The sequence below is a fragment of the Peromyscus leucopus genome, chromosome 3, assembly GCF_004664715.2.
Source record: "Peromyscus leucopus breed LL Stock chromosome 3, UCI_PerLeu_2.1, whole genome shotgun sequence".
NCBI classification, from domain to species: Eukaryota; Metazoa; Chordata; class Mammalia; order Rodentia; family Cricetidae; genus Peromyscus; species Peromyscus leucopus.
The window spans coordinates 103,411,670-103,482,908 of record NC_051065.1 but is presented as its reverse complement, the minus strand read 5'-3'; the positions used below and the strand labels follow the sequence as shown (position 1 = coordinate 103,482,908).

The 71,239-nt window shown below is 46.0% G+C and overlaps 2 protein-coding genes and 1 pseudogene across 4 annotated transcripts; all 3 read left to right on the top strand.

The window, feature by feature from the left end:
- The first annotated feature begins 34,014 nt into the window (after positions 1-34,014).
- LOC114681976 lies at positions 34,015-36,164 on the top strand (annotated as a pseudogene).
- Positions 36,165-53,297: 17,133 nt separating this feature from the next.
- Positions 53,298-59,300, top strand: Fam136a (family with sequence similarity 136 member A). 2 transcript variants are annotated; one of them, XM_028854020.2, is made up of 3 exons: positions 53,298-53,443; positions 54,209-54,349; positions 57,970-59,300. In XM_028854020.2, the coding sequence occupies exons 1-3, from the start codon at positions 53,357-53,359 to the stop codon at positions 58,156-58,158; spliced, it is 417 nt and encodes a 138-aa protein (XP_028709853.1). In that variant the 5' UTR covers positions 53,298-53,356; the 3' UTR covers positions 58,159-59,300. The 2 variants fall into 2 exon arrangements, with proteins under 2 accessions (XP_028709853.1, XP_037059788.1); XM_037203893.1 differs by lacking the exon at positions 53,298-53,443 and adding an exon at positions 53,554-54,084.
- A 1,187-nt stretch (positions 59,301-60,487) lies between these two features.
- On the top strand, positions 60,488-69,007 carry Snrpg (small nuclear ribonucleoprotein polypeptide G). Of its 2 annotated transcripts, none has more exons than XM_028854008.2 (4): positions 60,488-60,617; positions 65,594-65,616; positions 66,411-66,535; positions 68,832-69,007. In XM_028854008.2, the coding sequence occupies exons 1-4, from the start codon at positions 60,586-60,588 to the stop codon at positions 68,880-68,882; spliced, it is 231 nt and encodes a 76-aa protein (XP_028709841.1). In that variant the 5' UTR covers positions 60,488-60,585; the 3' UTR covers positions 68,883-69,007. The 2 variants fall into 2 exon arrangements, with proteins under 2 accessions (XP_028709841.1, XP_037059789.1); XM_037203894.1 differs by lacking the exon at positions 60,488-60,617 and adding an exon at positions 60,956-61,015.
- Positions 69,008-71,239: the final 2,232 nt, after the last annotated feature.

The following is a 71,239-nucleotide window of genomic DNA, read 5'->3' as shown; positions in this document are numbered from 1 at the left end:
TGAAAGCCCAGAACAGGAGTCTGTTTATTCATGGTTGTTTAAGGGTGGTATTGGGGTGACAGGATTTCTTTCTGGTGTAACGATATTCTAAAATTGACTATGACTGGGGCTGGAGAGACAGCTCAATGGTTCATGTCTATTCAGTTCCCAGCACCCACCTCTGGTAGCTCACAACCACCTGTGACTCCAGCGTTGGGGGACTTGACACCCTCTTCTGGCTTCCTCGGGCATCTTACTCAGGTGTACAACCCCATTCATTCACAGACGCATGGAAACACATAATTGTTTTTTAATAATGAGCTGGAGAGATGGCGAACCATTAAGAATACTTGCTGCTCTTACAGAGGACCCAGTTTCAGCTCCCTACCTAGATGGCAACATAGAACCATCTGTTAATCCATTTTCAGGGAATCTAGTGCCCTCTTCTGGCCTCTGAGGGCATCAGGCACATACACACAGTGTGAGCACATCCGCACAGGTAAAACATTCATACACATAAAATAAATAAGTCTTTTTATTTTAAATAAAGTCTTCAACTTACTTGGATTTTTAGTTGGCTGTGATGATGGGTTATGGCTCTGTCATATCCTAAAGACCAGTGAACTGAAGACTTTCAGTGGATAAATTTTACTGTGTGTAAACTCCACCCCAATCACACTGCTCTTTTCAAAAGTCTCCAGGCTGCCTCATACACACCACACAGAACCATGCTGTCTTCAAGTCTATGCCTAAAACTCACCCATTCTCTGGCTTTGGGGGAACTGACCCTGACTTGAGATTTCTGTTTCCTTTTGACAGTTGGAGGTAATTGGCCATTTATATGCATGGGCAAAATCCTGCTTTGATCATTGCTAAAGCCACCACACTGAATCACGGGAGTTTGGAGGTTAGAAAAACATCCACCACCCAACAGCCAGGTTTCCAAGAAAGGGGGCTCAGTTTTGGTCATCTCCGGCTACTCCTAGCACACCCCACACTTGGCCTCAACTTTCCCCTTTTTGGCACACCGCTCCCTTGCCATTCCCCCAACTCAGCAGCCTCTTGCCTCAGAAAACAAATGGTTGTAGCCTTTTCCAGCTCTCCTGATTGAGCCCTGCCTCCCTATGAAGGTGAGTTCTGTGTTACACTCTGGCAAGCTGGGGGCAGGCCGCGGCTGCTCCTTCCTCCTGCTCAAGTTATCTGCTTTGCAAGAAGGAACCCTTGCCTCTACCTGAGGTCAAAATGGCCATGCTTTTTTTTTTCCTAGAGATTTCTCTAGTGTGTTGCCATACAGATCTTACTTAGTTCTTTGTATCCAAGCTCTTCATGCTGAGGTGGAGCAGGGGCTGAAAAGCTTTCCTATTGAATGAATACATACTTTATGCCTTTGTTGATTTTTCTTTAAAGGACCCAGCGTGGAGCCAAGAAAGTGGATCAGCAGCTGGAAGTATTTGCCCCACAAGCCTGACAACTAGAGTTTAATCCCCAGAACCCATATAAAAAAAAAAAATGGAGCTGGTCATAGAGAGCGGCACATATCACCAATATGCCTTGGCTACATATTGAGCTTCAGGCCGTCCAAGGCAACATAGACCTTTTCTCAAAACAACAACAAATAAAAGTCAGATGCAGGTACATATCAGTAATCTGAACAATCCTGAGACAGGAAGCCAAGACAGGAGAATTGGGCCAGAAGTTCACAGGCCATCTAGTCTTCAGTTGGACTGAAACAAAGAGAGCCTACCTCTACAAGGTAGAAGGGGAGAATTGACTCCTAAAAGTTGTCTTGTGACCTCTACACAAGTACCATGGCATACAGAAGCACGCACGCACGCGCACACACACACACACACACACACACACACACACACACACAATAAGTCTTTTTTTAAAACTTAAAAATAAGCTAATTTTAAAAAGAATCTGACAGGCAGTAGTGGCATGTGCCTTTAATCCCAGCACTCAAGAGGCAGAGGCAGGAGGATCTCTGAGTTCTAGGCCAGTCTGGTCTACAGAGTGAATTCCAGGGGAGCCAAGTCTACACAGAAACACCCTATCTCAAAAAAAATATATAGATAGATAGATAGATAGATAGATAGATAGATAGATAGATAGATATAGATATAGATATATGATAGATAGATAGATAGATAGATAGATAGATAGATAGATAGATAGATAGATAGGCAGGCAGATAAGAAGAATGCAACATGTAGCAATGTGGTCTTGGTCTTCCTGTCAACCCCATCTCACAGATACAGAATGGGTGCAGCAAGGAATCTGGCAGCTTTCATGACTTCTAAATGAGCTCTTGGGCTACGATTGTACCACCGGGCCCGCTGTCCACCTACAGCTTGTACCACCGGGCCTCCTGTCCACCTTCCTGGGCATGTTGCTCCTGACTCCCACAGGGAGCTTGCTATTCTGGCCCAACTGCTACTTCTCTTCTGACCTGCTTTCTCCAAGGGATGGCCACCAAGGCACAACACAGTGGTCATGACTTTTTCAGAACACACAGAACCAAGTCACTAATTATAGTATGTCATGTTGTCTACCTATTTTCATGAGGGTAGAATGCTCTACCAGAGTGACATCCAGCCAGAGAGTAAATTTGTAGATTTTTTTTTCTTTTCTATAAAGAATGACCAGCTTCCTCAAGACATTAGCTCTGAGATGAGATAAAATAACCTTGATTAATATGGCCATTACAGAAAATAATACAGAAGTTCTCAAAAAAAAATTAGGGAGCTGGAGAGATGCTTCAATGGTTAAGAACATTTGCTGTTCTTCCAAAGGATTAGAGTTCGGTTCCCAGCACCCACATTGGGTGGCTCACAATCACCGTTAACTCTAGTTCCAGGGATTCTGATACCCTCCTCTAGCCTCTGCAGGCTCCACTCCATGTACACATCTGTATACAAAGACACACAGACATATACATAACTAAATAATAAGCCTGTATATCTACTGTATAGACAGCTATTTATTGGACATCGTATGCATGTGCGCTGTGTTTACTCCCAAAGCTTTTAATCCAGGTCAGAAGAAAAGTCAGTACAAAGATGAGAACATTTACAAAATACTCAATATTCACACACCAAAAAATTCAGAGTAGTCTTAGAATCACATCAAAATTCTCAAATCTGCATGCAATAGCAATGCCAATTTGAACATTCTTTTTTTTCTCATTTTTAATTAGTCCTTGAGAATTTCATACATTGTATTTTAATCACATTCACATCCATCTCCCAAATCCATTCCCTTTCCTTACCCACTTACCTTTGGGTCTCCCCTCCCCACTTTTTAAAACCAGTTAAGTACACTTTGTGCTGCCCACACACTCTAGGATATGCGGTCTTCTACCGGAGTGTGGTCAGTCTACCTTTGGTCCCACTTTTAAGAAGGCTGACTTTCCCCCTCCCAGCACGTATCCTGGTCTACGCTCCTGGAGGCAGGGGTAGAGAGACAGACTTCACGCTTGCCTCCCTCTGCATGCTGGAATCTTGTCGGGTTGAGCTTGCGCTGTGAGTCTGGAGGTGCAGCTGCCCAGCTGTGTTTAGAAAACACTGCTTTCTTGTGGTTGTCCACTGCTTGTGGCTCTTACAATCTTTCTGACTCCTAGTCTACTACAATCCCTGAGCCTTGGAGGTAGGGGTGTGATACAAATGTTCCATCTGGAACTGAGCCTGCCAAAGTCTCCTATTCTATGCACCTTGACAAGCTACGTGTCAATCACCATCTCCTACAAAAGGAAGCTTCTCTGATGAGAGCTGAGGGCTGCACTAACCTATGGCTATAAGGATAAGTCATCAGAAGTCAGTTTGATATTTAGCAGAAAACAAACAAATAAAAAGCTTTGGTAGGCTATATATTACTCTGCTAGATGGACTCACAGAGATCCACCTGCCTCTGCCTCCCAAGTGCTGGGATTAAAGGCGTGCACCACCATGCCTGGCCAAAAATAAATAATTTTAATTAAAAAAAATAAATAATGTACTGGGTGGTGGTGGCAGATCTCTGAGTTCAAGGCCAGCCTGGTCTACAGAACGAGCTCCTGGACAGGCTCCAAAACTACACAGAGAAACCTGTCTCAAAAAAAAAAAAAATTCTGCATATGGATATTTTGTCTGCATGTATGTTCTATGTATCACTTTTATGCCTTGTGACCCAGGAGGCCAGAAGAGGGCAACAGACAGTGGTGAGCTGCCGTGTTAAGTCCTGGGACTCAAACCCAAGTTCTCTTGAAGTGCAGCCAGAGCTCTTAATTGCTGAACCATCTCCCCAAACCCTCCAAACATTTTTTAGGAAGCAAAGCCAGTTTATTTTTCTCCAACATAATATTTGTATTGATTATTTGGTAATTTCATATAATGCACCCTGATTATACACACTTCCCATGTGCCAACCTCCCACCCTTGTGACCTTCGACATCAGCAAGACCCACATGCACCAGCAAGGCACACAAACATACACAAACACACACACACAAGGCCCACCCATACTAGCAAGGCCCTCTACCCCAGCAAGACCCACCCACACCAGCAAGACCCACACACCAGCAAGGCACACCCACACCAGCAAGCCCACACACCAGCAAGGCACACACACCAGCAAGGCACACCCACACCAGCAAGCCCACACACCAGCAAGGCACACCCACACCAGCAAGCCCACACACCAGCAAGGCACACACACACACAAGGCCCACCACACCAGCCTGCATCTTCTCATCCAACCTAGGGCCTTGACCTTCCGCCAATCTCAAGAAGCTAACAGCACCCTGAATCCCAGGGACTTTGAAATCTAGTTTGTGTGGCAGCTGCCCTGCATAGACTTCCACTTACCACTTCCACTGGCTGTGCCAAGCTGCCAAACCCCCACAATAAGCCTCCTTTCTTTGAAGCAGGAAGTGCCTTTGGCACAGCCTAACAGTGCCATTTGAACCCCTGGAGGAGCACCCCTCAGAACTTGCTCTTCTTCCTCTGCCCCTCCTTTGGGTTGAGGGGGACACATGGAAGGATAAGGCAACACTTGGAGGAGGCAGGACGGCAATCCTTACTGACAGCTTTTCTCTCTCTAGAGCTTGGCCAACCTGGGTCATGTTTGCTAGGGGCAAGGCTAGGACCTCCAGACTAAGACAGACAAATGGAGCCGGGAGGTGGTGGTGCACGCCTTTAATCCCAGCACTCGGGAGGCAGAGCCAGGCGGATCTCTGTGAGTTCGAGGCCAGCCTGGGCTACCAAGTGAGTTCCAGGAAAGGCGCAAAGCTACACAGAGAAACCCTGTCTCCAAAAACCAAACAAACAAACAAACAAACAAAAGACAGACAAATGGTCCTCTACAAAGAAGGCCCAGCAATCAGCATGAGTCTACCATGACTACTGATAGGGTTTGTAGGAAGAAAGCAAGACAGACAGGCCCTGCCCTCTGCCTTGGTGACCATGAGAGTTTAAAAATCCACATCAGGGGAGGGGGAGATGGCTCAGTCAGTAAAGGATATATAAAGTCAATCATGAGGACCTGGGTTTATAACCCCAGCAGCCAGTAAAAAGCTAGCTGCAGCAGAGCATGCCTAAAATCCCAGTGCTGGGGAGAGAGGTGTGTCCCTGGAGCTGAGCAGCCAATAGAGCCTGTGGTGGTTTGAATGTAATTGACCCCCCTAAGCTCATAGGGGTGGCACTGTTGTGAGGTGTCGCTGTGTTGGAGTAGATATGGCCTTGTTGGAGGAAGTGTGTCACTTTGAGGTCTCATATATGCTCAAGCCACACCCAGTAACTCAGACTACTTCCTGTTGCCTATGGGATCAAGATGTAGCTTCTTCTCTCAGCTCCTTCTTCAGCATGCTGCCATGTCCTGCCATGGTAATAATGGACTAAACTTCTGAAAATGTAAGCCACCCCAATTAAGTTTTTCCTTTATAAGAGTTGTAGTGGTCATGATGTCTCTTCACAGCAATAGAAACCCTAACTAAAACAAAAGTTGGTACCAGGGACTAGGATATTGCTGTGATAGGCCTGACTATGCTTTTGTTTGAAGGAATATGGACCTTGGAACTGTGGATTAGAAAAGCAGTTGAATACTCTAAGTGCTGCTTAATGGGCCTTACTAGTAAGTACATAGAAAACAGTGGTGCTGAGCGTGATTTAACTGAGGGTGCCTGGATCAAGAGGTTTCAGGGGAGAAGAATGTTAGTATGTGGCCTAAAGACCAGTCTTGTGATATGTTGGTAAAGAATGTGGCTGCTTTTTGCCATCATCTGAAGAGTCTGCCTGAGGCTAAAGTGAAAAGTTTTGGACTAATTCCATTGGCAGAGGAAATCTCAAAAACAGCCTAGTATAGAATCTATCCTGTGGTTATTAGAGTTAACGCTGATGAAGATTTATAACAAAAAGGAGCAAGCTGAAAAAGGAAAAATACAAAATGTAAAATTTGAGGAGAAAAGGAACACCAGGAAGTATAATGGAGTTAAATCCTGTGTTCAAGAAGATAAACAGATTAAGAAATGGAATAAAAGGAGTGGTGACCTCAGGGAAAGATCCCACCCAGCTAAATTCCCAACTCTCAAAAAGAAATTAAAGAACAGCTTAGATCCAGGTGTGGCGGTGCACATCTTTAACTGAAGCACTCAGAAGGCAGAGACTGGTGGATCTCTGAGTTTGAGACTAGTCTGGTCTATAGAGCAAGTTCCAGGACAGCCAAGTTTAGACAGTGAAGGAAACCATGGAAAACAGAAAGTTGGTGAAGATGTAATTGAACAAGTGGTCCATGTTCCATCCCTAGTGAGCAGCAGAACCTGGGCCATATGGTTCTGACTTCAGAGTTAAGGATAGAAGAAGGGGGTTATGGAATCTCCCTCCATGACTAAGGAAAGCCACTGAGGCCAGACATGTGTCAGGGGTGTCCCTGAATGGAGGCCTACAGAGGCCATTGCATGAAGCCATGAAGTTGAAGCCTGGATTGCCCTGGAGACCCCAAGATGTTAGAGATGCCAGAGACTCACTGACCATGACAACTCTTATAAAGGAAAAACATTAATAAAACAAAAATTGGGGTGGCTTACATTTTCAGAGGTTTAGTGCATTATCATCATGGTAGGACATGGCAGTGTGCAAGCAGACACAGAGATGCCAGAGCTGTGGGATACCTGCTGAGGAAAGCTGCTAACAGGAAGTGGAACCAGCCCAAGAGAAAGAAGTGTGTTGCAGTCAACAAAGTTGAAAGGAGTTGAAAATCTGAAGAGTGCTTTGACATCAGGCATGGAGATGCAGAGTTTGGAGTTGGCCCAGCTGGTTTGGGGTCTTACTTTTATTATGATATATGCACACGGGGGACACAGCTAGCCAGGGTATCCTGTAAGTGCAGGGAAGCATGCTGGCATGCTGGGCAGATGCAGTGGCAGGCAGCGGGTGAGACACACCATGCAAGCATGGCAGTGGTGGGTGGCGGTGGCAGTGGACATCCATTCACAACCAGGTGCTGCACATGCGTGGAAAGAGTTTATTATAATATAGAGATCAAGAGACAGAAAGAAGAGAGGAAGAGGAGAGAGGAAAAGTGGAGGTGTGCGCACCTCATGGCAGGGAAGAAAGAGAGCAAAAGAGAGAGAGGAAGAGGGGCGTTTTCCTTAAAATGAGGCTTTTATGTCAGGATGCAGGGCAACACCAAGGGGTGGGATTCCAAGGGTCAGGTCAGACTATTAACAGCTTTGGTCCAATATCTCCTTGCTGTGCTCCCTTCCCTACATTTCGGAATGGTAATGTATATCCCGTAACATTATATGGTGGAAGTATGGGATCTGTTTTTTTATTTTGATTTTATAGAGGATTACAGTTAAGAGATTACATGAGTCTCAAAAGTGACTCTGGACTTTCGAACATTGTTGAGACTGTGATAGACTATAGGAACTTTTGAAGTTAGACTAAATGCCTTTTGCATTATAGTATTGTTACAAGCCTGTTGGGCTAGGGAGCGGAATGTGGTGGCTTGAATGTACTTGGCCCCCATAAACTCATAGGGAATGGCACTATTGGGAGGTATTGCTTTGTTAGGGTAAGTATAGACTTATTGGAGGAAGTGTGTCACTGTAGAGGCAGGCTTTGAGGTCTCATATGTGCTCAAACCACACCCAGTATCTCAGACCACTTCCTGTTGCCTGTGGGATCAAGATGTGGCGTCTTCTCCACTCTCAGCTCCTTCTCCAGCACCGTGTCTGCTTGCACACTGCCATGGCCTACCATGAGGATAATGCACTAAACCTCTGAAACTGTAAGCCACCCCAATTAAATATTTTTCCTTTATAAGAGTTGCCGTGGTCAGTGAGTCCCTTCACAGCAATAGACACCCTAAGACAAGAGGTGTGGCTTTGTTGGAGTAGATATGGCCTTGTTGGAGGAAATGTGTCACTATGGGGGCAGGCTTTGAGGTCTCCTTGATCAGGCTATGCTTAGCATGGTACACAAACTCCTTCCTGTTGCCTCCGGATCAAGATGTAGAACTCTCATCTCCTCCAGCGCCATGTCTTCCTGCATGTTGCCCTGCTTTCTGCCATGACAATAACAGACTAAACCTCTGAACTATAAAATAGCCTCCATTAAATGCTTTCCTTTACAAGACTTGCTGTGGTCTCTTCACAGCAATAGAAACCCTAAGACAGAGCCTAATCAACAAGCTCTAGTTTCAGTGAGAGACCCTGTCTCAAAAATTAAGGTGGCTCTGTGGTTAAGAGTGCTTATTGCTCTTGCAGAAGACCCAGGATCAGTTCTCTGTACCCACATAGCAACTTACAAATGTCTGTAACTCCAGCTCCAGCTTGATTTGGTGCCCTCGTCTGGCTACTGTGGGTACTACAAGCACATGGTGTACATATACATAAAATAAAAATAAATAAATCCTTTTTAAAAACTTAAGGTTTTTAAAACTCCAGCTTCATGGGGTCCAGAATCCTCTTCTGGGGGCCTCTCTGGGCACCTCTCCAGCACCCTGCTTCAAGTTTTTTTTTTTTTATGTTGCCAGGCAGTTCTTATATGATCTAGGTGGGCTTGCTCACTGATGCTGTGGATAGATGTGGCTACAGTAGTTGTTAGGGCCGACCCTGGCAATGGGTCTTGGCTGTTGGCTGTGTGCCTCAGTGGCCTCTTTTTATTTTTTTTTATTTTGATGATGATGATAATGTGTTTTTTGTTTTGTTATTTGTTTTGGTTTTTTTTTTCCCCAAAGCTCTGATGTCCTGAAACTCACTCTATAGACTAGATTAGCCTCAAACTCAGAGATCTGCCCCCCTTTTCCTCCCAAGTGCTGAGATTAAGGGTATGCATCATCTGACTTGGATGCTGAGAAATGCACTCTGGTCCTAACAATAGAACAGAAGTGCTTTTAACTACTGAACTGTAACTTCAAACTAAAATACTTCTTTCTTTTTATATGAAAGATTATGTATATATGTATGTATGTATGTATGTATGTATGTATGTATGTATATAGTGGAGAGTATCAAAGAAGACATCTGACATCAACCTTGGGCTTCACCATGTATGTTCATATACATGAAAATACACACATGCACACATACACACACATGAGGATGCATACACACACACAAAGCAAGTAGTAACAGTGGCTATCTTGAGCTAGCAGTGGTGGCACACGCCTTCAATCCCAGCACTCCAGAGGCAGAGGCAGATGAATCTCTGAGTTCTTAGCCAGCTTGGTCTTCAGAGCAAGTTCCAGGACAGCCAAGGCTATACAGAGAAACCCTGTCTCAAAAAAAAAAAAAAAAAAAAAAAAAAAAAAAGAACAAACTAACAAAAAAAAAAAGAGTGGTCATCTTAAGATGTTCAGCTTTGGGGTGGTTTATTCTGCAACAATAAATAATTAAAGAGGTCTCCTGGGCTGTCACTCAAACGCTCAGCTCCGGGCCCTCCCTTCCCCCACTTCCCAGCCCAGGGATGCCATATCTACTCTGCTGACCTTGCTTTGATGTCACAGACTATCTCAAAGTCAGACCCACCGGCTCACCCCTTGGCAAGCCTGTCGCCACTGACTAATCGCCAGGAATAGCCAGACCACCTGCCCTCTTGGCTCCATGGTGTGAACACTGCCTGCTTCCATACTTGGGAAATCTACCCATTGGCCAGCTTCTGCCTGAATCACCTTGGAGTTTATCGCCCACCTCAGCCATGTCTAAACTTACTCGTCAGTCTCATGGGCTAGAGCTCTACCCACCTTACTGTGTCCCCGCTCAGTTCACACCCTCCCGTCTTTTTCCCATCCCATCCTCCTAACTCAAAAGCTTTTGGCCACATCCTGAAGATGCAATGTTTATAACTTAATTATACATTATCTGAAGTATAATCCTAATTAGTCTTCACAATAAAAACCCAGAGTCAGATATTGAGGGTGAAAGCTGAAAGATCAGAGAAAGGCAGCAGCCACTAGAAATTTCTTACCTCTATGAATCCTCAGACTGAATGAGGGGAAGGGGTTCCTGTCTCCACCTGCCTTATATTCTTGTCTCCACCTCCCTAGTGCTTGGATTAAAGGCATGTACCACCACCACCTGACTCTGTTTCTGTTTTAGGCTGGTTCAATCTCGTGTAGCCCAGTGGCATTGAACTCCTGATCTTCCTGCTTCCTCCTCCCAAGTGCTGGGATTAAAGGTGTGCGCCACCACTGCCTGGCCTCTATGGTTAACTAGTGGCTAACTCTGCCCTCTGATCTCCAGGCAAGCTTTATTTGTCAAAACACAAACAAAATATCATACAACAATTACCTGTCTTTCTTCACAGCTGTGGGCTTCTTTAGAGCATGAAATGGGTTTTATTCATCTTTGAACTTTCAAGCTTCTCAATATCAGAGAAAATGAAGGCAGGAAGGAAAGACACAGTAGGACAATGGCTGTCCATTATCTTAATTATTATTCATGTCCATAAATCATTTTAAGTTACAGTAATTGGAGGTTTAGTCTTCCCTCCAGCCAATCCTTGTCTCACAATGTGCTGGGACACATAGGCAAAGTTGAGTTCACGATAACTCAGCCAAAGCACAGACCGTTGTAGCATCTCCCAGAGGACCTGAGGTGGGACCAGGTGTTGGGCAGAATTAAGAAAGAGAGAGGTTCAAAAGGCCCCTAAAAACTGTCAGCCTGCATCTGTGAAGCTGTCCCAGAAAAGATCTATGAGCTTGGCTTTCCTTCCACAAACAGCTGTCCTGTCAAATGTGATGACTACACAAAACACCATCTAATTACGTTTTTAACAAACTTCCTGAGACATGTTCTGACAGACCAACTTGCCTTCTCTCTTGGCAAAGAAGTTATATATGAAAATAATTTTGTTACATTGTAATGTTCCATAAAGACGTTAGCTAATGAGCTTTCACACCTTGGGTAAGATGAAAAGAATAGTAGTCTGGGTTGTGGGGCATAGTACAGTGGTAGAGAGCTTGCTTAGCATATGTTCCATTCCTGGTAAAGCAAAAGAAATAACAGCTTCATGAAACTCTCTTTGAAGTCATACAGATCTGGAAACCAAATCCAGTCTCTACCTTAAGTGCCCTTGGAGCCCTAAATTAGCTTCATCCAAGCTTTAATTCTCTCTCTCTCTCTCTCTCTCTCTCTCTCTCTCTCTCTCTCTCTCTCTCTCTCTTCCTCCCTCCCTCCCCCATCTTCCTCTCCCTCTATCTCTCTTTTTGGTTCTTGGTTTTTCAAAACAGAGTCTCATATAGCCCAGGCTAGCCTCTAATTTACTATGTAGGCAAAGATAAACTTGAACTACTGATCCTCCTCCCAAGAGCTGAGATTCACAGTATGCCCCACCATGACCAATTTTATGCAGTATTGGGGACTGAACACAATATGTTCAATATGAATGTATGTTAGACAAACAGTCTACCAACTGAGCTACATCTCCAATGTACAAGGCATAGAGGTTCAAAGTACATAAATTAATAAATATAATTCACCATATAAACAAGACTGAAAGACAAAAACCATGTGATTATTTCAGATGCAGAAAAGACCTTTGACAAAATCCAACACCCTTTCATGACAAAAGTCCTAGAGAGATTTGAGATACAAAGAGCATACCTCAATATACTATAATCAATTTACATGGCCAACATCAACTTAAATGGAGAGAAACTCGAAATCAGGAACAAGACAAGGTTTTATACTCTCTCCATAATAGGTTTTCTGTAACACGATAATAGGTTTGATGCGGTGAGCCAGATCAAGCCAAACTGATAAAGCAAAAAGAACAAGTTTATTTGATCAAAGCAGCTCCCAGGTGAGTCCTCCAGCTCCAGAGATCAGAGCTGGAGAAGTCACACAGCCGAACTAAAGCAGGGAACACATATACCATGTGGGCAAGGGGTGATGATGTGTCTGCCATAAGCTGGGGATGTGCCCAAGTATAGTCAAAAGCTGACCACTTTAAGTGAGGTCTTAGGCTGCTGGCAACTTCAGGGGAGGAGCTGCCGCAGCCGCCAAGAATGCTTTTGGGAGCCTTTTTTGTTGGAGATTCTCTGAGAGGGTGGGGTTTGGAGAGAGAGAGATGGGGCTTTCCGGATCAAGCAGGAGTGAGCTGGAGGTTCCAGCCGAACACTCCATACCTCCACAGCATGGTACTGGCACGAAAACCGATGTTGATCAATGGAAAAGAATTAAAGAACCAAAACTAATTCCACACACCTATAGACACCTGAATTTTGATAAAGAAGCCAAAAATATACACTGGGAATAGGACGGAATCTTCAACAAATGGTATTGGTCAAATTGGATGGCTGCATGTAGGAGAATGCAAGGAGATTTATCTGTATTTATCACCCTGCACAAAACTCAAGTTCAGATGGACCAAGAACCTCAGCACAAGGCCAGATAGATACACTGAATCTGACAGAAGAGAAAGTGGGGGATAGTCTTGAACTCATTGGCATGGGAAAGGACTTTCTGAACAAAACACTGATAGTACAGGCACTAAGAACAACAATTAATAAACAAGACCTCATGAACTGAAAGGCGTCTACATGACAAAGGAATCCATTAAATGGATAAAGCCGCAGGCTACATAATGGGAAAGATTTTTACCAAGTACACAGCTGATATTCAAAATATATAAACACTAAAATACCAGACATCAAGAAAACAAATAACCCAATTTAAAAACGGGGTACTGTTGTGGAATATTAGTTTAAGATATGTTACATTCATTTATGCTATGAAACATTTGTTTAATGATGCAAAGATGTGTTACATTTGTTTGATTAAATAAAATTAACCTGGGGTTAGGAGGCTGAGTCAGCAACTAGCTGACAGGAAGTGGTAGGGAGGAACCATGGGTAGCTAGGGTTCTTAAGTGGGGGCAGAACAGGATGTGCTGTTTTGGGGGAGACATGAGCTAGGAGAGGAGGTTAGCTACTTGCTTTTCAGCCTCTGTGAGTGAGCAGAATTTCACCTCAACCTTTAAATCTTGAGTTCTATAGAGGGTTAGAGATCTGATAGAGCCAGTGCCTGAGGGGACAGAATTCCCACCTGGCTAACGGCAGTGCGACCAAATCGCTACTGGTAGCTGTGGGGTTGCAATTGCCGGTTAGAACAAAGCTTGCTTAAGGGGCAGCTATTGAATTTAAGGAAAAACAACAGGGTACATATCTAAACAGAGAATTTTCAAATGAGGAAAGTTTTAAATGTCCAAGAAAAACTTAAATGTTCAACATCCTTAGTCATCAGAGAAATGCAAATCAAAACTACTTTAAGATTTCATCTTAGGGGTTGGGGATTTAGCTCAGTGATAGAGCGCTTGCCTAGCAAGCACAAGGCCCTGGGCTTGGTTCACAGCTCTGGGGGGGAAAAAATCATCTTATACCTCTCAGAATGGCCAAGATCAATAGAACAAATCAGAGTTTATGCTGGTGAGGATGTGGAGTAAGGGGAACATTCATCCATTGCTGGTGGGGGTGCAAACTTGTACAGCCACTCTGGAAACCAGTTTTGGCTGTTCCTCGAGAAAATAGGAATCAATCTACCTCAAGATCCAGCAATACCACTCTTGGGCATATACCCAAAGCATGCTTCGTCCTAACACAAGGACACTTGCTCAACCATGTACATTGCTGCTCTATTCATAATAATCAGAAACTGGGAACAACCTAGATGTCCACCAATGGATAAATGGATAAGGGAAATGGGGTATGTCTATAGAAGGGAATATTACTCACCTGTTAAAAAACTTGAATAATAAAATTCACAGGAAAATGGATGGAACTAAAAAAAATCATCCTGAGTAAGGTGACAGACCCAGAAAGACAAATATGGTATATATTAGCTTATGTTAGTTGTTAAGTCACTAATAAGCTATAGCCCATATAACCACAGAGGTTAAGCAGAGAGTAGGGGACTAGGGGGAGGGATGGATCTTCCTAGGAAGGGGAAATAGAATGTCTAGCTATGGATGGGTGTGGGAGGACTGGAATGAAGAGATCAAACAGGGAGTGGAAGGGAAGAGAGGGCAAGGGAGTAATACAGGAAGGGACAGCTAAAGCTACGGGCCATTTGAGGGTTGTATGGAAACGTAATAGAGTAGAAGCTTCCTATAATATATACATATATGAAGGCGATCTAAATGAAATCACCAAATAATGGGGGAGACAGAGCCTCAGCTGGACATCTCTCATCACCAAATGAAGCTTTCAGTACTGAGAATGGGTTACATCTAATCAAGTTGTTCACCAAAGGAGTCCCATGAGAATTCCCAAACAACCCAGGTTATTACCAAGACTATAGGCTGCTCTCCACAAACTGACAGCAGAGCCCTATTGCTGAAGACAACATGTCCCCAACTCATCGAACATGGAGAAGTCAAGCTGGTGCCTACCTAGAGCCTTCACCTCTACAGACTACTCTTCATGGTAATAGAAGGTAGTCTTCATGCTGCCAAAGGAGAAAGGCAAACACCAACCCTGCTACGAAACCTTTGATCTACAAGAGTGACTGCCTTCAAGGCTTACTGGTGCAATGGTGACCCAAAGCTTATGGGAGTAACTAACCAATCAGTATGTGGTTTAAGTCAAGGCCCACTCCATGAGATGGAACCCATACCCAACACTGCTTGGGTTGTCAAGAACCTGAGACTAGATAAGCCAGGGACCTAGGGGAAAACCAAATACTACTGTCCTACTTTTAAAAGGAGCAATAAATAACATTCTGCTATACTCATAGATCTGTGCCTTGCTCAGCCATCATCAGAGAAGCCTCCTCCTGGAGCAGATGGAAACAAATACAGAGACCCATAACCAGACAATATGCAGAGAGTGAGAGACCTTGGAACACTCTGCCTTAAAAGGGGTGTCTCTATCAATTCACTCCCCTCAGAGCTCAGGGAACACTGAGGAAGACAAGGATGCAGAAAAAGTGTAAGAGCCAGAGGGAAGGGAGGACACTAAGAAATCGAGGCCTTCTAGACACAATGGGGCTGGCACACATATGAACTTGCAGAGATTGAGGCAGCATGCACGGGGCCTACAGAGATCTGCACAAGGTGGGGTCCTAGAGCTGAAAAAATTCACATATGTCCCCATCCCTAACCCAGAAGCTACCTCTAATGATAGCCACTTGCAAATGAAAAATCAGTTTTCTCCAAGGGAGTCTCCCTGGGGAAATAAACCCCTGAAGTTGGGGACCAGCAGTAGATGGCCAATACAAAACAAACTTTGTCTCATAGTGTTAAGTCCGGGCATTTTTTGTTTTGTTTTGTTTGTCTACCTTACACATCCTTCTAGTATATATTATAGCTTCCGGCTTGGGTTTTTATGGTATCCCTGAGTGTGTGAATGTGTATGTCTACATCTATATCCGTTTCTTGTGCCTTTTCTTTGGCTCTTTTTCTCATTTGGTTGTTTTGTCGTATTCTGATTTGTTTGTTTTTATCTTTTTTTATTATTTCATTTTACTATTATTCCTTAGATGTCTGTTTATTTTCTAACAAGGGACAGAAAGAGTTTGTATCCAAATGCAGAGAGAGGTGGGAGGAATTAGGAGGAGTAGGGGAGGGGAAAACATAATCAGAATATAGTGTATGAAAAAATCTATTTTCAATAAAAGAAAAAAGACTTACTTGTTTTTATTCTATGTGTTTGAGTGTTTTGCCTGTGTGTATGTGTACCACATGCGTGCCTGGTGCCCACAGAAGTCAGAAGATGGTGTCAGATCCCCTGCAACTGGAGTCACAGAAGGTTGTGAGCCACCCTGCCGGTGTGGGGAACCAAACTTGGGTCCTCTGCAAGAGCAGTCAGTGCTCTTCACCCTAAGGCATCTCTTCAGCACCTCAACTTTTTTTGAGAGAGGATTTGGGACCTCTGGGACTTAATGACTAGGCTAGGCTGGCTGGTCGGCCAGCGAGTTCCAGGGATCCACCTGTCTCTGCCTCCTTAGCGCTAGGCTTACAGATATGAAACACCCACCAACTTTTTAATGTGGGCCCTAGGAGTCCCACTCAGAGCCTCGTGTTTATGTGGCAAGCACCTTACTGACAGCCGTCTCCTCAGTCCCTAAAGTGGCAATTTTCATAAGGAGAACGCAACCACATGCTGTGTAATTTGACATTAATAAATGTGTATGCACACAAAACATCTGGGGGGAAAAAAACAAAATGAAGGAAAAAGGAAAAAAAAATAGCTTTCGACCCCACCTGAAGTGTGCTAGCCCTCTGGCCCTCTCCAGCCTGTCCTTTTGGAAAGGATCAACGGTGTGTTCCAGGGCTAGAGAGATGGCTCAGCAGGTAAGGGCGCTTGTTGTTCTTGCAGAGGACCTAGGTTCAGTTCCCAGCCCTCACATGTGTGTGAGCGTACACACACACACACACACACACACACACACACACACACACACACCGGCCTGTTGAGGGCCACTAGGAGCCTGCCATCATAATGTCTGCTGCCTACAAGGGAATCCCTGCACCATTAAACCCGGGAGGACTCCTAGCCCAGGGCTGGGGATATGACTCAGCTGGTAGAGCACTTGCCTAGCATGCACAAAGCCTTGGGTTCCATGTTCATAAACTGGAGAAAATTCTAGATTTCCCTTTGGCGATTTCAATGTTTCCTTTTAAGCAATGAATTTCCAACTCTTTCCAAACAGATGCCTCCTGCCTCCCTTTCTTTGTGTTTTGGGGTTTTTTTTTTTCCTTTGTTTTGTTGGGATTTTGTGGCCCTGTTTTATTTTGTGTTTGTTTGTTTAGTGTTCTAAACCCACATGCAGGCTGCAGGTTGACCCTGCCCTGCCCCTCTAACCACCCCCAAAAAGCCAGAGTGTGCAAAGACACACCCAGTCACTGTACCCACCTCCCCCTTCCCCTGCCTCAGTCTCACCATTGTGTCCAAGGCAGCTGTAGAACAATGGATTCTTAGCAGATGATGGTGTCGCCCATCTCCTCAACCCAGCAACCCCAGTTATTCCCGGCATCCGCAGTCAGCATTTTACAGCCTCTGTGACATTTGCAAGCTAACCTCCCACTTCTCTCAGCATTTGGAGAAGAAAAGGAAGGTCAGAAGGCCACTCTTGTCACCACTACTGACAGAGAGGCTCATCCTTCTCTGAGAGGAGGAAGAATAAGTTTCACCCCCTGAATTGGGAAGCCTGCGTTCCTGAAGAAAATAATGATAGTAATAGTAGTAGTAGTAGTAGTAGTAGTAGTAGTAGTAGTAGTAGTAGTAGTAGTAATAATAATAATAATAATAATAATAATACATTACCCACTGTCTGACCTTTCCAGAAAAAGCAAAAGTAGACAGAGGTCTCCCTGGGGGAAAATAATTGATGAAAGGAGAGCCAGCTTTATGGAAAGAGCACTGCCCACCACCCCCTGAAGCTTGTGATTCCCACGTGCCCTCCAGAGTTACAGCATTTTCCTGCCAGTTCTCCTGGCTCTGAAGACTCAGGCTTCTGGAAACCTGTTCCGCCTTCAGCATGACAAACACCACAACCATCAGCAAGACCTTGCCCACTCTCCATCTGTGAGCTGAGAACCTGCTCATTCTATAATCCTCAAGCAAAATGCTCACCCCAGACAGTGATACTCAGGACTCAAAATGGTGACTGCCCACCTGCCAGGTGAAGAGTAGCACAGAGCTGCTGCTAGAGACCCTCTGTGGCTGTGCCGTCCGTGGGAGGGTAACATAACATAATGGCACGGCTTCTAGAGACTTGACTGTCTGGATTTTTTTTTTCCAAGACAGGGTTTCTCTGTGTAGCTTTGTGTCTTTCCTGGAACTCACTTTGGAGACCAGGCTGGCCTCGAACTCACAGAGATCCGCCTGCCTCTGCCTCCCGAGTGCTGGGATTAAAGGCATGAGCCACCACTGCCCAGCTGACTGTCTGGATTTAACCGTGTCTCTACCAGTGCTGACAGGAGAGCCATCAATGGCTTCTCATATTCTCTCAACCTTAGCTCCTTCTTATTAAAAAAGAGTTGAGCCAGGCAACGTTTAATCCCAGCACTCAGGAGGCACAGCCAGGTGGTTCTCTGTGAGTTTGAGGCTAGCCTGGTCTACAGAGCAAGATCCAGGACAGGCACCAAAACTACACAGAGAAACCCTGTCTCAAACAAACAAACAAAAGAGTTGAGGAGAATGACATCAGGTAGGACTGTTGAGAACGTTAGCCTTTGCTGGCTGAATCACCTGAGGTCCCTTCCTTACCTTTTGGGGAATGGGACCTGTGGTGGCGTGACTATGAGCGCTCCCCTTAGGTTCAGAGATTGAATGACTAGTCACTAGGGAGTGGCACTGTTTGAAAGGATATGGCCTTGTTAGAGGAAATGTGTCACTGGAGATGGGCTTTAAGATTTTCAAAAGCCCAAGCCAGGCCCAGTGGCTCGCTCTCTTCCTGCTGCCCATGGATCCAGATGTAGATCTCAGCTATTTCTCCAGCTCCATGTCTGCCTGCACGCTGCCAAGCTCCCCACCATGATAAAAAAAAAATGGACTAAACCTCTGAAACTGTAAGCCAGCCCCAGCTAAATGCTTTCTTATAAGAGGTGCTGTGGCCACGGTGTCTCTTCACAGCAAGTGAACACTGACTAAGATGGAGTGTGCAACTCTCATAGCAGGTGTTGAAGTTGGTGAGCAGCACCACCTCTGAGGACGCCTCAGGAGTGCTTCTCCATCTGGAAGCTTCCCTCTTTGCAGCAGGAGAGAAGAAAGAGCCTCTTCTCCTAGTACCAGCATAGAAGAACCAAGAAAGGATTCTGATGAGCCCTGTTTAGATCACACACTATAGGCAAATGGGTGCAGTGTTCTGATTGGCTAAGCATCTGCTTTTGTTGTTGTTGTTGTTTTTGTTTTGTTTTTTGAGACAGGGTTTCTCTGTGTAGCTTCGCACCTTTCCTGGAACTCGCTTTGTAGCCCAGGCTGGCCTCAAACTCACAGAGATCCACCTGCCTCTGCCTCCCGAGTGCTGGGATTAAAGGCATACACCACCACTGCCCAGCTAAGCATCTGCTTTTGTACTCCTTTCTCCTGGACCATCAAAATCGGTCAGTGCCAGCAAGGAGCAGGGATGGTAGCCTGTTACCAATGAGGAAAGGTGAAAGACACCAACCACGGTATCAGATGCCCAGTGCAGGAAGCATCTATGGTGATCATATCACCGATCTTTTTCTCTACAATTGAGACTTGCTTTTAGGACACAGAAGTGGTGGCACATGCCTTTAATCCCAGCACTCCCAGGGGCAAAGCCAGGTGTATCCCTGTGAGTTCAAAGCCAGCTTAGTCTATACAGTGAGTACCAGGACAGCCAGGGCTATACAGAGAAACCTTGTCTCAAAAAATAAAAAATAAATAAATAAAAAGACTCAGTTTTAGGGCTGGCAATATGCCCCAGTGGACAAAGGTGCCTGCTACCAAGCCTTACGACCTGAGTTCCATCTCCAGAAACCACATGGTGAAAGGAGAGAACAGATTCCCACAAACTGTTGTCTGCCCTCCACATACTTGCCATGGCATGCCTCTGTCCATGCACTACACATGTGCACACAGAATAAATAAAACATAAAAAGCTCCTATTTAAGACAAAAAATCTTCAAGATTCAGTTTTACTATTCAATATATTTCTGCCCCTTAAAGCACTGATGGTTTCCAATTAAATTTAAAATATGCTAATACATGACAGCTAGTGTAATACTCACATGTAATATTTCTTCTAGTAAGTCTCTCCACATTAAGGATGAGAAAACAGGGCCGGAGACTTGCCTCTGCCGTTATGAACTCTCACCACTCTTGCAGATGTCTGGGGTTAAATTCCCAGCACCCACACGATGGCTGGCATCTGTTTCCAACTCCAGTCCAAGGGAATCCGACTCCCTCTTCCCACCACCAAGAGTACTAAAAATACATGCTGTGAACAAACATACATACATGCAGGCAAAACACTCATACACATAAAACAAAAAAATAAGTAAAATCCCAAAAAAAAATGAGAAAAATGGTCCAAAGTGATGACTCAGCAGATAAGAGTACTTGCTGCTCCTGTAAAGAACCTTCATAGAACTCACAACTGCCTGTAACTCCCATTCCAGAGGATCCCACGTCCTTCTCTGGCCTTCTGGACCACTGCATGAACATGGTGCACATAGAAACATGTAAACATACATTCATGTACATGAAAAATAAACCTTGAAAAAGAAAAAGAATGAGAAAAGTAGGTCACTTGTCCTAGGTTTTTATTGCTGTGAAGAGACACCATGACTACAACAACTCTTATAAAGGAAAACGTTTAATTGGCTGGCTTACATTTGCAGAGGTTTGGTCCATTATCATCATGGTAGGACATAGTGGCATGCAGGCAGACATGGTGCTAGAGAAGTAGCTGGGAGTAGAAAAGGAGCTACATCTAGATCCTGCAGGCAACAGGAAGCAAACTGAGATACTGGGCATGGCTTGAGCATATATGAGACCTCAAAGCCCTCCTCCAAGGCAATGCACTTCCTCCCACAAGGCCACACCCACTCCAACAAAGCCACACCTCCCAATAGTGCCACTCCCTATGAGCTTATGGGGGCCAAGTACATTCAAACCACCACACCACTCTAGGCTATAAAAACAAAAGCCCATTTTTAAAAAAAGAATGAAAAGTGTTTATCAGATACGATTAAACCAGCTATTTTCTATACCCATCAGGTCTACAGGAATAAATACAATCAGCCTTCTTAGGTTCCCAAGAATCCTCTATTGAATCTACAAAGCTGTCTTCTTTGGTGGGAAAGAAATAGAGGCCACTTCTCAAGTGTTCTCCCACTCTATCCCACCTCCACTTCTGATACTTCTGTGGCTACTCAGGTACATTCTTGAATTTCACAGGTCACCTATTCAAGATGCATCTTTCTTCCAGAGAGCCAAAGGAGACCCATCCTGGGAGGATGCTGAAGGCTTGTGTATTAGTCAAGGTTCTCTAGGGGAACAGAACTGATAGAATGAATCTATGTCTACAGAGAAGGGGAATTTATTAGAATGGTTACAGGCTGTGGTCCAGCTAGTCCAACAAAGCTGCCCGCCAATGGAAGGTTCAAGAATCCAGTTCAGTCCATGAAACTGCGTGTCTCAATTGGTCTTCAGTATATGCTGAAATCCCAAAGTAGGTTATAATGTCAATGAAGGAATGGACTTGCCAGCAAGATCAAACTAGCAAGCAGACAAAGAGAGCAAACTTTATTCTTCCATGTCCTTTATATAGGCTGCTGGCACAAGGTGTGGTCCAGATTAAAGGTATGTATTCCCACCTCAAAAGACCTGGATTAAAGGTATATCTTCCCACCTCAAAGATATGGATTATAAGCAGGTCTTCCCATTTCTAATGACTTAATTAAGAAAAAATAGCCAGGGCGGTGGTGGCGCACGCTTTTAATCCTAGCACTCAGGAGGCAGAGGCAGGTGGATCTCTGTGAGTTCGAGGCCAGCCTGGGCTACAGAGTGAGTTAGAGGACAGGCTCCAAAGCTACATAGAGAAACCCTGTCTCGAAAAACCAAAAAAAAAAAAGGAAAAAAAGAAAAAAGAAATCCCTCAGAGGTGTGCCCAGCTGCTTGGGTTTAGTTGATTCTAGATGTAATCCAGTAGACAACCAGGAATAGCCAACACAGCTTGGATACTTATTTTGACTTCCTGGGATTCTCTGAGAAACTTAGTGCTGTCACCAACTTTAACCTCTTCAAAAGCAAAATCGAAATAATAATAAATTAACCAGGATAGCCAAACCTGTCCCCATTTTCAGTGCTGGGAGTCCGTGGACAATGACTGGCCTCCCACATTCCAGGAGCTTCCTGGTCTTTGGCTATGTCAAGAGGTCTACCCTGTCCCTCTTCAGGTGATCAGTACTTCAGGCTCCTGCAGAATTCTGGAACGCCCCCCTCCCCTTATACTGTGCAGGAAATGACCTGCCACAGTGTATAGGTAACTGTGCTGGCTGCTTTTAATGTCAACGTGACACAGCTAGAGTCAGTGGAGAGGAGAGAGCTTCAGTTGAGAAAATGACTCAATAAGATCGGACTGTAGGAAGGCCTGTAGGCATTTTCTTAATTAGCAATTGATGTGGGAGGACCCAGCCCATCATGGGTGGGGCCACCTCTGGGCAGATCATCCTGGTTCTGTAAGAAAGCAAGCTGACAGAGGCCTGCCTGCCACCTCAAGTGTGGACAGGAAGAAGACAACCAAAGGACAGCCAGAGGCCAGCCCGCCACCTTGCTGTGTAGGCAGGCAGGTGCCACCACGATGAGTAAGTAGATGGTGGAGAGAGGGGAGAGAAGAGAAGCAGAGCAGAGAGAGGAGGACCTGGAGGCGAGATGGTGGTGAGGAACAACCTGATGTGAGAGGCCTATGCTGCCACCTAAGGCCATAGCCATGTCCAGGCCCATGCTGCCATCAAGGACCATGTCTGGGTGGCCCTACCAGAGCAGGGGTCTGTGTTGATGTCCATGGCCCATGTTACCACCAAAGGCCATGTGGATGTCCATGGTCTAGGCTGCAGCCTGAAGCCATGTTGATGTCTGAGGGCTGTGCTGAGCGGGCCCTGCCCCTCACCGGCTGCCACCTGTGGGAGAGCTGGCCTCAGAGGCATGGACGAGAGCTGGTGGGCTGACCAACGCAGCTACCACCCAGGCCCAGATCCAGGGCTTTGAGTTGGCTCACCCCAACATCTACCTCATCTATGAGCTGCTGGACCACATGAAGGGTCCTGCCTGTGGAACCATAGTCCCAGGATCTTCATGACCCTGGGCAACAGCAGAATATCCAAGAGGAGTCTCGGTGAGGGTCCAGTATTAACGGTGTAGCAGAGGCCTTGAACCAAACCAATGACTCATTACAACAAACCTTTGCAAGCAAAGCTGTTTGGGCAATAGGGTCTATTCCATGATACCCAGCAGCTCCCAGTGCCACCACAATGAATGAATGGTGATGGAGAGGCAGGAAAGAGGGAGGAGTGGAATGGTACATGCCCAGCTGACTACAGACGCACCCACTGTGATGGGTGTGCAGGAAGGTCAAGAGAGGAGCAGGGCATTGCCCAGAGTTAGAAAGATGGTTTTTTGTTTGGTTTGGTTTTATTTTATTTTATTTTATTTTTTTGGAGGGGGAAGGTTACAAGGGTAGAGAGTAGATATGTAAAGACTAGGAAATGAGTGGGATTGGGGTGCATGGTGTGAAATTCCCAAAGAATCAATTAATAAATGTTTAAAAAGAAAGAAAGCAGGCTGAGAAAACCATATGGAGCAAGCCAGTAAACATGGCTTCTGCATCAGCTCCTGCCTCCAGCTTCCTGCACTGTTTCGAGTTCCTGTCCTGACTTCCTTCAGTGATGGACTAGTGTAAGCCAAATAAAGCCCTTCCTCCACAAGTTGTTCTGGTGATGGTGCTTCATCACAGCAGCAGAAACCCTAAGACAGTAATCATGCCATACCACAAAACAAAAGAGAAGCAATGCTGGAAACTGAAAGCACTGTGAGCTAACAGTGTTCCCATATGCTAAGTTAATGACAACTCAATCATCATTGCCGATAATGTGGATAATCCAGCCTGAATAATTACAGCAGGGTCTGGGGATGTAGCTCAGTTGGTACAGTGCTTGTCTTGCATGCACAAAGCCCTGGGTTCAATCCCCTATACCACATAAACCAGGTATGGTAGCTCATGTCTGTAATCCTAGTACTCAGTGTTAGGATTCTGTACATGCGCTCAGGGTCTTGCCTGGCATCATCAGTGGGCTACTACGTACCGCCTTAAAAAGCCTACACGGGCCGCCATGTTCTTTCTCTCTGCGCTTCTCTTCCTGTGTTTCCTCTCTCTGTTCCTGCTCTGTTCCCTCCACCAGGCCTGGCTCTCTCTCCCTCCCCCTTTCCCTCCAATAAAGCTCTAAAAACTAACATTGGGTTCTGCCGTGGCTCATGACTCATCCACCGACCCACCAGCACCATTCATCCTTTCAATCAGAAAATGGAGGAAGGAAAATCAGGAGTTAAGGTCACCCTCATACATAGAGTAAGTTCGAGGCTTGCCTGGGATACACTAGACACTCTCTCAGAAAAAATAAAATAAAATTCTTTATAAGGGCTTTCAAGATGGCTCAGCTGCCAAGCCTAAAGACGTTGGCGGATCTTTGTGAGTTCGAGGCCAGCCTGGTCTACAGAGCGAGACCCAGGAAAGGCGCAAAGCTACACAGAGAAACCCTGTCTCAAAAAAAAAAAAAAGGCAGGGCCCCATGCCCCCCATCCTTCTTCCCTCATGTGTCCTTCAGCAGGCCTGATCACATCTATCCCTTTTCCCTTCTTTAATAAAACTCTTTGTTAGTGGATTCTGTCGTGTTTTGTGACTTTTCCTCAAAGGATAAGAGCGCCGTGCTAAAAACCATCAGATAGGTTATGTGAACTGTGCCTCTGTAGAATTATTATTTTCAAACTTTGCATCTTGAGGTCTGGGTATATAGAGCAGTTAATAGAGTGATTGCCTGGCATGCATGAAGCTATAGGTCAATCCTCAGCACTGTGCAAACTAAGCATGGTAGTTCACACCTGCTGTGGGATATCCTGTATGCTGTGAATATATGTTGCTATGATTGATAAATAAAATGCTGATTGGCCAGTAGCCAGGCAGGAAGTATAGGTGGGACAAAGAAAGAGGAGAATTCTGGGAAGTGAAAGGCTGAGGCAGAGGAGACGCTGCCAGCCGCCATGAATAGTAACGTGTAAGATACCCGTAAGCCATGAGCCATGTAGCAAGGTATAGATTTATAGAAATGGGTTAATTTAAGATGTAAGGACTAGATAACAAGAAGCCTGAGCCATTAGTCCAAACAGTTTAAGTAATATAAGTCTCTGTGTGTTTGATTGGGTCCAAGTGGCTGCGGGCCTGGCGGGTGAGAGAGATTTGTCCTGGCCATGGGCCAGGCAGGACCAAAAAAACTTCACCTACACATACCTGTAATTCCAGTACTCAGGAGGTAGGCAGGAGGATCAGGACTTGAAGGTTATCTTAACTAAATAATGAATTTGAGGCCATCCTGGGCTACAAGAGACCTTGTTTCAAAAAATGTATACATAAACCTCAAAGTCAGGCATGGTGAGGATGCCTTTAATCTCAGCCCTTAGGAGGCAGAAGTAGGCAAATGTCTGAGAGTTCAAGGCCAACCATGTCCACATAGTGAGTTCCAAGACAGCTAGGGCTACATAGTGAGACCCTAACCGGAAAAAAATAGAAGGAGAAGGAGGAGAAGAAATAGGGAAGGAAGGAAGGGAGGAATGGAAGGAAGGAAGGGAGGGAGGGAGGAAGGGAGGAAGGAGGGAAAGGAAGGGAGGGAGGGAAGGAGAGACAGAGGGGGGAGGGAGGGAGGAAGGGAGGAGGAGAGAGGGAGGAAGGAAGGAAGGAAAACTTGGCTCCTGACCTCCTGGTCATCCCATTGACTCCCATTCCCAGTACCAGTTTTCAAGCTCTTGTAGAGATATTGGTGTTACTCATGATTGTTGGGCTTTCTGCCACATTGATCCCACCCTGGGGCCCACTCACCACCCCCACATCTCTCCAGATCCAGAGGTGGGGAGTGTGTGGAAATCAGGGAAAGACTTACTAAAGACCTGCACACAAGCAGAGTTGACTGGAGACCTTTAAAACTGAGCAGGAATTGAAAGCTATTTGGGAGTCTTAACTCAGTTGCGGGGGGATGATTATTAAATTTGACAGGATCTAGAACACCTAGGAGGCAAGCCTCCACTAACATCTCTGAGAGATTATCTTGATTAGGTTAACTGAGGTTAATAAGGTTAATTTTGTCCAAGAGTGAAAAACTAATAAGAACCAAAGACCAGACTGAGGCAATGCCTCAGCAGTTAAAGCACTTTCCACACAAGCATAAGGAGCAAAGTTCAGATCCCCAGATCCCAGGAAAGGCCACATGGGCATTGGGACCCACCTGTTACTTCAGCCCAGCAAGTTGGAGACAGGGGTCCCTACAATAAGTGGGCTACAGAGAGTAGCCATATCGGTAAGCTCTGGGTGCGATTGAGAGACCCTGCCTCAATGAATAAAATAAGAGAACTATTGAGAATAATTCCCAACATGAACCTTGGGCCTCTGAATCCATCCGTGTGACCACACATCCACACATATATGACCCACATACATGCAAACACACATATACACATGCATGCATAAAATACACACACACACACACACACACACACACACACACACACACACACGAGCATTAAAATGAAAAAAGATAGATTAAAAAAAGGAACTGAAGGCCAAGGCCATATCATTTCACTACACCATCCAACACAGGTGACCTCCTCAATCCCCATGCACAGCTAACTAGCTCTCACCATCTTTCCCTCCTCCCTTCACTATTCCCTGGGTAAAAGTCATAAGGACACACTTTCCACACCGGCCCCTCCTTCCAGACAGCACAGAGTCATAGCTGTTATTTCCTGTCTCCTAGGCAACTTGACTCAGCAAGGCGCCAGCCCTGTGATGCTCTGAGCTTCAGAATTGACCTGGAATGGCGCGCCTCCCTTTCTCTCATGAAGAAATTCTTTTCATTTCACATCGAAGCAAGGCCCTCATCCAGTGTCTTTTTTAGGGTTTCTGTTGCTGCAGCGAAACACCATGACCATAAAGCAAGTTGGGGAGGAAAGGGCTTATTCAGCCTACACTTCCACATTGTTGTTCATCTCTGAAGGAAGTCAGGACAAGAACTCAAACCGGGCTGGATCCTGGAGGCAGGAGCTGATGCAGAATCCACAGAACAGAGCTGCTTACTGGCTTGCTTCCCCTGGCTTGCTCTGCCTGCTTTCTTATAGAACCCAGGACCACCAGCCCAGGGATGGCACCACCCAACATGAACTGGGCTCTCCCCCATTGATCACTACTTGAGAAAATGCCTTACAGCTGGATCTCATAGAGGCATTTCCTCAACTGAGGCTCCTTCCTCTCTGACGACTCAAGCTTGTGTCAAGTTGACACGTAAAACCAGCCAGTACATCCAGAAAGAGGTCAGGGCCTCAGATAGTCATACCTCCTGGTTTCCATATATTATAAGGAGAAAATCATTTTTGTGGAACCACAACATATATAAGCACTAGGCTAGGTATACAGAATAGGTGTGGGCAGTGCCTAAACAGACTTCCTCTCATCTCTGGGACACTCTTCTTCAGCGCCCACAGCACCTCTCACCCTGCACACTTGAGCGGGATCAGGAAGCCAGCCCTCACTACATCCCTACCTATTCTCCCCCTACCACTCTTCTTGAATAAAAACCATCTGCTCCCCCTCTCAAGGCTCAACCCTTCACCTGACGTCATACCCCACTTCTTCCCAGGCCAAAACACCTCAAACGTTCCTCTTCCAGCCTTGACTTCTCATCCTGACCCTTTCCTTGCCTGTACACAAGCTCAGTCTTACCCAAGCTTTTGTTTTGGTTTTAAACACATTTTGGTTACATTTATTTGTTTGTTGGAGTTGGGGCATGCACATATGGAGGTCAGAGGACAACCTGTGAGGGCTGATTCTTTCCTTCCACTACAGGAGTCCTGGGGATCGAACTCAAGTACTCAGTATTGGCAAGGAACACTACCCACTGAACCATCACACCAGCTCTTACCCAAGATTTTAAAACACAGTAATCCCTTGAGCCTGGTTTGATGGCTTGTTGTTGGTTTGTTGTTGTTGTTGTTTATTGACTCTTTGGCTCTTTTGGGGGTCAGCCACACAGCTCCCAAATAAACTCCATGGAGTCTTGTTCTTACTTATGAATGCCCAGTCTTAGCTTGGCTTATTTCTAGCCAGCTTTTCTTAACTTAAATTAGTCCATCTATCTTTTGCCTGTGGGCTTTTACTTTTCTCTCTTTCTGTATATCTTTTCTTTCTTTTTTACTCTGTGACTGGTTGTGTAGCTGGGTGGCTGGTCCCTGATGTCCTCCTCTCCTCCTTTTCTCACTCCTCCTTCCTTCTTTCAAGGCTAGATTTCCCCTCCTATTTATTCTCTCTGCCTGCCAGCCCTGACTATCCTTTCTCCTGCCTACCTATTGACTGCTCAGCTCTTTATTAGACTATCAGGTGTTTTAGACAGGCAAAGTAACACAGCTTCACAGAGTTAAACAAATGCAACATAAAAGAATGCAACAAATCTTTGCATCATTAAACAAACATTCCACAGCATAAACAAATGTAACACATCTTAAAATAATATTCCACAACAATGGCTCATGTCTATAATCCTAGCACTTGGGATGCTGAGGCAGGAGGATGACTGTAAATTTGAGGCCATTGTTGTTAGCAGATATTTTCTCATACTGTGTGAAGATGTCTCTGTTTTACTTCACCTGCCTAAGGCACCTTCTGATTGGTTTAATAAAGAGCTGAATAGCCAATAGCTAGGTAGGAAAGGATAGGCAGGACTTCCAGGGAGAGAGAAGAACTCAGGGGAAGAATAGAAAGTCTGGAGATTCACCATCCACATGCAGAGGAAGTCAGATGAGGAGAAGTAACAAGTCACGTGGCAGAATGTAGACTAATACAAACAGGTTAAGTTTTAAGAGCTAGTTGGGAACAGCCTAAGCTAAGGCCAAGCTTTCATAATTAATAAGAAGTCTCCATGAAATTATTTGGGAGCTGGAAATCCAAAGAAAGTCCAACTACACATTGTGACCCACATAGCAAGTTCCAGGTCAGCCTGAGTTGCAGAGACCCTGTCTCAAAAAGCAAAAGTAAACAAACTTTAAAAAGTCACAACACCTGTGGACCTTGCCCCCTTTCCAGCTACTGTCCCCCCCATAATCTGGATTAATGACAGCATGCCTGGCTTCCTGCAAATGTCATCATTAAAGTCACAGTGACTCCTTGTTTTCAGATCTTCTGTTTTTGTTTTGAGACTGAGACCGGTGCAGCCCAGGTCTGGCCTCCAACTATAAGGCCAAGGATGACCTTGAACTTGTGATCCTCCTTCCTCTGTCTGAGTGCTGGGGTTACAGGCATTGGATCCCCACGCCATGAGGTACTGGGGATTTAACCCATGATTCTGCAAATGCTAGACAAGCACTCTACCTACTGAGCCACACTCCCAGCCCCCAATCTTGTGAGTGTACTTGACCATGAGAGCCACCCTCTCCTCCTAGAAACTGCCCCAGCCCGAGTCACTGTCCGCACTGGGTCTTCCACTTCTCTGACCTCACCGTCTTAGTCTTCCTTGCCAGCTCTTCTCTATGAACATTGACAGCCTCTGTGGCCCTTTTTCCTTCAGACATTCACTAGACAATCCCATCCACTCGCACATCTTCATCGGTCTTCCAAGCCGTCCCTCCCCACGGTTCTACAGACTGTAGGTCCTGCAGGGGTATTAGCAGAAGCAGCATCCTACCCAAAGCTTAAACCTCTGCCTGAGGACCCACAGGCACGTTTCCTAGCTTTCAACTCAGACCCTTTGTGCAAAGTCCTCTTCTGGACATGCCGTCCACTGACTGGGTTCTCCTCCATGAGGACAAGCACATAGCCACATACATACCCTGTTCCCACCACCGCAAGTTCCATGTAACAAGAAAGAAGACCAAGGCTTCACCTTTGGCCAACCAAATTTCTTCTCTGCTCATCTCCTCGGCTAAAATGACTGATTATCTTGTGACAACAGTGCCCTCTTTTTTTTTTAAGATTTATGTATTTATGTATACAGTGTTCTATCTGCATGTATGCCTGCAGGCCAGAAGAGGGTGTCAGATCTCATTATTGATGGTTGCGAGTCACTATGTGGTTGCTGGGAATTGAACTCAGGACCTCTGGAAGAGCAGTCAGTGCTCTTAACTGTTGAGCCATCTCTCCAGCCCCACAGTGCTCTCTTGAGGAATGTCTTTCAAATTGCACTGCTGCCTTCAGAGGGTGGGGCTCCCTCCCATTCCAGCCCTCTGCTCACAACGGGCCTTTGTCACTCCAGCCATCATGAGATGGAGTTCCCTTCTTCCATCTGGTGGGGTTGAGGTCACAAGCAATGCTATGCGACTTCCATGGGTTGGTTAGCTTCTGCTAGGTGCTTGGTACCCACCGCCCCTCCATCCGTAACAGTGCCCTTGGGCTGGCATACTGTGAGGAAGTCTAACACAGCCCCTGCAGAAAGCCCAAAGAAGAGGTCAGCGAAGAGAGGCAGTTTCAGGACACTCTGGCGCAGCCCTGGCTACTTACTAACTGAAGAGACATTTTGTTTGTTTGTTTTTGTTTTGTTTTTCGAGACAGGGTTCTCTCTGTAGCTTTGCACCTTTCCTGGAACTCACTCTGTAGCCCAGGCTGGCCTTGAACTCACAGAGATCCGCCTGCCTCTGCCTCCCGAGTGCTGGGATTAAAAGCGTGCGCCACCACTGTCAGGCATGAAGAGACATTTAAGTCAGAATATTCCAACTGAGCCCTTTTCAAATTCCTGTATCACAGAAAACATGAAAGATAATAAAATAATTATTGTTTTAAAGTATTAAGGTATGTGTGTGTGTGTGTGTGTGTGTGTGTGTTATACATGCATGTATGTATGTATGTTTGCATGTATTTGGGTCATATATGTATGGATGTGTGGTCACAAGGATGGATTCAGAGGCCCACATGGCATGATAGAGCATATAAAGGCCAGAGTCACTGTTCACACTCCTCTGTAAGAACCATATGTGCACTTAACTGCTAAGCTGTCTCTTAGGCCCCTGAGATGGTTTTTCATGCAACAGTCAGCATTGAGAACAGTGACCATGAAATCAGTTCTCTATGTTATAACCAATGTAACTCAAGATGAAGCAGAATGGCAGAAAATGGAATGAAAAATGTAGTAACAAAGGTGAAGTTATATTGGAGACTTTGTCAGTCAATATTTGCATGTGTACATGAATCCAAAAATCATAAGTAAAACCTACCTGTTTTAATAATAGGCTAGGAAATCTGAACAGAGAGTTCTCAATTGAAGAAATAAAAATGTCTAAGATATGCCTCAAAAAGTGTTCATCATCCTGAGTGACGATTGAAATGCAAATTAAAACAACTTTGAGATTTTGTCTCACCCCAGTCAGATTGGTCAAGATTAACAGAACAACTGACTGCAAATGCTAGTGGGTTGTGGAGAAGGAGGAGCAAACCCTTGTTCACTGATGACAGGAATGTAAACCGGCGCAGCCACTCTGGAAATCAATATTAGAAATCCTCATAAGACTAAAAATAAGGGTTTGGGGATTTAGCTCAGTGGTATAGCGCTTGCCTAGCAAGTGCAAGGCCCTGGGATCGGTCCTCAGCTCCAGAAGAAAAAAAAAAAACTAAAAATAAAACTGGCATATGACCCAGCTACACCACTCCTGGGCATCTGCCCAGAAGACTGGACATCCTGCTCCCCAGACACTAGCTAAGCAATGCTTGCCCTATTCACCATGTCTAGGAAATGGAAAAAATCTAAATGTTCTCAACAGATGAAAGAAAATGTGGTACATCTACACTGTGGAATACTATTCAGCTGTAAAGAAAATGGAAATTACAAAAATTGTAGGTAAGTGGATGGAACTAAAGAAGATCATATTGAGTGAGTAGCCCAGACTCAGAAAAACAAGTGTTCTTTCTCATCTTCTCCTAGCTCCAAATCCTCAGATGCAACTATAAAACATGGAGTAACCACAGAAACCAGGAAAGTATAAAGGAACCATGGGATGGGAGAAGCTTGGAAAGGGAACAACAGAATACAGGTGATGTGAAGTGGGAAATGGAATCATAGGGAAGGAGGCTCTGTGGTGGTTTGAATAAGAATGGCCCCCATAGGCTCATATATTGAAGGCTTAATCTCCAGTGAGTGACACTACTTGAGAAGGACCAGGAGGTGTGGCCTTGTTGAGTGTGTCATTGGAAGTGAGCTTTAAGGTTTCAAAAGCTCATGCCAGTTCCAGTCTCTCTCTGTCTCTCTGTCTCTCTCCATCTCTTTCCCTCTCTCTCTCTCTCTCCCCCTCCCTCCCTCTCTCTCTCTCACTCTTTGCCTACAGATCGGGATATATCTCTCAAATACTTCTCCAGCACCATGTCTGCCTGCATGGCACGTGCTCCCTGCCATGATGATAATGGGCTAAACCTCTGAAACTGTAAGCAAGGCCTCAATTAAACTCTTCTCTTATAAGAGTTGCCTTGGTCATGATGTCTCTTCACAGCAACAGAACAGTGACTAAGACAGGCTCCATCTGAGGAGGAGGAAAGGAGGTCAATGTCTGATAAGCCTCGACGAATCTCACTATTTTAGATTTACCTAAGATTATGCACTCTACACATAAGTGTACATGTATACATACACACACAGATACTCATATACATATGTATTTTTAAAGGACATTAAGCCACTTGGCTGAGAGTGATCTCCACAAGAACCATAGAGTAACAAAAACCCACTACCGGTCACAAGAAACCTCCTTTCAAAGAGTCGGACAGGATAGTCCAAGTGACTCCTGAAAGAAGATAGATTGTCGACCTAGCCCACGGTTAACTCTCAGGAGTGGGCCCCTTTTGCTGAAGACACCACACACTTAGGACACACGACTCCAATTACTCAAACTGGATCTGACCTGAAAGCCTCTTTCGTGTGGTCCAGCTCCCACGGTTCCAGAAAATGCTATGCAAAGCTGCCAAGTGAGGGAACAATTAAACAGTTGTACTCAGCTGCAACACCTATGAACCACAATGACCAGCATGGCAGGATATGCACAATGGTGTGGGGGACCAGCCCCCACCTTTTACAGGTTCCTATGAGGAGGAGAGAGGGATAAGAAATAGTAAGTAGAATAATAGACCTAACTGAGAAGAAGAAAGAAACACTGGACAGCTTCGGGGGGACCTGGGTTAATACCCAACGGCCCAGAACTTTATTCAAAAGGGTTTTTGATAACAATGCCAAGGGAAGGGGCAAAGACCTCTTCATTGCTAGATACAACCAAGTACAGACCCTTCCAAACACCTGGTACCCATGCTCATGGTCCAGTCGTCTTCTTACAAAGTCCTGCTGGGTAAAGCAAGTTCAGATTTCAGTAAGAAAGCTCTGTGGGCTCCCACACAATGGTGCAGGAAGTGTTACTCACATATCTGTGGCAACCAACAGCTGTCTAATTGGACTTAAGGCTCACTCAACAAGAAGGAAATCATGCCTGGTACTGGAAACCTAGCCAACCTAGCCAGCTTCCTAGGGCTAATGAGGTCAAGGACCTTAGAAAAGAACCTACTACATTCCAAATCTTATTCTTTCTTTGTGTGTCTGTATCTGTCTGTCTGTCCGTCTGTCTGTCTCTGTCTCTCTCTCTGTCTCTGTCTCTGTCTCTCTCTCTCTCTGTGTGTGTGTGTGTGTGTGTGTGTGTGTGTGTGTGTGTGTGTGTGTGTGTGGTTTTTCTGAGACAGACTTTCCCTGTATAGCCCTGGCTGACCTGGAACTAGCTATGTAGACCCAACTGGCCTCAAACTCAAAGATCTGCCTGCCTTTTGCCTTTGTCTCCCAAGGGCTGTGATTAAAGCTGCCCAAATTCTCTGAACACATGTGCAGCCTGGTTATCCATCCCTATGGTGAATTTGTGGACAGGTTCCCAGGACACAAACATCAAGCTCAGGACATCAGGAGGAAAGGCTGTGTCTTCTGATATGGGGGGGGGGGGCACAGCCAGGCTGGGCAGTGTCTCCAGTTCAGCACTGATGGGAAGTGGCTGGCATCAGCATCAGGTGATCACACAGTGAAGCTCTGGGATCTGGAAGTTGGCAAGATGATGTCTGGGTTCCCTGGTTACATGGGTCAACATGGCAGGATTTCACTCCAATGAGTATCTCCTAGCTTCTTGCAGCTCTGACAAGACAATCCTCTTCTGGGACCTGGAGAAGTTTGTGGTGGTATTGTGTTCCCCAAAATATTGTGCACACTAATAAACTTATCTGGGGTCAGAGAACAGGACAGCCACAATATTAAACATAGAGGATAGGCAGTGGTAGCACACGCCTTTAACCCTAGCATTCCAGAGGCAGAAATCCCTCTGGATTTCTGTGAGTTTAAGGCCACATTGGAAACAGCCAGGCATGGTGACTTGCCCTTAATCCCAGAAAGTGAGCCTTTAATCCCAGGGAGTGATGGCAGAAAGCAGAAAGATATATAAGGCATGAGGACCAGAAACTAGAAGCATTTGGCTGGTTAAGTTTTTAGGCTTTTGAGCAGCAGTTCAGCTGAGACCCATTCGGATATGAGAACTCAGAGGCTTCCAGTCTGAGGAAACAGGATCAGCTGAGGAACTGGCCAGGTGAGGTAGCTGTGACTTGTTCTACTTCTCTGACCTTCCAGCATTCACCCCAATACCTGGCTCAGGTTTGATTTTATTAATAAGACCTTTTAAGCTTCCTGCTACAGAAGCTCCAGGTGGTGAGCTGCATCGAGGGGGATCCAAGGCCTGTCAGGAGCATCCTCTTCAGCCCTGATGGCTGCTGCTTGTACAGCGGCTGCAGGACTCCCTGCCTGTCTATGGCTGGGTATCTGAGTGTTGCTTCAATGTGGTCATTGTCAACTGGGGCAAGGTGGCTGACCTGGCCATCTGTAATGACCAGCTGATAGGTGTGGCCTTCTCCCAGGGTAATGTCTCCTCTTGTGTGGTGGACCTGACGGGAGTCACCAGAACAGGCACTGTGCCCCAGGACCCTGTGCAGGCGAGGCAGCCTCTGCCACAGCAGACCCCCAACCCTGGTGCCTCCCTCCACCACATCTACAAGTGGTCCAGCACAACCTGCAGCAAGCCTCAGCGGGGGAAGCAGAGCTCAGAGAGCGAGCGGCACAGCCCCAGTAGCCAAGATGACAAGGACGAGCCTGAGTCCCCGGCTGAGATCCAGAATACCGAGGTCTACAATGAGATCTTCCAGCCCGAGAATAGCATCCGTCAGACACCAACCCCAGAGAAGCGAGTCCTTCCCAGCACCCCCAGAGGATGACAGAGCCACAGCAAAGGAGGCTGACATAACCCAGCCTAGCCATGGATGTGCAGTTGCTGGGACCAAATCTCGAGGTCCCAGCCCCACCTCCTGCTATGACTTCCACTCCTGCACCCAAGGGTGAGCCTGTCACCATCCCTGCCACATGGGATGAGCCCATTGGCCCAAAGGCCTCTGACTTACTGCCCACCATGAAGGCCCCCCAGCAGGCAGAGCTGGTGGATGAGAATACCATGTCACAGATACATAAAGGCCACAACACCATGTGTGTGGTGCTCACAAGCACCTGGACACTGGACATGCCATGTGGACCCCAGGAGATATCAAGACATGAATGGACTCTGCAGCAGCCATCAGTGACCTCTCTATGGTGGTGGACCTCCTGAACATTGTCAACCAGAAAACTTCCCTGTGAAGTTGGATCTGTGCACCGCTACCATGCTACCACAAATCGAGAAACTTCTGCAGAGCAAGTGTGAGAGCTATGTCCAGACCAGGTGCACCTCCCTGAAGCTGATCGTGCGTGGTTCCTGCCCCTCATGCCTGTGGCAGCCCCGCCCTCTGTGGGTGTGGACACCAGCCAAGAGGAGAGGCTGCACAAGTTCTGAATCTGCTTCAAACAGCTGCAGAGCATCAGGAGCCTCGTCAAGAGCCAGTCAGATCTGAGTGGCCGCCATGGCAGCCCTTCCTTGAACTGCAGCTATCCATGACCAGTTTGGACTGAGGAGCTCATGGATGGGAGCACCAGCATCCCTCAATGGCTTGCCTTACACTCTAGTTCACTGTATGCCCATGGCCCATGAGCCTCAGCCTGGCCTCCACTCTTGCCCTGATGGCCATCCTGGAGGTGGCAATTGCCAGCCCACCGACCACCTTCACGGTTGTGAACTCACAACTTCCTCTCCAGCAGCAGCTGCTCAGTCTTGCACAGTCCTTGCTTCTCAGGGCAGCTCCAGCCTCAGAGCTGCTGCTGCTGCTGCAACTTATCAGGCAGATTTATTCATGTATAACTGTTCCTGACTAACATTCCAGCCTTTTATTGATAAGGGGCAATGTAATCTCTTCTGTAATTGCTTCTTGACTGAAATTAGGATGTTGTTTTAGGGGCCCAAGAAGGCTAGAATGTGGGTTAAAAAAAAAAGAAAAAAAAAAAAACTGCTCCTGACTTCCTTAAAAAATATTTGACAGCCACCACACCTGGCTCTAAATCTTATTCTTGCACCCACAGATAGGTTGCAGCCACCATCCCTCATCCAAGAAGGCCCTCTTTGCAGCAAATGGAGACCATCACAGAAAACCACAAGTGGACACAATGCAGACATCAGTGGACTGTGGGAAGCCTGGCCACAATGGACACGTCTATATCACAGCTCCCACACCTGTGGCTCAAGGAACATGGCGGAAAGGAGGGTGAAAAGACTGAAAGACCCAGAACACAGGAAACCCTCTGTGAAGTAGTCTCTCTCGGAAGTGACCACGTCAACAAGACCAGGACAGTAGCAGTGCCAATGAGCCTGTCAACGCGGAAATTGCTGTGCTGCCCCACTCCCAGATGATGACAGGCAGCTGCTGACTGCTGAGGAATGGAGAATGAGCCTCTCCCAGGTGTGAGCCCTCTTATTGTCTGTCTAACTCGGGGTGGTCAGCCTTGAAACCATATACTCACAAACAATAAAAACAAACCCAGGCCGGGCGATGGTGGCACACGTCTTTAATCCCAGCACTTGGGAGGCAGAGGCAGGTGGATCTCCGTGAGTTCGAGGTCTACAGACCGAGATCCAGGAAAGGCGCAAAACTACACAGAGAAACCCTGTCTCAAAAAAAAAAAAAAAGAAAATTAAAAAAAAAACAGTAAGTTCTAATATATATTAAATATTTATATATGCACAAATGTGTCTTTGCATACACAAAGTAACAAATAATAATAGTAACAATTAATAAAATTAACAAACTAGTGTAAAATAACTGAAAAAGAGTTGCCATATAAGTAACATTTTTTAAAAAAGACATTAAAAAAAATGAAACCTATGGGGTTGGTGATTTAGCTCAGTGGTAGAGTGCTCCAGGGGGTAGCAGGTGGGAGGGAAACCTACTAAGCTGGTAGTATGGCCTAGTAGTAGAGAAATTACTTAACATGTGTAAGACCCTGAGCACCATATGTATGTCTTTGTTCCTGTGAATCATGTTACATTTTTAAAGTTCTTGGAAGTCAACCTATTGTTATAATCCCAGAAGCTACAAAAACCAACCCCCAACGAGGCCAATGTATCGCCTTAGGGCACCAAGGAGCTGTGAACCCTAGGACCCTGTACCAGGGTTCCTCTTCTCAGTGCTGAGACAAAAACACCTGGCCCAGGAAACGTACAGAAGGAAACTTTAGCTCACAGTTTGAGGGTATCGTCCATTATGGTGGGGAGCTGTGCAGCAGGAGCATCAGGCAGCTGGTCACCTTGTTCCGTGGTGTTTACAGGAAGCAGAGAGAGGTGAATGCTGGTGCTCAACTTGCTTTCTTCTTTTTATTCAGTCTGGGAATCCATCCTGTCAAGTGGTCCCTCCTACAGTGATGTTGGGTCTTCCCACCTAAGTCAGCCTAATCTAGATCCTATTGGAGAAATTATTTTGGCAACTCCACGTAGTTAAAAGGATATTTATTTAATGGCGTAACTCACAAATTAAGTAATGGGTAGGTCACAGGGTCTGGGGAAGGTGTAACACAGTCCAGCGGTGTTCTCCGGAGCTCTGCACAGTCAATCTCCACCGGTCAGCGTGGCACCGAGAGAGCGCCCCGAGAGAGCGCTGGCCCATCCAGCTCTCGGGTCCCCAGGCGCCTCCCCTCGCCCCGCCTCGTAGGCGTAGGCGTGACAGTTGCCAGAGTCTCAATGGGGGTTGGAACTTCCAGAACCAAGCTGGAATGGCTACCCACTACAAGATCCTCCCTTAAAGACAAACCTAGAGGTTTGTCTCTTAGGTGATTGCCGATCCCATCAAGCTGGCAATCAAGGTTAACCATCAGAGGTCCCAGGAGTCAGTCATAGGTGGGCCCTCCAGCTTCATCACACAGCCTGGGAGAGGGTAGAGATCCGTCCGCCTGTGAGAGCAAGAGTCGACTCCCATGACAGTGCCTGCCATGGCTCTAGTGTATTCTGACTGTAGAGCATGGCCCTGTGGTCTTTCAGAGCTAGCTCTGCTATATTTGTGGGATTTCTGAGGTATTTTTGAGGCATGTTTCTCCTTGAACCTCCTATATAGGAATCACTTGGAACCTACTAGAAATGCAGATTACTGGGCCACTGTTCAAACCTATAGGATCAAAGACCTGGGACCCAAAACTGCACCTTAGCCCTCAGCCCAGAGGATCATGGATTTGAAACATCTCACCAGCCCTCATCAATTTTTTAAAATGAACCTTATTTCTATTTTTCTGGAGGTTGTAGTGCTGATGGTCTGTCTGGTCCAGAACCATGAGAGAGCTGAATAATCATTCACTCTTCCACCGTCTGCCCAGAACTTCCTTTAGTTGTTAATGTCCTTTAACAATCTGTTGGTATAATGCTTGCCTAGAATGCCCAAAGCCCTGGGTTCCATCCTGGCAGGACATAAAACATGGTGCGCATACCTATAATACTCATCACTCAGGAAGTAGAGGCAGAAGGATCAGAAATTCAAGTCCAGCCTCAGCTGCCACTACATGGTGAGTTCAAGGCCAGCTTGGGCTGTATAGACTATGCCTCAAAAAGAATAGTGGAGGTTGGTGATCTGAGTCCAATTCCTGGAAATCACTTTAAAACGCAGATGTAGTTGCACACACCTATAATCCCAGCATTTCTATCACAAAATGGGAAATGGTGGAGACAGGAGAATCACCTGGGAGCTGACAGGCAGTGAGGCTGGAGTATACAGTGCAGTAGAAAGAGACCCTGCCTCAACAGAGTGGAAGGAAAGGACCATTCCCAAAAGTTGTCCTCAGACCTTCACCTACATACATGGGCTTGTGTATGTACCCAATAATGTGATCACAGTTCTAGGCCAGCCTAGGCTGCAGAGCCAGACTCTCTCCAAAAATCAAAAGAAACTCTCTCCCATTCATGACGAACTCCCTCCCCATATGTGTGTGTTTGTGTGTGTGTGTGTGTATGTATGTGTATGTGTACATACACATCAGCAGCCAAAGCACCAGCTGCCACCACCTGTGTACAGTCTAAACTCCAGCTCACCTACTTTCTCATAAATCTCCAGGAACCACCTGATAAGATTTCCACACTCCACTGCACAGGAGCAAGGAGTTGGACCAGGGATGAACAGATATCGATAGAAATAGAGACAGATTATTAAGAAAAATAAATGGGAGTGCTGAAGAGATGGCTCAGTGGTTAAGAGAGAGTGCTATTTCTCTAGAGGATCCAAATTCAGTTCCCACCACCTGTGTCCTGTCACTCACAACTACCTTTAACTCTAGCTCCAGAAGATCTGACACCTCTGGCCTCTACAGGCACCCACTCTCTTATATGTGTGTGTGTGTGTGTGTGTGTGTGTGTGTGTGTGTGTGTGTGCGAGAGAGAGAGAGAGAGAGAGAGAGAGAGAGAGAGAGAGAGAGAGAGAGAGGAGAGAGAATTAAAATAGAGAGAGAGCAATAGAGCAAAGGCTTTCCTAAGAGTGGGAATGGACCAGGAATAGGGTCAAGTCCCAGGTTCAAAGGTCCTGAGCCTGAGTCTCCAATCTTACAGGTCATCTACATAGACCCTCCTGCTCTGGCCTTTGGTGGGAGTTCTTTCCCTACACATGCTGTTTTGACACTCACAGTCAGTGGTGGGTAAGGTTTCCTGTCTTCCTCTGCCATTGTTTTTTTTTTCCTCACATGCCAATCTTGACACCTCACAACATCCCTCTCCACTCTGCTCCCCCTCAGAAAGGCATCCCTGTCCAGCTGTCCAGTGCTTTGCATGGGCAGGGCAGCGGGAGCACGGAGTGGGAGAGTGCTTTCTTCAAGCTGAAGGTGGTGAGAAGATAAACTCCAGTTGCAGCAATCAGATTTTCAGTACCAAAGACATTGTGAGTCAGGCTGGAGGCTGGCAAACACGCTCTGAGCTGGCGTAGGCCCACACCCAAGAGGCCCAACAGTGTTCTAGGATCCAAATGGAAAGGATGTGTCACAGAGGACACCAGGTGAGGCCTGTCATCAGGACAGTGGGGTAGCTGTGACTACAAGTGGTCCACCTGTCAGGATGGAAAATAAACCCTCATGGCTGCTCCCCGCCGTGGGCTGCCTTCCCCATGCCACCCTCTGGCAGGCTGTACATCTGGGCAGGTGACAGGGCCATGAGTATTTGTGGATAACCTGCCTGTTAGCAAAAGTAATGATCACTTTAAGTGCTGTTGAGTGAGCTGTCGTTTCACATGAACTGGTCAGTCTTCACTCTCGTCCATGCTCATTAATTAGGATGGAATGTTCTGAGATAATTATTTTTTCATTGCTGCGGTTAGAATGCTAGAAAAGTGCTTTACCATTGACTATACTCCCAGCAACAGGAGAATTTGTACATAATTAAAGAGATGTCTCAATGGATAAAGCATGACAACCAGTGTTGAGAGCCCAAAAACCCATGTAAATGTCAGGCAGGTAAAATGGCTGCCTGTAATCCCAACACTCAGGAGACAGAGACAAGGTGTCCCCAGGGCAAGCTGGCTGGCTAGACTAGCCAAATCAGTGAACTCTGGGTTCATCAAGAGGACCTGATCAGTAAATAAATAAAATGGAGAGTAATTGAAGGAGACACCCAGTGTCAACTTCACTTCAGGTTTACCCATACCCATACAGGTGTGCCTGTTCACATTCAAGCATGCATACTCACACCATGCACACACAAACACTTGCACAAAAAAACCTTCAATCTAGTTGAGACGGACTCATTTGGAAACCCATGTAAACATTCTAAAGAAAATTATAATCGCTTCTAATACTATGACCCATATATGATGACATTTAACACATTGTGGTATAACTCCGGGCTCTTCATCTATGCATATTTAATAAACATTTGTTTCCTTTTTTTTTTTTTTTTTTTTTTTTTTTTGAGCCAGGGTCTCATGTAGTCCAGGCTAGCCTCAAACTCATTATATAGCCGAAGATAGCCTTGAACTTCTGGTCCTCCTGCCTCCACCTGCCCAGTGCTGGGATCACAGGCATATACCACAGCCAGCCTCTGCTGTGATGTGCCCAGAACTGAGTTTTGCCACCCTCATGACCTGTGACGGCCTCAGCCTCTTGACCAGGTTTATAGTATTAAACTCGGATTCTCTCCTGTGGAGCAAACCTCAAATTCAATCAGAAGATGACTGGTTACCCCCATAGTACCCAAACCATTGTTGCATAGGTGGGCACATCTTACCTGGTAGGTCAGTGCTGGGTATGACCTAAGGTTCTCTTCTCTCCCAGCAGTCTGCACAGCACCATCCAGCAGTATGAAAGCTAGCCAACAGGAAGCTTCCTGAGCAGTGTGAGACTGCCTTCTCAATGTTCTAAAAACCAAATCATTTCTTTATGTCCTATCCACCAAACATAAGGTGTCTTCAGCAAAGGAATCTACCATCTCACCATGGTGGGCAACCAAGAACTTTCACAGTAACCCGTGTTGTTTGGAGGGACTTTACGGCTTGCCTAACTGCTTTTTTAGGCTTCCTATTGCTGTGATGAAAGACCACGACAGAAGCAAACTGGGGAGGAAAGGGTTACTTGGCTTACACTTCCACATTGTAGTCTGTCAATCACTGAGGAAGTCTGAGCGGGAACTCAGGCAGGGCAGGAACCTGGAGGCAGGAGCTGATGCAGAGGCCATGGAGGGATGCTGCTTACTGGCTTGATCTCCATGGCTTGCTTGGCCTGCTTTCTTATAGAACCCAGGACCACCAGCCCATGCACAGCCCCTCCTTCATCAATACTATTAAGAAAATGCCCTACAGACTTGCCTACAGCCCCATCTCATGGAATCCTTCCTTAACTGAGGTTTCCTCTTCTCAGATGACTTTGGCTTGTATCAAATTGGTATAAAACTGTTCAGCACACTGACCAATAACTCATAAAAAAGGGACCCTATGCCTGGCACTAAGATGTTTATTTATTAACCCATATCTTCTAGTCATACCCATGTAGAGTACCTCCATTAAAACTCCTTTTTTAAATAATATGTATTATTTACAAAGTAATATTACTGGGCTGGAGAGATGGCTCAGCGGTTAAGAGCACTGGCTGTTCTTCCAAAGGTCCTGAGTTCAATTCCCAGCAACCACATGGTGACTCACAACCATCTGTAATGAGGTCTGGTGCCCTCTTCTGGCCTGCAGGCAAACATGTAGGCAGAACACTGTATACAAAGTAATATTACTAAGTACTGAGTTTCCATTAGGTTTCTTCATGCATCCTCTCCAAGTCAAGAAAACAATGCTGGACTGGAGAGAGGACTCAGCCTTTAAAAGTATTTCCTGCTCTGGCAGAGGACCCAAGTTCAGTTCCCAGTACCTACATAGTGGCTCACAAACACATTTAGGAGATCTGATGTTCTCTTCTGACCTCTGTGGGCACCAGGCATGCACATGGTACACATACATACATGCAGGCAGAATGCCTGTGATTCCAAGTATTGGTTGTCAATTTGACTGCATCTGGAATTAACTAAAAGCCCCAAGTCACTGGGCAGGCACACCTGTGAACAATTTTCAGTTAACTGGATTTTTTGAAGTCAGAAGACCCACCCTAAATCTGGGCTGTCTTTATAAAGGACAAGGAAGAAAGAGACTTTTGCTCTTTGCCTGCTTGCCCTCACTGCTCACTGGCATTATGAGCCTACTTCTTTGGTATTCCAACATATACTGAAGACCAGCTGAGACATCCAGCCTCATGAACTGAACAACTACTGGATTATTTGACTTTCTGTTGAGAGACAGCCATTATTGGACTAGGTGGCCCTCAGCCTGTGAGTTACTCTACTAAATTCTGTGTGTGTGTGTGTGTGTGTGTGTGTGTGTGTGTGTGTGTGTGTGTGTCAGAGAGAGAGAGAGAGAGAGAGAGAGAGAGAGAGAGAGAGAGATTTTCATTCTGTCAGTTCTGTGCCTCTAAAGAACCTTGACTAATACAACACTCATCTATATAAAATAAAATAAGTAAATATTTTTTAAAAAGAGATAAAGCTTCCACAGTCTCAGGACTCAAACACTGCTCTCTAGAGGAAAATCCTTCTTAAGGAAGGAACCTTCTTATACTGTAGACCCATAATGAGTCCTGTCAGAAGAGCCCCCAAGAGAATGACTAGACAAAACCAGAGCATAAGCAGACTGCAGCACCCCATCCCAGAAGTAAGCCCCTTATCTACAACAGACAACTTGGAAGCCACTCTCATGGCAGTGAACCCAGAAACAAACATTGCTGCTACAGATGCCCAGGACTTGACACAGTTGACAGCAGCCACAAACAATTTTTATCTCCACCTCCAACCAGCCAGAGAAAGTCATGTGTGTGCCCGTCTGCATTCTACACTCTTTCTGGAGAGCCCACCTACACCTTCCCGGTGCTGCCAGTCTCCAGTCAGGGCATTTTCTCCCTGCTCCCCAGATGAAGCATCCTCTCTCGGCTGCCCACCTCTGAGCCTGTGCTGAGATGTAAGGAATGGTAGCTAACCTTTTCTCCAGCAAAGGCAGCACCGATAGGTTTTGCTCTTCCCATCCGGTTGATGTTCATCCATGTCTTAGTCATTTGTCTCACTGTTGTGGACAAACTACCTAACAAAAGCCACTTTCAGAAGGGTTTGTTTCGGCTGAGAGTCCGGGGGCACAGCCCATCGCGGTGGGCAGCCATGGTGACAGGAGCTGGAGGCAGCTGGTCACATGGCATCCACACTCAGGAAGCCAAGAGAGATGAACACCAGTTCTCAGTTCACCTTCTCACTTTGAGTCAGCCTGGGACACCAACCCTGGGATGGTGTCACCTACAGTTATGCTGGGTCTTCTCACCTCAATTATCCTAATCTATATAATTCCCTCCAAGGCATGTTCGCGGATTTATTTTGATGGTGAGTCTATATCCTGTTAAATTGACAATCAAGATTGACCATCATGCCTTTAATCCCAGCACTTGGGAGGCAGAAGCAAGAAGGTCTCTTGAGTTCAAGGCCAGCCTGGTCTACATAGTAAATTCCAGAACAACCAGAGCTACATAATGAGACTATTTAAAAAAAAAAAAAAGATTATTAAATATCACAGTCTGTTTCCATAGACACATCATGGCCGCTTGGCCAGGTGTCATGAGAATATAGCAGCCCAGTGAACAAAAGGACTACGACATTGAAATGCACTTGAAACTCATAATTACATACTCACCCGTGCTCTGAACAGTTCTTCAACCACCTACTGCAGGCTCCTTCCTTCCCCTCTGCTTCACCATGCTTTCGCCATGCTCCCCAAGCCCCACCTTGCCTCCACATGCCTCACCATGCTCCCCACATGCCTCACCATATCCCCCACGTCTTCTACTCCTTAGTGATACAATATCTTGTCCAGGGACACCATCTTGTCTTCTTTGTGTCGGCATGTCAGGTGCATGTTATCTTTGCTATTCCTAGATGAGTGGCAGGCCTACCCTTGGCCATCCCCTGTGCCCACTCCTGTAAGGTGACCATTGTTCCTCCCATGCCAGGCTCCTCCAGCACAGGTAGACCAAGGTCACTTCTCCCTCTTTGATCTCCCTCATTAATCATTCTATTGAAAATGTCCTAGGGGGCTGAAGAGATGGCTCAGTGGTTAAAGTGCATTCTGCTCTTGCAGAGAACCCAAGTGCAGTTCCCAGATGGCATATTTGGCAGCTCACAACCTACTGTATCTCTAGTTCCAGGGGATCAGGTGCCCTCTTCTAGAACCCTTGGGCAATCATACACACACACACACACACACACACACACACACAAAAAAAAAATTAATTTTTTTAGAGAAAAAATATGCTTAGGATCTGGTAGGCTGGCTCTGCAAATATAGACACTTGCCACCAAGCCTGGTAAAATGAGTTTAGTCCCCAAGACCCACGTGGTGGAAGGAAAGGACCAATTCCTGCATGTTGTGGAATATTACTTTAACCATGTAAAGATGTGTTACATTTGTTTATGTCATGGGATATTACTTTAACCATGTAAAGATGTGTTACATTTGTTTATGTCATGGGATATTACTTTAACCATGTAAAGATGTGTTACATTTGTTTATGTCATGGGATATTACTTTATGTAAAGATGTGTTACATTTGTTTATGTCATGGAATATCACTTTAACTATGTAAAGATGTGTTACATTTGTTTATGTTGTGGGATATTATTTTAAGTACATAAAGGTGAGTTACACTTATTTGTGCTGCATTTGTTTAACAATGTAGCGATGTGTTGCTTTACCTACCTAAGGCACCTGGTTGGTCTAATAAAAAGCTGAACAGCCAATAACTAGGCAGAAGAGGGATAGGCAGGGCTGGAGGGCAGAGAGAATAATGTAGCTGGACTTAGACTGTCTTGCCTGTCTTGGGTTCCTGAGGAACCACAAACTGAGGCTGCTTGTCCTAAGGCCCAGAGCCATTGAGGGAACAGCAGAATTCCTCAGCTCCTTTATCATATCTCACCCACCCCAGCACAGACCATCAGCATGGCAACCCTTCCCACCCACTACACACCCCAGAGCCTCAGTTACATCGACTTAATGGCACAAATCAATCTACATTATTTTATTTATTGATTTATTTATTATTTATTTTTAAACATCTTTTTATTGATTCTTTGGGAATCACACCATGCACCCAATCCCACTCATTTCCCAGTCCTCCCATGTCTGCCCTCCACCCTTGTAACCTCCCCCACAAAAGAAAATAAAAAATTTAAATAAAAAAAATTCTCCCTGTTCCTCTACCAATCACAGCCTTCTCTCACACCGATCACAGCTGTCACATCTCAGTTCCACTGTACTTGTACCGCTCTGCTCCTTCATCTTCCTCTCCATCACACATTCATGCATATTTTCAAAAGTAGAAGGCAACTTTTTTTTTCTTGTATGGCTCTCCTCCTGTCACACTGCAGAGACCTCCTGCAGTGTGCAGTCACTGGCATCCTGGTATTCCGAAAGAAAAGTCACCCAGCCCATCTGTACCTCTTCTGTTGAGCTGGGTGTGTGTGCTGTCTACACTGCATGAAGTATTCACAATAGATCAAATGAGTCCCCAGCAACCTTGGGTCCCCTTGTAAAACTCCATCCACTTCTAGTCCCTTGAGCCCAGGAACCTCATCAGCACATTTTGTCAGCACTCATCCAACCCACTGAGGGGGTCCCCACAGGTGTCAAACAGGGAAGTGAACCCTTGAAGACGTAAGAATGAAAACCTGATTCAGCTGGATGATGCTGGCGCATGCCTTTAATCCCAGCACCTGGGAGGCAGAGGCAGGAGAATCTCTGTGAGTTCAAAACCGAGTTCGAAGTCAGCCAGAACTACACAGAGAAACCCTGCTGAGAGGGAGAGAGAGAAAGAGAGAGAGAGAGAGAGAGAAATGGAGGGAGAGAGGGAGGGGGGAGAAAGGGAGGGAGGGAGGGAGGGAGGGAGGGAGGAAGGAAGGAAGGAAGGAAGGAAGGAAGGAAGGAAGGAAGGAAGGAAGGAAGGAAGGAAGGAAAGAAAGAAAACCTGGTTAGATCGACTTCAAACACGATCAGACTTCAGGGAGTCTAATGTCAGGTTCATTGTCAGCATATTTAAAACAAGTACAATTTGGGGAAAGGTTTCCAGGGATCAATCACTCCAACCAAGGTGCATAATAAAGCTTAAGGTGTGACAACTAAGAAACTCCTTTACAAAGCACATGTGACCATGAGGGTGGACTCTATAGCCAAAAGGTCTAGATTCTATGTGATTTCTGAGCTATAGCATAGAGGTCAGTGATGTACATGTGAGATCTCCTCCAAGGATGGATAACAGTCCAGGGAGGGAAGAGTCTGAGATAATCGTTGTATGGAATTTGGGTGAGGTCTGCCTCCACAGATAACATAGAGGTCACCAGGTCACTAACAAAATCTATGCACAGCCTTCTAGGCAAGAAAACAAGTATTCTGTTTTTGTTTTTGTTTCTCAAGACAGCCTAAAACTCACTCTGTAGACCAGGCTGGCCTCAAACTTAGAGAGATCTGCTTGCCTCTGCCTCCTAAGTGGTGGGATTAAAGGCGTGTACCACCACCACCACCACCACCGCCGCCGCCGCCGCCGCCGCCGCCGCCGCCGCCGCCGCCGCCACCACCACCACCACCACCACCAGGTGAAAACAGGTATTCTAAGAGGCCACTGTGTGTTTAGCATTCCAGATTTCCCTAGTAATCTATGGTGCAAGGATCTTTGTGCCCCCCAACACCCCATTATATCCATCAGTCTTCAGAAAGACCCTGTCATGGTTTGGGTCCATGTCCACCAAAGGCCCCCCAGTCTGTGGCACTACAGGGAGATTGTGGATCTTTAAGAGGTGGGACCCAGTGAGAAGAAACTGAGTATTCTTGAAGAAGCTATTGGGACTCCAGCTCCTCCTCTCTGCTTCCCAGCTGCCCTAAAATAAGTGGCTTGCCCAGCTGCACATTTTGCCATGGTGTGCTGCCTCCTACAGGCCCAAAAGTGACAGACAATGGTTCATGGGCTGCAGCCTCCAAATCCTTGAGCCAAAGTAAATCTTTTCCTCCCTTCTAAGTTGATGGGCCCGGGTACTCATTTATAGTAGCAGAAAGCTGAGCTCTCCTCCCCTCAAACGCTTCCACATTCAGCTCATGATATGTTTCACAATTAGCAAAGGGCTTTCAGCCTCTTTGATAGAAAGTTGACAGGAATCATAGGGATGGGCTATCCAGTTCATTTTACAGGCAAGGAAATCAAGTCTCAGACAGAGGAAAGCCCAAGAGCCAAAAGAAGAGCCAGATCTCCTGGAACTGAGTTATAGACCGTTGTGAGGCACATGTGGGTGCTGGGGATGGACCTGGGTCCTCTGCAAGAGCAAAGTTCTTCTTCAAGATTTATTCATTTTTATCTCGTGTGTATGAATGCCTGCCTGCCTGTATGTCTGTGCCCCTGTGAGTATACAGTGCTGAAAAAGGCCAGAAGAGAGCATCTGATCCCCTAAAACTGGAGTCTCAGATGGTTGTCAGTCACCATGTGAGTGCTAGGAATCGAACCTGGGTCCCGTGCAAGGGTAGCCAGTGCTCTGAACTGCTGAGCCATCATCTCCCCAGCCCCTTAATTCCCTTCTTGTCAGGTCTTTTGTCACAGCAACAAGACTAGTAACTTAGATAGTGGCCACTGCTGGCTCCAAACTGTTGTTATCCACGCCATCGCTGTTCGGCTCTGACGGCCACACTAATAAGAGAGGGAGAGAAAGAAACACAACATTGCCAGCAACAGTAATAACTGTTTACCTTGGTCCTCACAGCCACAAGCTCGAAGCCATCACCACACCTTGGAGTTAATAACACTGTACAGAGAGGGGAGGGCGGCTCCAGCACTGGAGGCCGCAGAGTTCGAGGCTGAGAACACAGTTTGATGCTCAGCCCACAGTGGAATCTGCAGACTGGGTTTCCTCAGCTCCAGACTTCAATAATCATCCCGATCATAATCCAGAGTAGAAGATCCTTACTGGGGGGCTAAGCAGTTCAGGACACACACTGCTCTTACAGAGGACACGAGTTCACTTCCCATTACCAACCTTGGGCAGCTTACAACCACCTCTAACTCCAGCTCCAGAGGATCCAACACCCTCTTCTGGCTTCTTCAGGCACCCATACTCACATGCACCTACACACACACACTCACATGCACCTACACACACACTCACATGAACCTATACACACACACACACACACACTTAAAATTAATTTCAAAAAAAATATAAGAAGAGGTGGCTGGAAACAGGGCTCTGTAGTTAAGAACACTTGCTCTTGAAGAGGACATTGTTTAGCTCCCAGAACCCACACGGTAGCTCACAGTTGCCTGTAACTCCAGTTCCAAGTGATCCAGTACCTTCTTCTGGTCTCCAAGGGCTCCTGCATGCATCTGATCCACATATGCTCATGCATGCTTACACATATACACAAAAAAAATCAAAAAGAGAGAGAGAATTTACAACTGTGCACATCTGTCACACACACACACACCCCTGAAAGAAACTTTCACAAAACAGTTCTTCGACCCTTACTGTGCGCAATGTACTAATTCAGTGCCTTCTGCTCCATCATGGTCTGTTCTGCTTTGATTCCTACAGCACTGGTCACACTAAGTAGGAACCAGAGACCCCACACAGAGATGTCGGGGGCACCGCCTGCTTTGTGCCGTCATGAGGCAGTTGCTAATCACGCTGAGTCTTGGAGTACCTAGGGGCCACCTGAACCTCTCTGTTACAAGATGTACCGAATGGCCATTACCCCTCTTGAGTCTGATCACCTTCTTGGGATTCTAAACGCATGCATGCCTCTTCCCCGGAGTATTCAACCTATCTGAGGGTTCTGTTGACAATCACCCCTCTCCCTGCCCTAGGGACTTGCTCAAGTCATGATATTTGTATTCTAATTTCATTCCTCTTCCATTTTCCATACTGTCACTGAATACGTGGGAGCAGGTGGAGACCACATAACTGACCCCAGAAGAGGAGGAGAAGGCTTCCCTTTAAAACACCTCTAATCCTAACACTCGAGAAGCAGAGGCAGGTGGATTTCTGTGAGCTCAAAGCTAGCCTGTTCTACATAATGAGTTCCAGGCCACACAGAGTTATTAGTTTCAGACCACCCAGAGTTACATGGTGAAACCCTGTCTCAAACACTAAAAAATAATGCCAGGTGTAGTGGTGTGAGCCTTTGATCCCAGCACTCAGAAAACAGAGGCAGGCAGAAGATCTCTGTGAGTTTGAGGCTAGCTTGGTCTACAGAGTGAGTTCCAGGAGAGTCAGGGATACAGAGTGAGACCCTATCTCAAATGAATAAATAAATAATAAAATAAATTTAAAAAATTGAGAGGGGCTTTATTTTGAGTGAGAACAGGATGAGGCTGGAGAAGTGGCCCAGCAGTTAAGAGCACTTATCGCTCTTGCAGAGGACCCAGGTTCAATTCCCAGCACCCACACTTGTAACTCCAGTTCCGAGGGATCTGACCCCCTCTTCTGGCCTCCATGAGCTCCTGCATGCATGTGGTGTACATATATTCAGTCACATACACATAAAATAAATGGGTTTTTTTTTGTTTTTTGTTTTTGGTTTTTTCGAGACAGGGTTTCTCTGTGTAGCTTTGAGCCTTTCCTGTATCTCGCTCTGTAGACCAGGCTGGCCTCGAACTCACAGAGATCCACCTGGCTCTGCCTCCCGAGTGCTGGGATTAAAGGCGTGCGCCACCACCGCCCGGCATAAATGTATTTTAAAAGAGCATAAAAGAGGGAGAGACAAAGATAGCTGCCAGGAGAGGCACGGGGGGAGCAGAGAAGCCTCTTCAGAGAAAGTCTCCAAAGCAATCCCAAGAACAAGGGAAACGTGAGCTTTTTGTGTAAGTTTTGAGGACATGGAGAGGCATTTCATATCATATGAACTAGTTCAGTGCAGCATCCACGACAGAAAGGATGGAGGAGCTGAGTACTGGGCAGGACCATTAATCAGGGAATACTCAGAGGCCATAGCAGACAGCTAGCTTCTTAACTCTTGGTCCCACAGACAGCTGCAGAGAGGCCTGGCCTGTTGTCTTCAAGCTGTGAGATCTATCCTTTAAAAAGTGACCACTGTCCTAAAGTTGGCCATGTTCTGACATATGTCAGGAGTCACTTTCCATAAATACTACAGAGTCACCCTATCTTGCATACTGAACCTAACAAAGTCATATGAGCAGAGACATTCAGTCACATCACAGTGTGACTAACTGGGCCTTAATGTAGGAGAGGTTGCTGAAACTCCAAGATACGTTTTAGGAATAAAGGGAAAAGAGAGAAGTGTTAGACTGTGCTATTATAAAGAACTTTCTGTGGGATCTGGAATCATGAAGTCAGTCTCAAGAGACTTCTTTCCACAGGCTGGGTGAGGCGTCTTGACCCACTAGGACTTGAACGTTCCAGAGCCTTTACCTTGTCTGCCTAGATTTTCTGCCCAATGGGAGAAAAATGGACAGTGAAGAACCCACTTCAGACCCCACACAAAGTACTTGCAAAACATCTGGACTGTTGGTAACTGCTGTTGACTCCAGCTGCTCCTGGAGAGGCCCCCTGTAAGCCTGGCTTGAGATAGTGAACATGTCCTGCCCCCAGCCCAGCCCAGCCGTGGAGGAACGCAGCTTTCCTCAAAGGACAATGGGTTGTGCCAGGCTTTTCCTACCCTCAAATTGGAGTTATCCTGCCATCTAGTGGCCAGTAACAGCAAGAGCCTAAAGTCTCCAGCATTCACACGCCAAGCTCTTTTTTCCTCACCAAGCGATTTCCATAAAGCTTTTTCTCTGTTACATCCTTTTTCTGTTTTTAACCTTTTTCTCTGTTTCGTCCACTGCAGCTTACATGCCTGCCTAGCATTCTCTTCCCCGTCTTGAGCGCCAGGCAAGGACCTTCTGCTTCAATCCAAGGATTCAATGCAAGCTCACCTCCTAGGGGAGAGATTTACTGAAACACTCGGACCGCCGCCTCCCTTCTCTCCAGTGGGACCACCGACAGCCCAGCTCTACCAACCAACACTGCCCGCAGCTGCCCGCTTCCTTCGCGCTGAGGCTCCTCTATGCACCGCCCCTACCCAGACCAGCGGCCACGTGTGTTTGACAGATGACAGCATAAGACAATGGAAAAGCGAGAGTGGAGGCACATGGCTGATAAAAGCAATCCAGGAGCCTAGAAACAGCTCGCTATTACTAGCATAAACACTCTACAGTCTCGATAGCCACACACCTCCCTATGCCGCACTGCTCTTTAAGCTAATTCCTTTCACAACTACATGCAAAACCACACATCTGTCCTAACCCTAACGCAAAAGTGAAGAAAATCCATATCTACAAATAACTCCCTCAAGAGTACCCTTTACTCACAGTAACTAATAACTCGACAAAAGCGTCCACCAACTGGGAAATTGAGTGAACAAATTGTGGTATATACATCCAACGAAATTCTACTCCGCAACAAAAAGAAACCAAGACAAAATAATAACTGATCAAACGGTACACCCAAGAGCAGATAATTACATTAATTGTTGGTGCGTTTTTGTTTTTGTTTTTACTCGGAAGGGGCAGAGGGAGAGAGGGAAAGGGAGGAAGAAAAGAAGGCAGACCCTCCAGGAGCTCTCTGGACACCAAACATTTTGGCTCTAGTGAAGAAGCTGCGGCAAGCGCACCGACTCCTGTCTGTAGTTGCTCAATCTGGACGCCAGGGGGCGATGAGGGCCCGGGAAGGGAGTGCGTGCTGAGCGCAAGGTGCGTGATGGCCAGGGGGTGGGGCAAGGTACCCGGGTGGACCACCCGGTGACCCGGCAGGCTGGGCAGCGAGGGGCGGGGCGCGAGGGAGGGGCGGGGCGCGAGGGAGGGGCGGGGCGCGAGGAGGGGCGGGGCGCGAGGGAGGGGCGGGGCGCGAGGGAGGGGCGGGGCGCGAGGAGGGGCGGGGCGCGAGGGAGGGCGGGGCGCGAGGGAGGGGCGGGGCGGCTAGAAGACCGGGCGCGGGCGCAGGGGCGGGGCGCGAGGGAGGGGCGGGGCGCGAGGGAGGGGCGGGGCGCGAGGGAGGGCGGGGCGCGAGGGAGGGCGGGGCGCGAGGGAGGGCGGGCGCGAGGGAGGGCGGGGCGCGAGGGAGGGGCGGGGCGGCTAGAAGACCCGGCGCGGGCGCAGGGGGCGGGGCGCAGCGAGTGCACGCGGGCGCCGGCGCGGCGCAGCTCAGGGTCGCCATGGCGGAGGTGCAGCAACTCCGGGTGCAGGAGGCTGTGGACGCCATGGTGAAAAGTGTAGAGAGGGAGAACATCCGGAAGATGCAGGTAGCGGACTGGGGTGGGGTTGGAAAGCTCGGGCGGGGGTGGGGCGGTGACGTTCGAGCCCAGGGCCTCGCGCGGGGCCGTTTCCTCCTGCCTGGCCTCGGCTACGCCCTTGAGGTGATCCGGCGCGAGGCCCGAAGAGACCGGCTCAGGAGAACCACCAGGCCGAAGTCTCTTCGGGCTGTCCAGGGCTGGTTCAGATGCCACGACCCCTGAACACCGTGGGCGCGGCCCCGCCTCCCTTTCCTTGCTGCCTTCACGACCTTACGACCCCACCATCGACTGTGTGGGTTGTCCCCTGGTGGGGCGTTGACTAACCAGGCCGACCTCTGAACCCAGATACCTGGGTTTCAGAACGTGGTTTTCTTTCCGCCCAGCCTTGGGTGCGTTGTGTACCAGTGAGCTAGTAGCAACAGACAGGCTTTCGTTCGACCCAGGTTGGCTTCCAACTCCTCATCTCCCTTCCTCCACCTTCGGAGTGCTGGGATTACAGGCATGAGCCACCCCCCTGGTGTTTATGCGGTGCCGGATGGAACACAGGGCTAAATTAGAACTAGGCAATCGCTAGTTCTAATCCCCAGCCCGCAAATGCTAGGCGGGGTTATCAACCTAGTCTTAGGAAGTCCTGATGATATATTCTCAGGGTAAGTGAAGCAAAGGATGGTGAGGAACGTACAAGTAGAAGCATAGCCTCCGAACCCCTGTAGTCCTTGGTGGGCTGTCCTGGGAGTCTTTCCTTTCTAACCAGGCTCTGCTCTCGCTCCCCAGGGCCTCATGTTCCGGTGTAGCGCCAACTGCTGTGAGGACAACCAGGCATCTATGCAGCAGGTGCACCAATGCATCGAACGCTGCCATGCACCTTTGGCTCAAGCTCAGGCCTTGGTGACCAGTGAGCTGGAAAGATTCCAGGTGAGGAATGCGACAGAGTTCTCAAGTCCTTGAACAGCTCTTTGACGGGAGATGAGAAGCGTTTATTCTACTTTAGGGCCTTAGTTCTGTTAAGACTGGTGGCAGTCTGTTGGCTAACTGGTATTCTTGGGGTTTGAAGTTTTGGAAAAAGCCCTAGGAGTTGAGTGTTCTTAAGTTGTGCCGTGTTTTCCCATGGAGATGAGATGTAATTTACCCGTAGTAATAGAAAGTTACCAAGGGAGTTGATAGCCAAGTGTCTGTGCCATTGGCTTGTCATTTGATGTGCTGAGCACCAAATACCATCTGTGCTGTGTAGAATAAAACTCCTTAAAATGTCTTTTAACTTGGAGCTGTAGAGACGGCTCAGCAGGTAAGAGCACTGGCTGCTTCCCAGAGGCGCCAGCACCCACATGGTGGCTCGCAGTCATCTGTAACTCCAGTCACAGGGGATCTGAAGCCCTCTTCGGCCCTCTGTGGTCACTGTACACATGTGGTGCACAGACATTTAGGCAAACACTCATACACATAAAAGGTAAAATCTCAACAACAACAAAATAAATAAAACATCATCTCAGTTATTTAATTCAACTCTTTAATATTTAGAGAACATTTTTACCCGTTCCTCTCCTGGACCCCTTTTTTCCTTTTACTGTTCACTCTGGATTCAATGAAGGTAGATTGCACGAGCAAGGGCAGTTTAACAGTGGTGGCATCACTCAAGGCAAAGGACTTCTTCCTGCAGCAACCTTTAACTGCCTGCTGGCTCAGGACTGGAGAGATGGCTCAGTGGGGAAGAGCACTGACTGGTCTTAAAGAAGACCCAGGTTGGGTTCCCAGCACCCACATGGCAGCTCACAGCCATCTGCAACTCCAATTCCATGGGATATGACAACTCTTCTGAGCTCTGCAGGTTCCTGCACACACATGGTACACATACATACATACATTCAGGAACACAAATACAAATATTTTTTTCTAACTTTCAACCAGGCAGTGGTGGCGAACCCCTTTAATCCCAGCACTCAGGAGGCAGGGGCAGGAGGATCTCTGAGTTCAAGGCCAGCCTGGTCTACAGAGCAAGTTCCAGGATAGCCAGTGCTATACAAAGAAACCCTGTCTCGAGGGGGGTTGGGGGGGGGACACCTACTAGTAGTTCCTCAGCTAAGAGTAGGATCTCATGAGTTCTTCCTCTTTGATTCATTTCTAAAATAATGAAATTTCCTGAAAAGTGGACTAAGGTCTGTAAAAGATGTAGATTCGTGGCTAGCTCAGTACATGCCACACAAGCCTGGCAACTTGAGTTTGATCCCCAGAATCCACATAAAGATGGAAGAAGAGTAGCCAGGCAGTGGTGGCGCACATCTTTAATCACAGCACTCGGGAAACAGAGCCAGGCGGATCTCTGAGTTCAAGGCCAGCCTGTTCTAGAGAGCCAGCTCCAGGACAGCCAGGTAAACTCAGAGAAACCCTGTCTCAAAAACAAATAAAAAGAATTAAGGTGTGCCGGGTGGTGGTTGTGCATGCCTTTAATCTACTTAGGAGGCAGAGCCAGGCGGATCTCTGTGAGTTCAAGGCCAGCCTGGAGCAAGATCAAGGACAGGCACCAAAACTACACAGGAAACCCTGTCTTGGGGGGAAAAAAAGATGGAAGGAGAGAAGCAACTCCACAAGCTGTCCACTGATGTTATAGGCTTGCCCAGCACACATGCCAGTTACACACACACAGCTTAAAAGGTGCAGACTAGAGTCAGTCCTTCACAGTGTGTATGGTCTTAAACCCTCCCCAGAATGTCACCTATTGGACACCTGGAGAGAGGCTTCCATGGTACAAAAAACAGTCATAAAAAGCATTAGTATTCTTCAGGTTTTTGAAACGGGTCTCAGCTCTGTGGCCCAGAGTGGCCTGAAAATCAGCAATCCTGCTGTGTCTGCCTCCCAAGTGCTGGGATTACAAACCTGTGACACCAGGCCCTACAGTGTACTGTAAAGTCTCCTTTTCCTGAAAGTACCTTCATCTAAGTGTGTTTTGTGGGATGTGGAAGCCAGCACTCTTGTTCCACCTAACCTGGGATACACTTTCACACTCTGATGTACAAAACTCTTCAAAGGCCCAGCCATTGTGAAGTAATAACGGCAGATTATTGCACCTTTTCATTTTGAGAAATTTCTAGATGAGATCTTTAAAAAGTTGGTTCTTGGGTTGCTGTAGAAGTTTCTCCTTCCCTTCACAATCACTCCAGGCTAACTTACACTTTGGAGCTGCTCACAGTGGTGATGAGGAGGGTACCCACGGGGCTAGGTCCAGCAGGCAGTGCTCAGCCCTCTGCCCTGACCTGTCTACACACTTCACTCCTGCTTTTCCACCCTCTAGGCCATTTACCTCTGCCTCCTTTGCTGGCTCTTCCCCATTCCAGCCTCTGCCCAGTAGCATATACAGGCTAGCATCGATCCTGGTTTCTTTTCTCATAACTGTTAATATCCTACAGCAGGGGTGCCCAGCCAGTGGCTTCTGGGCCATATGCAGCCCAGCATAAAATTAAAAACCTTTTTAAACTATTTTCAGACATTTGTATGTATTTTTTTTTTTTTTTTTTTTTTTTTTTTTGGAGACAGGATTTCTCTGTGTGACAGCCCTAGCTGTCTTGGAATTTGCTTCGTAGATTAGGCTGGCCTTGAACTCACAGAGATCCTTCCTGCCTATGCCTCCCAAGTACTGGGATTAAAAGCATGTACCACTACGCCTGGTAGTTTTACATTTCTTGAGCATAAAGTTTGTAGATAGTAGAATGGCCAAGAGAAGCCAGAATGTTAGACACCCCTGACCGTGCTTGCGTTCAGACCTCTTGCTTCAGACTTCACCTCACTCCTGAACTCCTGATTCACATGTCCAGCTCTCTTCTTAACATGTCTACTACAAATCCCAAGTGAGCAGGAACACTTAAGCTTTGATCCTCTCTGTATTTCATGTTAGAAGAAAGCCTGGCACACAGTAGATGCTTGACAACTGTTTGGATTGTTTTTCTGTAGCAAAGACAGTCATTAAGAGATTAAAATGTGTGCTAGGGAGATGATTCAGGGGTTAAAGCACTTGCCACGCAAACATGCTCGGAGTTCAGTTCACCAGAAACCATTGTCTCATGGCAGCCCACCTATAGTTCCAGCCTCAGAAGACAGAAACAGAGACTCTCTAGAGCAAGCTGGCAGGCAAGACTAGCCATATCAGTGAGATGAGTTTGGTTGAGAGCCCCTGCTTCAGCGACTATTGGAAGAGCAATGGAGGATGGTTCCCAACGTGGACCTTGGGCCTCCACATCCACAAATACATCCAAAAACACACAGCACCACACATGAAAAATGGAAGAAAAGAAAAATCTAACAATAGTCTTTTGTTTGCTGCCACCATCTTGAATAAAATTCATTTTTTCATTCCTTTGCCTTCTAACAGTGCTTAGTCTGAGCCTTCCCAGTGGTACTTTGTTTTAGCTAAGAAAATACTGCACTTAGTAACGGGCAGAGAGGCAATCTGTAGGAAGCCTGTAGCCCAGAGCCTAGCATGGGCCCGACACTCTTTAGACGGTAGAAGCAGCTCCTCAGCCTCCTCTCTCTTCCTCCTCACGCAGGACCGCCTGGCCCGGTGCACCATGCACTGCAATGACAAAGCCAAAGACTCGATGGACGCAGGAAACAAGGAGCTGCAGGTGAAGCGGCAGCTGGACAGCTGTGTGGCCAAGTGTGTGGACGACCACATGCACCTCATCCCAACGATGACCAAAAAGATGAAGGAGTCTCTGTCATCCATCGGGAAATAAAATTGTTTGCCAGTGACCGTGGGGCTGAGGGCACGCTATTTAAAAGGAAGAATGGAAGTTTAGCAATGTTTATAAGCAGTGTTTATGAATGAGGAAAACTCAGGACACAGCAAGTTCCAGGCAAATGCCACTCACCCCTGGACACCAGTTCCTTTGCATCTGGATCTTAGAAGGTGAAGTGGAAAGAAGCTGGTGCTAAAATTTGGATCACAGATAGCACAGGGGAGAATTCTAGACCTAAATTGTCACGGGCCAGTGCTTGTTCTGGCAGGAGAGATTGCCCTTATGCCCAGGGCTCAGATTCTCACTACGTAGACATCAAGCTGGAAGCTTTCTTCAGCCTGCTGGTAAAGTTTGAGAAGTGTGTCTCTTTGCCAAGCTCCTGTTTACCACACACACACCTTGCATGTGCTCTGAAACAACACTCAGTCAGCTAGTCATTTAGAGGGAGGAAAAGATTTCCTTCTAGATCTTTTCGGTTTGTCTTACATGCAAGGGCACAAAGTGGATTTAAGATGCAGGAGGGAGAGAAATTTGAATAGCTTCTAAAGGTTCCTTTAAGTTTTGGCCATCAAGATGGGAAAGTCTATTTCTTCAAATTCTGTCATTCTGGAAGCCCCTGAAGAAGCAGGGCAGTATCATACTGTGCATGGGAAACAGCTTCCTTCTCTGACTTCTGTGGCAAAGTGACACATCCCCATGAAGAACAAGGGAGTGTGATTGTCAGTCACATACCAGTAGCTGAGAATAAACAGTCAAATAGGAACTGTTGAGAAGTACTAGGTTTGGGAAAACCTAAATTTTACAGAATCCAAACCCAATATTACTCCCTCGGCCCCTTGAGCCTTTTAGAGGTAATCCTCTAGCACAAGGAAGCCTAAGAGTAAGCAGCTTGGGCCAAGGAAAGCTAGGACCACTGTAGAGCTAGACAGGCACACCTCACCAAATGCCATTTCTGCCTGGGGCTTTGCAGTGCAGTGTTGCTGCCCCGACATGGCACCTTATCTTGGATAAGCACTATGTTGTATTTATACCAATTAATTACTTGAAACAGTGATAATTCTTGTCAGTTTGCTGTCGAGCCTGTGATATATTTTCCAAGTGGTTTTGTTTTTAAATAAAGTTTCATGGTCTCCAACTTTTTCCTAGTGGGTAGTGATATATCAGTATGCCTCTGAATTTTAAGACATCCTGAGAGTGCACAGTAGTAGATGGAAAGCACTAAGGGAAAGTCAGAGCATAATGGCTTAAAGTCTGTTAATGTAGAAAAGACACCCAGAGCCAAGCGATGGTGGCATAACACCTTTAGTCCCAGCACTTGGGAGGCAAAGGCAGGTGGATCTCTTGAGTTTGAGGATAGTTGGACTACACAGAGACCTGTCTCGAAAGCTCCTCCAGAAAATAATAGGATTAGGGCTGCATACCTGTAAACTCAGTACTTCCAAGGTTGAGAGGGCTGCCCTTGTTTGAGGACAGCCTGGGCTACATACTGAGACCCCTAACAGCAAGTGGTGGAAAGGGTATACAGTTAAAGACTCCTTGTGCTGGTTGGTTTTTGTCAACGACACAAACTAGTCACATGGTATGAACCTCAGTTGAACTGCCTCCAACTGTGGGGACGTTTTCTTGATGACTGAAGCAAGAAAGCCCAAGTCACTGAGGGCGGCCTGAGTGCCACCCCTGGGAAGGTGCACACCTTTACTCCCAGCACTCAGGAGGCAGAGGCAGGCTCAAGACCTCTGGGCTTTCTTGTGATTCGCCTCACGTTTTATGTACAGGGGCCGTGATGTGCTAAGCGGGGTTCTGGACGCAGAACTGCAGGACTATGGGTCAAGAATACTCCAGACTCCTGATTCACATCCTAGAATCAGCCTCGGCCCCTTCCCGCTACTAGTGCTGAGAAACCCTTGATTAATTTGGATGCTTCAGGAGCCCTCACCTTTGCCTGGGTACGCTTAGGAAATAAAGGACAGCGTGGTGCGGCAGCCTGTGATCCTGGCGCAGGAGGCGGAGGCAGGAAGATGATTTCAAATCAGCTTCGACTACACGGTGAGCTCGAGGCCCGCATGAATTACATCAAAAACGGGGGAGGGCATGGGAAAAGAGGAAAGGGAAGGAGAAACGACGAAAATGTAACGAGAAAGAAAAAAAGGAAAGGGGAAATTTAAGACAAAAAGGGGCGCGAAAGCTGCCGCTTCAATTTCACACAAAGGACGCTTAGCCCGGGCCCCGCCTCTCAATCCTAGCCAATCACTGACGACGCAAACGGAAGTGTGGCGTTGGTTCAGGCGTCCTTCTCAGTATCGCGAGATGAAATGAGATTGCCTCGCACGGTAGTGACGTCAGACATCGGCGCCCGGCCTGCTGCGCGTGCGTTTGTGAGGCCCCCGCTCTTTTCCATCGTCCCGAGCCCGCTGAAAAGTCGCCATGAGCAAGGCCCACCCTCCCGAGCTGAAGAAGTGAGTAAAGCCGGCCCGACCGAAGCCCCCCGGCCGCGCCAACCCTCCTCCCGCCTTTCCTCGGCTGCGGCCGCAGGTCCCGGCGCTCGTGGGAGCCGGAAGTGGCCCTGAGGTCCGGTCGGCATGGTTACCGCAGTGGAGGTTCCTCCGCCTTCCCGAAGCTGAACTCTCAGCGGGCGGCCAGAGGGCTACCTGGTTAGGGACAGGACCAAGGCTGCGGTCAACACCGAGGCGCGTGGTTGTCTGTGAGGAACCGGCAACTCACAGCTTTAAAAAGTGCATTTGAGGGGCTGGAGAGATGGATGGCTCAGCGGTTAAGAACGCTGGCTGCTCTTCCTGAGGACTCGTGTTCAAGTCTCAGCACCCACATGGCATCGCACAACTGTCACAACTCCAAGGTCTGACACCATCACACAGATATACATTCAGGCAAAACACCACTACAAATAAAATTTTAAAAAAATTTAAGTGCATTTGGAAAGCCGGGCGTAGTGGCTTTGCCTTTAATCCCAGCACTCGGGAGGCAGAGGCCAGCCTGGTCTAAAAAGCGAGTTCCAAGAGAGCAAGGGCGAGTTCCAGGCCAGTCTAGGCTAAAAAAGTGAGACCCTGTCACAAACAAAAAGAAAATTTATTTGGATTTCTTTTGGGGAAATACTGTTCCTCTTTCTTGTCCCCTTTTAAAAAATTTTAAGTCTATAGTGAGGCAGTGTGTTCTGTTTAAATAAATGTGCACATTCTACTGCATTCATCGAGAATTTATCTTTTTTTTTTTTAATGCTCTCAGACATGTTTGTGTGTTTGTGCACGTGAATGTAGTACCAGCGGAGGCCAGAGAGGGCGTCGGATCCGGTGAAACAGTAGTTGTTAGGAGGTTGTGAACCTGGCGTGGGTACTAAGAGCCAAACTCGGGTTCTCTGAGAAAGCAGAAAGTGCCGAGCAGTTTCTACAGCCCCAAGAATTAGATTTCTGATGCATCGTCAGCTGTACACCTGCTTGCCCTCTCGCATGCAGGTTAAATTTAAATGTGTAGTATCTGGCCTGGTAATAAGTCCGTGGAGGAACATCCATTTTCTAACCGGAGACAACTAGTTTTTGCAGGGTTTTTTTTTCTGCACCCCGTAAAACAAGACCCAGTTTAAAGCTGTGGTCTCTTAGACACTACTGACTGGTCTGAGCCTATCCCATTTGTAATGCTGAGATCCTGCACATAGTCGTTAGACTGCAGAGTACAAGATTAATACTGGGTCGTTTTTCTGGTGTGGCTAAATGATCTGCTTTGTGTATAGCCTGTTTATCACTGGTTCTGTAAAGACTCCAATGCAGGGAAAAGATCACATTTACTAATTTTATATTTGAGTGCACATTTTTATCACAGAAACCTCTATGTGAAACCCCTTCATTTTTAGTTGGATCTGTTAAAGATTTACTAAGCCATAGATTGGACATTTTAAAAAGTAGAAATTACTCTGCGCTGTTGATTTTATTAATGAGCTAGTGAATGAAGTCTTGTATTGTCTGGATTGGGAAATTGGCAAAAAAAAAAAAAAAATGGTTATTGGTTTTAAACCAAAGGACTGTTCTCTACTTGTAATCTTAAATGCCCTTTGATTCTTAGCAAACACTACTTGGGCCTTTCAAAGACTGGAACTAGTGGTTGTTGTGTCTGTATTAGTCTTGTTTTGGCTTGTTTGTTGGCTTGTTTGTGGTGTTGTGGTTGAGGCAGGGCCTTGTGCATGCTACTCTCCCACTGAACTTTATCCCCTGTTCCCTGAAGTTGATAACCTTTCTCATCCCTAGATTTAATGAATTTTGAAATACTGTTAGATCTGCCTCCTTCATTTTCTCATAAATCCTTCTTTTAGAGCTTTCACCCCTAGTTTAGTGTGACTCAGTGGTTCTTAATCACATCTAGCCAAATATCTCAGTAATTTCAAAGTTGAGCTCTCTAGCATAAGTGCATTCTTCCCACCTCTTTTAGATTTGATTTATTATGTATACAGTGTTTTGCCTGGTGCTCCAGAAGAGGGCACCAGATCTCATTACAGATGGTTGTGAGCCACCATGTAGTTGCTGAGAATTGAACTCAGAACCTCTAGAAGAGCACCCTCTTAACCACAGAGCCATCCTTCCCACCTCTTAAAATTTGTTGCCACAGTAAATCTTGCCACTGGTTGACTCTACTGTAACAATTGATCGCTGCAAAGTCAAATCCAGATTTCCTAGTCCAGTTTTGAAGCCCCTCCATCTGCAGTCCAGCAGCCATATTCTTACTTGGTATATGACTGAGAACACTGTTCTAAACCTTGACGTTTTATTTACTGTCCTATTGCTGTGAGGAGACACCGTGACCAACTCTTATAAAGGAAAGCGTTTAATTGGAGGCTCACTTACAATTTTAGAGGGTTAGCCCATGGTTATGATGAGAAGCAAGCAAAGCAGAGAGACCCTGGGCCTGGTTGTTTTGTTTGGTTTTGGTGTTTGGAAACAAGGTTTCTCTGTGTAGCCCTGGCTGTCCTGGAACCCACCACCAGCTCCAGCCTGGCATTGGTTTTTGAAACCTCAAAACCCCAAGGACAACTCCTCCAACAAGAATACACCTCCTAGTTCCTCCCAAACAGTTCATCGGCTGGGGACTAAGCATACAAATATGTGACCCTTTGGAGGCCATTCTCATTTAAACCACCACACTGAGCCTTGGTGCTCCATCTGTATAATGTGGTAATAATAGTACATGACTTGTAAGAATTAAGCATGCTCCTGTGTTTGTTGCTTTATGAAATAACTCCTATTAAAATTTAGTGTTTTAAGCCAGGCAATGGTAGTGCACCCTTAATCCCAGCACTCAGGGAGATAGAGGAAGGCAGATCTCTGAGTATAAGGCAAGCCTAGTCTATAGAACTAGTTCCAGGACAGCCAAGGCTACACAGGGAAGAAAAAAAAAAAGAAGAAAAAAAAAAACTGTTTAAAAAAAATTTTTTTTTGAGTTTTATAGATGTTATTTGTAAATATATCTATTTCCCACTTCCATCAGACTCTGTGGCTTAAATTTATATTTGAAATTTTCTATGATGTTCTATATATTAAAACCAGGCCTGGCCTGGTAGCACAGGCCTGAAATATCTGTTACTGAGAAGCTGAGGCAAAGAACTGCAAGTTCAAGGCCAGCCTGGGTAATTAAGTAAGACTGTCTCAACGGAAAGATAAAAGAGAGATGGGGGTATAGCTCGGTGGAAGAACATTTGCCTGGAATGGTTGGTGGTCTAGATTCGATCATCAGTAGAGTGAGGAAAAGGGGAAGAGAGAGAGGAGAGGAAATTTCCTAGCCTGTTCCTGGAAGACAGCAGTTGAGGGAGAGAACTAACTCCTTAAAGTTGTGCTGTGACTCCATGTTGGCACCATGATGAACACAAAATAAGTTTTAAAGAAATTTTAGCTAGCAGGGCTATGGTAACACACTCCCTTAATCCCAGAGGCAGAAGCAGGCAGATCTTTTGAGTTCAAAGCTAGTCTGATCTACAGAGTAAGTTCGAGGACAGCCAGGGCTATAAAGACAGAAATTCTGACGAGGGGGGGGGGAGGGAGGGAGGAAAGCTGATTTGGGAACTGGAGAGAGGGCTCAGTGGTTATAAGTGTGCTTCCTGCTTTTTCAGGGGATCTAACACCCTCTTTGAGTATCCACTTACGCACATCACACATTCACAGACACAAACAGACATAGAGATGAGTAAGTTTTAAGCGACTTGACTGCATGTCTTAATGATCTTATATGTCTTTATGGAATTAGATTTTCATATTTAATCCAAACTAAAGTTTCAAAGTATACACTTATTTCACTAATACTTGTTGAGATTTGTCATGAACACTTAAACTTAATGCTTTAATGTTAAATAAAACACTATTTATTGCCAGGCCTGTTGGCACATCCCTATAATATCTATCTCTCTCTCTCTCTCTCTCTCTCTCACACACACACACACACACACACACACACACACACACACACACACGAGGCTGAAACAGGAAGATTGCAAAATTGAGGTCAGCTTGGGCTACAGAATTTCAGGCCAATGTTAGCTATATTTGCTGAATTACATATAGTTTTGTTATTTTAGGAATAACCAAAATGTAACAAAATCTTTGTAATTAGTATAAATACTCACTATATTGCCTATTAAAATAGTTTAAATATACTAGCCCACGACAACAATGTGGGATTTGGGAGCTCTTAACTCAGCACTTAAGAGCAACCTGAATTGAGTTCTCAGCATCCACTCAGGGCAAGTCACAACTGCCTGTGACGAGTTTTAGGATATCTGATGTTCTTCTGGCTGCTACTGACAATTGCTCTGGTACACATACACTCATACACACACAAACAATACCAGATTTTTACTGTTTTAAATGTTGTGTTTCTATTGTACAAATTTTAAAAAGTTACTTTTTACATTGGTTTGTGGATGTGTGTACATGTGCCAGATATGGAGGTTAAAGGACATTTTATGGAATTCGTTCTCTGCTTCCAACATATGGGTTCCAGGAATCAAAATCAGGTTTGTCAACAAATGTCCTTACCCACTGAATCTTCTCACCAGCCCCAGTTGTCTCAGAACTTGCTCTGTACACCAGGCTGGCCTCAAACTCAGATCCTCCGGAGTGCTGGGATTAAAAGGTGTGCTCCACCACTGACCTGAGCAAAATACTTTTTTGCTATTTTTCAAGACAAGGTTTCTCTGTAGTTTTAGAGCCTGTCCTGAATCTCGCTTTGTAGATCAGGCTGGCCTCAAACTCACAGAGATCTGCCTGGCTCTGCCTCCCAAGTGCTGGGATTAAAGGCGTGTGGCACCACTGCCTGGCGTGCAAAATGCTTTTTAAGACTTATTTTATTTTGTGTATGTGTGAGGGTAACTGATTCTGTGCTTGTTTATGCTTAGAATTTTTCTTTAAGTAAATCATAATTTTTACTCTTACTTTTTCAGGTTTATGGACAAGAAGTTATCGTGTAAGTTTGCCACTACTTAAATTACTCAGTTTCTTTCTGTCTGTCTTAGCAATAATTTAATCTTTGGAGACACGTTATAGAAATTTAAAGTATATAAATCATCTAATTCATCTCCATTCATCAGGTTTCTCAAAGTTCTAGCTTGACTTTTTTTTCTATGCCTAATTTCTAATTGCCAATACCTAATACTTTATATTATTACATCTGTGCCTCCCTGACATGGACAGAATTAGGAGTTTCCTATGTTGTAATATTTGAAACTACATCAATTGATGTTTGCTGTGAATGTGTAGGAAATACAGACTTGAATAGAAGCCTGACCCATGCAGTGTAGTATATTGAAATTTTAAAATACAGGGGTTTTAGCCTTTATTTGATTCTCTGCTCTACTATATAACAGCTCTTAACCATAAACCCTGTTATTTGGAATTTCAGTTTTTTTGTGTAAAGGTAATACTACTTTACTCATTTATGTCGGGGAGGTTTATTGGTGAGGAGTCATTGATAATAGGGTCTTGCTGTGTGGCCCAGTCTGGTCTCAAACTCCTTTTGAATCAGTCCTTCATTATGCCAAGTGCTGGGATTATAGTCAGAGACATCACGTGTAGTGTCTTCATAGGATCTTAAAGGCTATAAAATATAGGGAAAGAAGACCTAAAATATTGGCCCAGAGTTGGGCAGATAGGAAGGGTAGTGGGGTCACACATCCCAACAACCTTTCTTTTCCCACCTGATCTGTGATGGATGGTTAACAGGTAAGGGTTTATTGAAACTTCTTTTTTCCCTCCTTACAGTGAAGTTAAATGGTGGCCGACATGTACAAGGAATACTACGGGGCTTTGATCCCTTTATGAATCTTGTGATTGATGAGTGTGTGGAGATGGCAACTAGTGGGCAACAGAATAACATCGGCATGGTGGTAAGTAAAGGTAGATGTCAGGGTGTCCTTTTCTTTTGTCTTTTGGGATATGTCTTCACTTCCCTTACATCAATTTCTCATATTAAATCCAAGTTAGTTGTCTTATGAAAGGCAAATAAAAGGAAAGATTGGGACTTTGCATTTCCTCTTTGCTTTTATTTATAGACACATTCAGCTGTGGTAATATTCCAGGTACCTATAGATAAGATCTCATTTCTGCAGAGCCTTTTCAGCATAGGTCTTAAAACATATAGCTGTTGGAAAACATTTTTGAGCTTTGCCCTATAAGAAATGGGCATACATAGCCAGGCTTTTGGTTACAGTAAAAATTCTCTAACATATATGATGTCCCAGGATACCTTGTTAAGATACAGGTTTCAGGAGCTGGCCAAAATGGCTTGATTGTTTTTGTTTGTTTAATTACTCATATTTTATGTATATAGGTGTTTTGCCTGCATGTATGTCTGTGTACCATGTATATGCCTGGTGCCTATGGAGTCCAGGGGATCCAATGTCCTCCTCTGGCCTTCTTTTTGTTTTTGTTTTTGTTTTTGTTTTTTGAGACAGGGTTTCTCTGTGTAGCTTTGCACCTTTCCTGGATCTTGCTCTGTAGACCAGGCTGGCCTCAAACTCACAAAGATCCGCCTGCCTCTGCCTCGCTAGTGCTGGGATTAAAGGCGTGCGACACCACTGCCCGGCTCCTCCTCTGGCCTACTTAGATATCCAACATGTACATGGTGTATATGCATACATGCAGGCAAAACTTTCACATAAAAAATTTTCATATAAAATAATCAGGTTTTGGACCTAGGAATGTAGGTCAGTGTTATAATGCTTTCCTAGCACACACAAGGCACTACTTTGCATTCTTGGCATGAATGTTAAACATAATGACAGCCATTTATGACAGAAAATAAGGTAAACCAGAAGCAGGGGGAAAGCCTCCACACACACACACACACACACACACACACACACACACACACACACACACACATTTTTTTTTTAAGACAGGGTCTGGCTTTATGGCCTAGAACTCAGGGTACTCTTGCTTCAGGCTCTGAAAGGGCTGGGATTACAGGCTTGAGCAATACCATATGCAGCTGAGCTTTCATATTAGACATAGACTTTGCTACATCCATTAAGCAATAGTTCTGTGGCCACAAAAGAAAGGTATTTGTATTCCTCAGTAGGATACAGATTTTAAATTGCTGTTTGTCTTGTAGGACATGTCTTATATACCATAATCCTCGTAAGTGGTGAACCCAGATTTGTTTGTGGGATTAATATAAGGACTTTCTTGTGGTGATAAGAGGTCATATCCTCTCTCCTCCTACACCTCCCATCTTAGTTAGGGTTTCTATTGCTGTGATGAGACAACATAATCATGGAAATTCTGATAAAGGAAAACGTTTAATTGAGGCTTTCTTACAGTTTAGAGGTTTAGTCCATTATCATGATGGGAAGTATGGTGGCACGCGGGCAGGCGTGCTGGAGAGGCAGCTGAGAGTTCTACATCTGGATCCATATGCAACAGGAAGAGACTGACACAGGACCTGGCTTGAGCTTCTGATACCTCAAAGCCCACTCCCTATGAGCCTGTGGGGGCCATTTTCATTTAAACCACCACACCTCCCGTGGTGAAAGTAGGACCTCATCCACTGGGCTGAGTGCCCAACACCTTGGACTTCATGGTTTTCTTAAGTTGGGTAGTAGCAGGGTAGAGGTAGACCCTTTTTACTAGTTTACTCAGGTGTTTTAAATGATTGTTTTGCATCATTTCAAATCAAAAGTTTATGGTAATAATCATTACTTTTCAATTCTGATAACAGTCTCTTCTGATAGGCTTAGGAGGCTTCAAGTTATACTTTGCTGCACGCCCCCCCCTCCCCCTTTCAAAACGGGTATGCATCCCTGGCTGGCCTGGAACTCACAGAGGTCCTTCTGCCTCTTTTTTGAGGGGGTGGGGGTTCAAGACAGGGTTTCTCTGTGTAGCTTTGTGCCTTTCCTGGAACTCGCTGTGGAAACCAGGCTGGCCTCGAACTCACAGAGATCCGCCTGCCTCTGCCTCCCGAGTGCTGGGATTAAAGGCGTGTGCCGCTACCACCCGGCTCCTTCTGCCTCTTGAGTTACTAGGATTAAAGGATATGTGCCTCTATACCTCATTCATATCTGGATTTAAAAATTATCTTGGTCCTTGTGCCTTGAGAAAAGCCTCACTGATGTGTCATGGTGGGAAAGTATTATGATTGGTCTTTGAAATGAATTATTCTTTTCAACTGACTTCTTTCTCTAGGTCATACGAGGAAACAGCATCATCATGTTAGAAGCCTTGGAAAGAGTCTAAACAATGGCTGGTCAACAGAGGAGTCCGCATCCTTCCCCTAAGGACTGTTTGATTGGGGTGTAGAATTGGGTCATGTACATTTTCATATAAAACTTTTTGCTAAATAAACTCTTGTAATACTCAGAGTGCATTTTTGGGTGTTAGGAATGTAGAAGTTGAGTGGTTACTCTTCTCTCAGCGGATGTTCTTGCCTGAGCTGTTTCATGCATTCATGTGGAAGCTTCTTGGCTCAGTGTGAAACGAGGTAAGTATAGGCAGTTTTCCTGTGCCAGCAGCCACTTCCAAATAATCACTCAGAAACTTAATATTAATTACAAATGCTCGGCTGATAGCTCAAGCTTGTTACTAGCTAACTCTTACATTTAAATTAAGCCATATTTCTTATCTACACTCTTCCATGTGGCTTGGTGCCTTTTCTTAGTACAGCATGCTCATCTTGCTTTTCCCTGTGTCTGCTGGCAACTCTTCTGACACCTCTCTTTTTCATCCCAGCATCCTTAGTTTGGTTGTCCCACCTATACTTCCTGCCTGGCTACCAGCTAGTCAGTTCTTTATTAACCAATAAGAGTAATACGTATTCACAGAGTACAGAAGGATTATTCCATAGCAGATTGGCTACAAACGTGTGGCTTTCAAACATTGGTTCTAGTGCCTTTTACCTCCTGTGACTTCAAATTTGGGTTGAGTCCCTTATTTCATATTTTATAATATTTATTTATTTATTTATTTATTTGCCATGAGCCATCTTAGGATAGGATCTACCTTTATTACTTTTCTATTGCTGTGAAGAAACACCATGACCAAAGCAATTTATAGGGGGGAGAAGTTTATTGGGGCCTTACAGTTTAGAGGGTGAGTCCATGACCAGCATGGCAAGGAGCATGCAGTAGGCGGGCCTGGCGCTGAACAGTTGCTGAGAGCTATATCTGTAGATGGAGAACTAACTGGGAAAGGCTTGGGCTTTTGAAATCTCAAAGCCCACCCCTAGTAACACATCTCCTAATCTTTCCCGAACAGTTCCTCAACTGGGGACCAAGAATTCAAATACATAGCCCATGGACCATTCTCAGTGAAGCTACCACAGGATCCAAACCTAAACAAGTTCATATGTATTCATTACTATATGTGTTGCCTCTTTATATTACATTTTTTATTTTTGTTGTGGGTATACATGTTGTCAGTGCATGTGTGGAGGTCGGGACAGCTTGGCAGCAGTCAGTTCTGTTCCACCGTCTGGGTTCTAGGGATTGAACTCAGATCATTGGGTTTGGCAGCAAGCACCTATACCAGTGAGCCATCTGGCTAGCCTATATAGTGTTTTAGCATGCTTGGTTTTGGCTGCAACAAGTTACATGAGTTACAGATTTCTAGCATTATGTTAAATGTTGAAAAGCTTCAGGTTTTAGAGTATTTCGGGTTAGGATGCTACATTGCAAGTGTACTTTAACCAGACTGGTAGCCCAGGGGTGGTGTGTTTAACATGCTGAAGGCCTTGGATTCAAAACACCAACTGTGACCCATCCCATCCCCCGTGAAATAACCCCAAGTTTAGTACAAGCGCAGTAACAGGAAGTAACGCTGCTTGCTTCTGATGTAATCTTAAAGTGGGCAGTAGTTTTCTTTTTAATCTTTTTTGTTGGAGTTTTGGTTTTGAGACAGGGTCTCACTACGCAGCTCTGGCTGTCCTGAAACTTGCTGTGTAGGCCAGGCTAGCCTCGAACTCAGGTAGCTTACCTCTGCCTCCCAAGTGCTAGGATTCTGTGTGCCATCATGCCTTGCTTGTGGGGAGGAATTGTAAAGAGTAGGAACAGGCTTTAGAGAACAGCCTTCCTGGATATGGCAATTCCACCCAAGTCACGACTATGCCTCCTAAACGAGGCTGCATTCTAACCCTCAGTCATTCTAAGCAAAAACTTGAGACCTTTTTTGTGACTCTGGGTAAGGCCTGAGTTGAAAACTGAAGGATGGTATGTGCACAGGGGAGCTTCTAGAACAACAGCCAGGTGGCTCTAACAAGCCATGATCAAAGGTGGCTGCTGTGTACTCAGCTAAAGCTTCTAGTTGTGACTGGGCATGGTGTGTACTGCTTTAATCCAACCAGGCAGAAGTAGGTGGATATCTGAGTTCAGGGCCAGCCTGGTCTGCGTGGTGAGCTCCAGACCAACCAAGGCTATATAGTGCGACTGTTACTTGTTTTGTTTTTGGCTCCCAGGGATGAAGCTTCTCTTACACAATGACAGCTGTCCTACACATCTGTTAGGTAGTACAGGCAACTCTGAGAGTCACTTAGTTTTTCAGTACTTACTGCCATCCTGTGTAGCCAAACTTGTCTGTCTGAAGTCAGGTCCAGGTCCATC

What these genes read in the sequence shown, in the direction of transcription:
- Fam136a (XM_028854020.2), top strand. Translation starts at nt 53,357, where the DNA reads ATGGCGGAGGTGCAGCAACTCCGGGTGCAGGAGGCTGTGGACGCCATG. An exon ending in AGAACATCCGGAAGATGCAG is followed by an intron (nt 53,444 to 54,208) that starts GTAGCGGACTGG and finishes CTCGCTCCCCAG; the next exon opens with GGCCTCATGTTCCGGTGTAG. An exon ending in GTGAGCTGGAAAGATTCCAG is followed by an intron (nt 54,350 to 57,969) that starts GTGAGGAATGCG and finishes CTCCTCACGCAG; the next exon opens with GACCGCCTGGCCCGGTGCAC.
- Snrpg (XM_028854008.2), top strand. Translation starts at nt 60,586, where the DNA reads ATGAGCAAGGCCCACCCTCCCGAGCTGAAGAA. An exon ending in CACCCTCCCGAGCTGAAGAA is followed by an intron (nt 60,618 to 65,593) that starts GTGAGTAAAGCC and finishes TTACTTTTTCAG; the next exon opens with GTTTATGGACAAGAAGTTAT. An exon ending in TATGGACAAGAAGTTATCGT is followed by an intron (nt 65,617 to 66,410) that starts GTAAGTTTGCCA and finishes CCCTCCTTACAG; the next exon opens with TGAAGTTAAATGGTGGCCGA.